General features: G+C 40.2%; 2 protein-coding genes and 1 long non-coding RNA gene across 3 annotated transcripts; all 3 read left to right on the top strand.

Moving 5' to 3' along the window:
• Positions 1-12,900: 12,900 nt before the first annotated feature.
• LOC121507502 (transcriptional repressor scratch 1-like) lies at positions 12,901-23,457 on the top strand. The gene is made up of 2 exons (XM_041783897.1): positions 12,901-13,054; positions 22,646-23,457. The coding sequence occupies exons 1-2, from the start codon at positions 12,901-12,903 to the stop codon at positions 23,455-23,457; spliced, it is 966 nt and encodes a 321-aa protein (XP_041639831.1).
• An 8,983-nt stretch (positions 23,458-32,440) lies between these two features.
• Positions 32,441-32,845, top strand: LOC121528573. The gene is made up of 3 exons (XR_005993487.1): positions 32,441-32,528; positions 32,616-32,670; positions 32,745-32,845. It is a non-coding gene; the product is annotated as an uncharacterized LOC121528573 (long non-coding RNA).
• A 13,418-nt stretch (positions 32,846-46,263) lies between these two features.
• On the top strand, positions 46,264-51,841 carry LOC121507177 (transcription factor 15-like). The gene is made up of 2 exons (XM_041783374.1): positions 46,264-46,870; positions 50,717-51,841. Exons 1-2 carry the CDS (start codon positions 46,388-46,390, stop codon positions 50,792-50,794), a joined length of 561 nt encoding a protein of 186 aa, XP_041639308.1. The 5' UTR covers positions 46,264-46,387; the 3' UTR covers positions 50,795-51,841.
• The last annotated feature ends 20,248 nt before the right edge of the window (positions 51,842-72,089 follow it).

Raw genomic sequence — 72,089 nt, forward strand, 5'->3', positions numbered from 1 at the left:
AAGTGTTGAAGTGTGTGTTATTTTTAGCATCATTAATCATTCTACAGACAAAAATGTTCAGGCAACATTTTATAATACTTACACACTTAAAGAAAATTCGTAAAGATTTGTTAAAGGCTTGCTTAATCCTAACCCTGCAAAGCTGATAGATCAGCCATGTCTGTCTTGATACATCCTATGCAATGGCTCCATGGGTGTAGCACAGAAATGTCCAAATGTAGTAGACCAGTGCTGCAAAATAATGCAAGTAAATTAGATTTAACCATAGTAAAAATATTGCCCATAAATTATAAAGGTATTGTTCAAAAATACATTAAAATGCATAGATATATGTAAAAATGATGAAACATTTGATGCTTGGCTTTCCGGTTAAGGGGGGCCCTGTGTAATATTCTTTCTGGGAGCCCAAAATCCCTAGCTACACCCCTAAATGGCTCTGCAAAACAGTCTATCTGGCATATCAGGTAAAGTAAATATCAACTCATTATCTACAAAACATTATTAATTAATTTAAAAATCATTTACAAACACAGCAATGAATATTTTCAAGACAGCCTGGCTGCACACCCTACACCTCTGACAGCCACTTAAACATACTCTTCATCTTAGACGCAGCATGTCTCACAGAAGTGCCATCATTTGGCAGTACAACATATTAACCGTTTTCTTTAAATTCAACTTTGTTCTCGTGCAAAGTCTGGCAGTGACATTCATGAAACAACCACATTACAAAAACACTAGAGGCTAAGAAACATTTCATAAATAAAACCGAGAGGAAGATCAGAAGTCTAATCCTGGATTAAATTATGTATAGATTGATTTTAGACGTGTCACACAAACGGTCAGCTTCATTAGCTTTAACTAAAGCTAACAAACCTACACTGGCTCTGTAATGAACATTAGTACAAAAGCCAATGTGGCTAAGTTAGCTTTAGCAACGTGAGCTTTAGTAAACATGGCTAAAGCCAACGTAGCTATGTAGAGAACATATCTACATAGCTTACATGGCTTCTTTTGGAGCTTAGCTTTAATTACGTTAGCTATATGTTAGCTAGTATACGGTGGATACGCAGCTTATGCAACTAATGGAGTTATGTAAGCTGTGTTTGCTACATTAGAATATTTTCATGGAGGATACGTGTTTTTCCTGTAAGCAAACTGTTTACTCGGCTTTTTAAAACATTTGTAATCAGGTTTTGAAGGTCAGGGTTTTGATTTTTAACATCTGGTATCCTAACCCTTATCTTAACTCTAAACAGAAGTTTAATCCAATTTTATTTTGTAAGTCTTAGCGTGTATTTCCTTTCTGCAATAGACAACGCAGCAGATAAACTCTCTGTGAAAGTGGTGGTCAGAGATTAACGGTCTGAATCCAGACCCCACTCCATGCTTTAGTGATGCATTAGTTAACCCTAACCCAGGGTTGCCAGGTCTGTGTGACAAAACCAGCCCAATGGCTGATAAAAACGAGCCCAAAACCAAGACCAATGCTGAAATTCAAAATAATACAGTAAAACTTCGGCCACACTGCATATATTGCTTGAGTGCCTGCAGACATTCTGCTTCTCTGGGGTTGACGTGTATGTCTGTGTGCCGTGTTCCACGTTTTCCTGCCTCTCTGCTGGTTGTTTTAGTTGTACTTGAGTGTAAATAGAGTAGTTTTTCTGCTACAGATATTAAAACATCATACACAAGACAAAAAAAAAAGGGTCTGCTCAACCTGCGGACAAAAAAATCTACCCGCGGCAGTACGTTAAAAGTAGCCCAATTCTGCGGGAAAACCGTGGACCTGGCAACCCTGCCCTAACCGTACCTGTACATATATGGAAAGCAACTAATTACGTTTAGTAAGATTACTTTAACAGAGTAGTTTTTTGGGGTACTTGTATTTTTTGAGTACATTTTGAAATCAGTACTTTTACCTCTACTTAAGTTTTAACCAGAGTCACTTCACTTTTACTTTAGTACTATATTCATCTACTTTTTCCACCTCCTCACTACAGAAAAGCACAGACAGAGAGAGTGGTTCTGCATCATATCCCACTACAGCTGCTAGTAAAGTGTCATTTGAACTCCTTTCTTTGTGAAACGGTCTTCAGTGTCAGAGTTATTCCACAGTGTTGATTCACTGTGTTAAGTCAACTTTGCAAAGAGTCTGGTGAGCTAAGCTCTAAGCTTAGATGTTGTCTGTTACACAGTGATTCTTGCAGGGGTTATTGCTCATGCTTTTGGTGGATTGTTGTTTTTAATGTGGGACACATTTGCACAATGAGTGAAGTTATCCACTGAGTTAGAGCTCCCACCTGTGACTTTAGATGTTCCTAAAGGACACAGTGAATAATCTTCATCAGTATGCATTGATGTTAACTCTGCTTAAATCCTCCAGAGGAATCCCAGCATGCCACAGATTTTCAAAAGTCACTGCAACTCTGTCATACTGTAAAAGATTTAACATTTTCAAAAGTGTCGTTTAACTTAAGTCTTGTAGTGTGGACTAATATAGACACTTTCAAAATGTTAAATTTAACTCTATATGAGTTTAATAAAAACGGGAAATACTGCTGTATACTTCACTTTATAACAGAGGTGTGACTTTATCTGTTCAACCTGGTTGCAGATCTACTCTCTTGTTGTTCTTACCAATAAGGAATGATCACATTTTACTGTACAACTCTTCAGTAGCTACTCAGTTCTCAGTGCTTGAAGTAAAATCTTAATAAGACACTTTTTAAAAAATCTTTATAGATTCATAGTCCAGTATTTTTACTTTTGCTTAAATTTTAACCATAGTTACTGTACTTTCCACCTTACTAAGACTACTGCATAGATAAAGCTTCATAGCTGTGTTTATAGATGACATACAAATCAGTTGAAATTGTTTTATTAATGCTTAAAAACCTTTTAAGCAGTGCATTCTTGTAGTACATGACATTTACCGCATGTGTGACAGTAGTTCATTAACATAAAATACAGCTTTTGACATGAATTATTCATCTTATCAATCTAATCTAACTTTAGTTTGACATATAACCAGAACTGACCCATATCTCAGCTGCCCTTCTGCCAGCGTTCATTCTTCCTAGCATGTGCTCATATGATGAATTCTAAATCATTTTATCTGTGCATTCCTATGTTGTGGGACATCCTGGGTTCTTCCAGGTTCTTCTTCTGAGGAGACAGAGGCATGGATGTACAGCTGATGCTTTATTACTGCTTATTAGTGTGCAGTTCTTGTAAAATGTTTTAAATCTTATTTCTGATGGGGCCTTAAGGGTAGAGACAATAATAATTGATGATAAAATGGTTTATGGTGATTTAAAAGAAGACTGTCCTAAGATGATATCAGAGAGCATTTCAACCATTGCATGTCACTTCTCTGCTCCTGCACCCATAGTTCTTCATCATGCATCAACAAAAGCTACTTGGACCAGATTTTTTCTGTCTCCAGCTAAAATGACAGACTGTCCCTGAGTATTTCCACCGTTTAGAACAACTACAAGATACACTATATTGCCAAAAGTATTTACTCACCCATCCAAATAACTGAAATCAGGCGTTCCAATCACTTCCATGGCCACAGGTGTAAAAAATCAAGCACCTAGGCATGCAGACTGTTTCTACAAACATTTTTGAAAGAATGGGTCGCACTCAGGAGCTCAGTGAATTCAGCGTGGTACTGTGATAGGATGCCACCTGTGTAACAAGTCCAGTGGTAAAATTTCCTCGCTCCTAAATATTCCACAGTCAACTGTCAGTGGTATCATAACAAAGTGGAAGTGAATGGGAACGACAGCAACTCAGCCACTAAGTGGTAGGCCACGTGAAATGACGGAGTGGGGTCAGCGGATGCTGAGGCGCTTAGTGCGCAGAGGTGGCCAACTTTCTGTAGAGTCAATCGCTACAGACCTCCAAACTTCATGTGGCCTTCAGATTAGCTCAAGAACAGTGTGTAGAGAGCTTCATGGAATGGGTTTCCATGGCCGAGCAGCTGCGTCCAAGCCAGACATCACCAAGTGCTACACCTTTGGGATGAATTAGAGTGGAGAATGAGAGCCAGGCCTTCTCATCCAACATCATTGTGTGACCCCACAAATGTGCTTCTGGAAGAATGGTTAAAAATTCCCATAAACACACTCCTAAATCTTGTGGAAAGCCCTCCCAGAAGGGTTGAAGCTGTTCCAGCTGCAAAGGGTGGACCGACGTCATATTAAACCCCATGGATTAAGAATGGGATGTCACTTAATTTCATATGCGAGTCAAGGCACGTGAGCGAATACTTCTGGCAATACAGCGTATATATTTTGATTTCCATGGGGCCAGTAACCTGTAACAGCAACATGACATATAAAAACAGAAACACTGTGAAACAGCTTCATGTCTGCACTAAACAGGGCTGGGGAAACATTTTGATTTCTGAACCTGATACAAGACCAAGTAAGAACAAACCGAGCAGATTAAATGCACTGAGTTGCTGTCATGTGATTGGCTGATAGGGTATTTGCATTAATGAGCAGTTGAACAGGTGTACCTAATAAAGTGGGCAGTGACTGTAGCTAGGGATATCCCTGTAGACATGTTGTGTTGGAATAATTCATAAGTGGATAAATGTTTGGTAAACAATAAATAAAAACAATATGATCTCTGATAGGAGAATGGATATTGGACCAGCTTTTAGTACCAGAAGTTTTGGGTATTTAAATATCTCTTTTGCATTTTGTCCTGTAGTCCTTTAGCTTTGTTATCTGAAAAGAGATGCTTCATAATATTTTGACCACTAGTTTTGATAGCTTTTAGCTAAACGGAGAAGGGTGTTTTGATGGTCTTTGTCTTGGCCTCAAATCTCTACAGTTGCCCAGGCCAGAGGGTTGAGTTTTAGCAGTAATGTTTTTTTTTTAGTTTGAAATAGTTCTCTTTTACTGTATATATCTGATTTGTTGTTTTACAGCTTCATCTGTCATCATCCATATCATCATTCTCACAATCCTTCCACTTCATCACTTTGGTTTTTCCATTTTGGACAGCATCTGCAGCTCTTCCCCTGCTGCTCCCAGGAGACGCCGCCATCCACCGGAGCAGAGGCCAGTGACACATGTGATTGATGACCCCGAGGATGGAGGGGAGAGAGATGGACAGATCCCTTTTATCAGGATTGAGGTCTGACTAGATTAAAATGCACTTGTACAACGCCTCCTCCCCCCTTTTTTTGGCATCCCCGTCAGCCTCTTCAGCATCCCTTATTCTCTCCCCCGTCAGTCACCTCACCTGACGGCTGGGCCTGTTTTTCCCCTCATCTCCTCCTTTGACCTTTCCTCCCCGCCTCAACACTCCAGGTGACACGGTGCAGACATGGCCGATTGTGTGAGACTTTAACCAGCCACTTCCAAATTGACTTGAGCTGTTTTGTTATTTTCTGCTGTGGAGAGTGTGTGAGACAAATCTCAGCGGAGCTTTCTAACACCATTTGCACAAAGCTGTTTGGTTAAAAAGAAGCATGAAATGTGCTGGGACATAAATCACTAGTCTGTCTCTCTCACAGCTAAACCACAATCAAGCCTTTAAAAAAGTCTGCAGAGTGAAGAGGGGAAATTCTGCATTTTTCGCACTCACTAAATGCTGATTAAAAGAAAAGAGACAATCACTCTCATTCAGCGGCGTGCAGCTGCCGCGCTGTCAGATGGCGGAGTGGGAGATTTCTGTGGAGGTGCTGAAAAGATGCCTCAGTGAAAAGGACCTGCGTTTGTTTTTCAGATGGCTCTCTAATGACTGGATGTGATTAACACAAATTATCTCACTTATCACCGCTCAACAGGCTTGCATAGACAGTCTCTGGGTGCAGTGCTACTTAACATGCATTTAATCAGGCAGGCAGAATCACAAACACAAGTGCAGCAATGACCAGATTTATCCAGCAGGAATTCACTCTTTATGCCTCTTTTATACTTTATCAAAGCACAATTTTAATTTTTCACACATTACAGGGTATAAAGCATTAACAACTGCCTTCTTTTGATGCTAAGTTTGGGCAAATATGCCTAAATATTTGAGAAATTTGTTCTTACAATTATATGTTTTAGTGAATCATGCAGGAACAGTAAGTTCTAAAGAAATACTGTTACCAGAGGAAGCCCTAGGTTGGATGTATGCTAGCTTAGGGCTTCCTTGTAAAGTGTCTATAAAAAGTATTTACCCTCGTGGATGTTTTACCCTTTTACTGATTTTATACATCAGTAATGGTCAATATAAGTTGGCGATTTGACAAAAAAAAAAAAAAAAATTACAGAAACCCTCTTTCCTGTCAAAGTAGAAATGTAATGTGAAGAAAACAAGAAATATGTACTGTAAAATAAGTGACTGTATAAATATTCACCCACTTTAAGTCAGATTTTGGTAACAACACCTTTGGCTGCAATCACAGCACTGAGTCTGTGTGGATAGGTCTCACTCAGGCTCGCACATTTGCACACTCCATTCTTCTTTGCAAAGCTACTCGAGCTCAATCAGGTTTCATGGGGATCTGGTGTGAACGGTTCCTCTCAAGTCCAGCCACAAATTCTGTTTTGCATTGAGGTCTGGGCTTCGTCGCTCCAAACATTCAGCTTGTTTTCTTTAAACCATTTCTGTGTAGCTTTCTCTGTATGCTTCAGGTCACTTTTGTGCTAGAAAATTAATCTTCTCCCAAGCCATAGTTCTCTTGCAGACTGAATAAGATTTTCATATTTTGCTGCATTCATTCGAGCTTTTGCTGTCAGGGTTTTGCAGACTTGCTTTTAAGTGATGTCTCTTTTATGTATTCATTTATTTTTATTCCTCTTCTTTTATTTACTCTGTTGCTCTTACTCTATTGAATCTTGTAATTCTTTATTTTCTCATGCTTTTTTTTTTTACTTAATCTTCACTTTTCCACTTTTCTCTGATCTGTTTTGAATCCTTTTACTTTTGTCGTATCCCACTGACATGATGTTGTCATCTTCATTTGTTAGGTTGTTTATTTGAACATATGTATACAATTTTCTCCCTCTCCCATATCTTAGGCCCCGTCCACACGGAGACGAATTCAGGAGTATACAAAGTTTTTTGTTGTATCGGTGTTTCATCCAGACAACAACAGCATTTTGGGAGGCCGTAAATGCTACTGTTGAAGTTCCAGAGTGAACAAATCTGTAAACGCTTACTGCTTCGTCTCCGTGTGGACAGGCAACCGCATCTTTCTTGGAACGATTACGTCACACATAGCGTAGCCCACTTACCTCGCATGCCCATGTCGAACCAAAACAACAATGGCAAATTACAGGGTTGTGTTCGTGCTGCAGAAGCTACTGAGCTTATTATGGTTTTTACAGCAAAATCTGATGCTCTTTTACCACCACAGAGAACAGCAGACACCAGATGTCCTTAAATCCACCGCAGAGAACAACCAGAAGGGCAACTATGACAAGGTTTACTGGTGAACACAGGTGAATCAATCTTGCAAAGCTCCCGTGTGAACTGTTTGGGCCTGATTAGAAAGTGACAGGACCAATCAGTGTTGAGGGACAGTACTTTCAAGTGCGTCAGAGTCGTGACGTAAGCAAGCAGCTACAAGAGGCCTCTGCAGTTATGGAAGACATTAGCATGGATGCTGCTAAACTGCGTTTTATCAGAACTTGATGATATTAAAAGAAGAACGAAGAACAGCAGTGAGTTGTTTTCTTTTCAGCGACGACAAAAGTCGTGTACTGACATGTCTACAGTCGCCATGGTTCGCGTTATGCAGCTCTAATGGAGTTTATACCTTCGATAGGGGTGCAGCTCGCTGACAGCTACATCACGTATTTTGTTGCTCTGATTGGCACGTAAAGATGTGACACACAGAATGTTCATCCAATCACCCCCTGTGTTTTTTTCCAAAGGCTCTGCCCTTTCTCTAATGCTGTGTTTGAGTGATTTTCCTGACGTGCCAGGTTAGTGGTTCCGTGCTTATGTGGACATTTGCTGTAATGATCCCATATTTACGGAAAACTTTTTCAAAACAAAACGGAAATATAACGTTTTCATCTCCATGTGGATAAGGTCTTATATCATTCGTAATATTATAACAGGAATCTTATAATCTTTGACTGACTCTATTATGTTTTAGATTTTTATAGTTTACTACTTTAACGGCCATTCAAGATCTACATGTTGTGTCATTTTCATTTCTATTATTTGAGTTATTTCTCCGTTGTGTTCACATTCTGTTTTTTTCCCTCTTGTTTGAATTTACAGAGCTCTTCGTCTGCTCTGATTGTTGATTTAATTTTTTCCTGAGTTTATGCTTTTGCTGTCTGTTAAAACACTTTGTAAACAATATATTTTTTAAAAAGTTCTGTATAAATAAAGCTATAATTAATATTACATTATTATTATTTTACCGTCTACTTTTACAAGCCTTCCAGGGCCGGCTGCTGAGAAGCATCCCTACAGCATGATGCTGCCATCATTGCGCTCCACAGTGGTTATGTCAGTGTTTGATGTCAGCCAAACGTATTGTCTTATTTGGACAATTCAGGCTTTCCTAGATTTCTTTTGAAGTCTCGTGAACAGTCAGAAGAGAGGAGTTTATCTCCACCGTAAACCGCCATCTTTAATTAGACTTTCTGTTAACAAAAATACCTGATGCATTGCATCCACTCTCATCTCAGTCTGGGGCAGTTTTAGGCTGACCACCCCTTTAATTTTTGCTGCTTCTTTATAAGCCTGAACATACTTTTTTCATGCTAACTTAAGAGCCATGTTTTTTTTTAAACCCAAACATTGAAACATTGAAAATTGAGAGTATAATCTGAATGTCAAGAATGGTGCCTATATATCTGTCTGACTCTCTTGATGCTTGTATTTCTTGCACCCTGGGACCCTTTATTTGTGATTTCACTGCATATATGAGATATCAGAAATTCACTTGATGAACACAAAATGTCTTTGTTACTCCAGCAGGATTTTTTAAACACATTTAAAATTTTTGACGGATAATTCTGTTAAATTTTGGGCATCAGGACAGCGTAAATATGGCATTATTCAAAATAAATAGTTTAATCTTCATGGTGATGACTGAACATGCCACGGGTAGCACCAGTATGGCTCATAGATGTGTTTTCATAGTTTTTAGACAAAGCTGGAGGCAGAATAAATACCAGGCTTTAATAGACAAAATACCTTGTGGAAGGATTTATTTATTGATCATTTCCAAATCTAAAATTTATTGGAAAAAAAAATGACATATGTGAGCCTTTAAGGAAAATAATACGAGGAAATATCTCCAGTGTTGTTGAGATATTTTCACAGTACAGAGATGGGGGGCTTATTTCTCCTCTGTAAACATGTTGCTGCCAAAGCTGCTGAATTAAAATCCCCCTCATCGACATCTGTCTGTGGGATTATATATATTTTTTTATTATCCAGTCAAACCGGACTGTACCTCTGTGAGCCATCTGTGACTGAGCTCTGCAGGATCCACTGTTTAAGCTGCTGCCGTCTCTCCGGCCAACCAGAATTTAACCCCGTGACCCCGCAGGCATCCAGAGGTCAGCCTGTCACAGCCGACGGACCGGAAGTCACGGAGGGGGCCTTTTCATTCTGATGAGGGTTATATGGTACCACGGAGCGCTGGGGGGCCTTAAGAGAGACATAAAACTGCCAGAGACAAACAGGAGAGGAGAGGGTAAAACCTGCAAGCTGGTTTCACTAGAATAAATGATTAATAAGTCTCACACTGGAAAAACTCAGGTCTAAACAAGTGGTTTTGTCTCCTCATTGGCTGAAAATTTCTACTTAAGCTTTTTCTAAGCTTAATATGTTTGATATCTTGAAATAAGGTTTTAATTTGAACATATTGGCTTAAAATGAGTGTGCAAGATATTTCTGACCTACACTTACTAATATTTGAGGTTTTCCCCTGCCTGATTTGATTAGCATTATTATTGTTTTTGGCTATATTTTATATTTAAGTCAGATTGTTTGAACTAGTTCTGAAGTCTCAGGAATCACAGCCTCCTTCATGAAACCCAAATTTACAAACATTTTCAACCACTCAAAAAAAAAAAAAAGACAAAATATTTGACAATACAAAGAAACAGGATTAAAAACCTGATTAAAAGCACATTAAGAAGCCCTAGAAGGGCATGTTTGCATACATGTTACTGATTCATGGAGACAGCCCCTAACTCATGAGTCAGGAGAACTAAAACACCTCGCACATTTATTAATGCATGGAGTCAGGCATGAGATACCATTTTTAATACATGTTGCTTTATATTTCACTATGATTTCATACATAAATCCATGCTTTTCTAATGAATTCATGAGCATCTTATCCATATACACCAGATGGACTGTTTCATCTGTCCATTGCATTTACTCCACATTTATCTTAGAAACATCCCATAGAAATGTGTGTTTGGGAAAAGCAGGACTTTTGAAAAGCTTCTGATTAGACAGATGCTCTGTCACATTCATTACGAGCCAATCAGAGCAACAAAATAAATGAGGTTGTGGGCAGGAGCAGCTCTGATAAGTAATGAGAGATCTAAAAGATGTTGTTTCAGAGCGGTGGAGCTAGTTGGGCAGGGATGTCAGACCCAATCACAGCAGGCGCTGAAATCTGAATTTGGGTCTAACCTGAGGGCCTAACTGGGTCAAAATTTCCCATAAACTGTTAACCTCATCTTTATTGGTAACAAATTATAGGGGAAAAAACATAACATTGATGATAAATGATTTTGTGATTTAAAAAAAGTAAGAAGTTAAAATCATGATCTGGCTCCTCACAACGTGGAGGAGCAGCAGCTCTACTCCGAGTCTCTCCTGGATGGCCGAGCTTCTCACCCTATCTTTAAGGGAGAGCCCAGACACCCTACGGAGGAAACTCATTTCAGCTGCCTGTATCCGTGATCTCGTTCTTTTGGTCACAACCCACAGTTCATGACCATAGGTGAGGGTAGGAATGTAGATCGATTGGTAAATCGAGAGCTCCGCCTTTCGACTCAGCTCTTTCTTCACCATAACAGACCGAATCACTGCTGACGCCGCACCAATCCGCCTGTCGATCTCCCGTTCCATTCTTCCCTCACTCGTGAACAAGACCCAGAGATACTTGAAGTCCTTCACTTGGGGCAGGATCTCATTCCCAACCTGGAGAGGGAATTGTGCCGCAGCACGGTTCGGAACAACAGGGACAAATGGGAAAGCACCCTTAGTTTAACAAGTTTTTTGTTCTAGTAACTGTATTTTTTTAAAAGAAACATCTCATTCTGAAGGATATAAGCAATAAGTACGTCACTCATTAAGTACTATGGTCTGATGGCTGTCGATTGCTGTCATGAGTAGTAGCAATAGCAATAGTTAGTAATCCGTATTCATAAGAATGCCCTTAAACTACACGCATGTGCACAAGCAGGGTCCTAGATCAGTATCTGCAGGAGCCTGCAGATACTGCCTTCTCGTTTAATCACCAGGCTATATGAATTGTTTCATCTTCATCTTCATAAACTCAGAATAAGCCATTAGGGGCTTCCCTTCCATGGACTCTTCCATCTTGGCTTTTTGCATGGTTCTACATACCACAGTTCCGCAGTGCTAAAATGATGCACAGTGGTCCTGCGTCCAGCAAGAAAAGGAGTCTTGCATATCTGCTGCAAAGGGACGGCGGTCAGCTGGCGAGAAGCAGCGCAGCTGTGCCGGTGATGGCACTCTCATTGACTCAAACTGAAACCTATCAGATCTTTTGGTGTGACGGAGCAGAGAGGGAGCAAATACAAAATGTAGGGTTTTGTAAGGTTAAACTGCAGATGTACCAGTGAAAAAAATCAAAGATATCATCAGCATCATTCATAACTTATAAGTCATGATAACTGAAACATCTGCATTAATGAATGTATGATGTCAGATTTATAAGATATGAATTCATACATAATTCCATGCTTATTTCACTAATTCATGATCGTTTGTGGACCCTATAGTAAACCCATAATGACCATAAATAAGAGAACAAATCAAAACAAATCAAGTGTTTTCTTTGACCAGAAAAGTAAAGCAGAAAAATGACGATCCAACAAAGAAAAACTAAGAAAGAAAAGCACTTGTGCTGATTTGAATACTTGTTGATACAGTCAGTGCTGAAATTCCTCTGACGATCCTGCAGAATTCTTGTACATTATTTAACAGCATCTCTGACCTTAATCTGCTGAACACTGCTCTATTCATCTCTGCAGCATTTTGTCAATGATTAGCATTAATAATGATATCAGAGGTGGTGTGAGGAGCTGGTTGGGGGGAGCATAAATTGTGTTAGCTACTTCATTGAAAGACAATAGAGGACAAGATGTTGTGTGTAGTGTCACCCACGTGCTTCTGCACCACTATTGTCTGCCCTCCTTCCCTGGGAGAGGGGAGATGGAGGGGTGAAAGCAGGAGGAGGAGGAGGATGTGGGAGGAGGAGGAGGGTTAGCTGACTGCTGTGTGTGGAGAAGCACAGACGGCTCGTGGTAATTTGATGTGTGTCCCCGGGGATGTTTGATGGATTAATGCTAAGCAGCTCCCTCTTCCAACGCACCACCTGATCTTTGGGGCTCGTGCCCCACATATAAAAAGCTGCAGTAGTGCTGAGCTCAGCTAGTCCACACATCTCTCTCTCCTCTCTCTCTCTGTCCTTCTCTTCCTCCTCACTGTCCTCTGCTTTCTCTCCTCTCTCTCCTGCTTTCACTACATCTTCTTTCTCTCTTCCTTTCCAGCTTTAAAGCAGCACCAGGATTTTTTTTCAACCTTTGTTTTCCAACCCCTTTGTTGTTTGGCCCGTCCAAGAAGGCCGACCGGAGGCAGTCCTCTTTTTCAACTATCAGGCTGTTTTCTATGAGGCTCTAGCATCAGTTTGTCATCAGGGTGAACAAAATGCCACGCTCCTTTTTGGTGAAGCAGCCGAAGGTTCATGACTTCTCCTCTTCCGGCTACTACCATCATCAGCAGCAGTGGGACGACTCGTACAGTGTGACACATGCCATCACTGAGTCGGCCACCAATTTGGCAGTGCGTCTGAGCGAAAATGGTAAGTTTAGTTTGAACTTTTTATGCTTACTCAGCTTTTTATTCAGCCATTTGAACATTTATCCATGTGGTCTTTTTCACAGATAGGTTAAAAACACCCTACAAAGATCATGTACGGCTGAATTACAGTAAATATCCAGATGTGTATTATTTATTTTTGTTTGTTTCTAAAAGATGATCACATTGGTTTTTATTAGTTAGCACAGCTGAGGAGAGACAATGAATGTGAAGGGAGTGTGGCGAAGGATGTGCACCAAACAGGACTGGGATTCAAACCTGTGACCAGTGCATTAATGACTGTTGCTTGTGTTCATACAGAGGTGTGAGCTCAAGCTATTTACAAGCTGATACACAAGAATGGGAACATTTCTCCTGTTTATTATCATAAAATCGCTTTCTAGATGCTCTCAGGCATTTGTTTCAAAAGGATAGGAGTTAAAAGGTTGGTTTCCAAAGGGGGAATAAAGTGGATCGTATTGTTTTGTATCAAGTTAAATCGTACCTTTCGTTTTGTGTTGTTTGTTTGCTTGGTTGCTAGGTCATATTGTTGTGTCAAATTGAAAAGAATCCAGTCATATCGTATTATTTTGTGTTGCCTCCTGTGCTGTCTTATTGTATATCATATTTAATCGTATCCAGTCAAATTGCATTGTTATATTTGTATCATTTCATATCATATTGTGTCATATATTCAAATCTAATTATCTAAAGTATCAAATCATATCCTGGTGTATCAGATTGAATCCAGTTGTATCTTACCCAGTAGCTTCGTATCGTACGGTATTGTTTTGTATCGTATCGTGTTGTACCAGTGTTAATTTTGGCAGCTTTTTTAAATTTCAGTTTTAGTTTTAGTCTTGATGAAATGCATTTTAGTTTTAGTCACATTTTAGTCATTTCTTCCCCTTTTTAGTTTTGGTCTAGTTTTAGTCGATGAAAACTCAAAACACTTAAGTCTAGTTTTAGTCCATAAAAAGTCCTCACATTTTAGTCTTTACTTTTAGTCCAAGCATTTATTTTTTTTGCCTAAATCTGGTACCAAATCATGGTAGTGTGTTCTCTGCACTCTGCCAGACCTGGGGTCCCTGCTTTCTACAGCTGAGAGGCAGAATAGATACAGATGCAATGTTTTTTGACAGATTTACCCACAGTAGAGAAATGTCATGGATTTTGAATGTCCGATCAAACTACATTACATTTTCGTCTAGTTTTAGTCATCGTGACAAAAACTAAATGTACTTTTTGTCAGTTTTAGTCATCACAGATCTATTTTTGTTAACGTCTAGGTTTTGTCATGGAACAGAGGCTGTTGACGAACAGTTTAAGTCGATGAAATTAACAGTGTTGTACTGAATCAAATCCTATCATATCCTACAGTAATGATCGTATCGTATTGTATCAAGTGTTATCTTATAAGAGTAATCATATTTAATTGTATCATAATAACTGTATCATTTTGTATCATATTGTGTCCATCAAATCAAATCTTTTTCTCTTACTGAAATTATCTTAAAGTATCAGGTCGAATCCAGTCGTATCTATCTAGTCACTTTGTATCGTTTCGTGTTGCACTGAATCAAATCCTGTCGTATCATACAGTAATGATCGTATTGTTTTGTATCTAATTGTATCTTACAGAATAATCAAATTCAATTGTTTCCAGTTGAATGGTATCATAATAACTTTATCGTTCTGTATCAAATCAGTGTTGCATCAAATCAGATCTTTGTATCTCGTTAAAATGATCCTAAAGTATCAGATCGAATCCAGTTGTATCTTATCCAGTCGCAGTATCGTAATGATCGTTTCATTTCGTGTTGTATCGTGTTGTACTGAATCAAATCCTGCCATATCCTTCTGTAATGATCGTATCATTTTGTTGAGTTGTATCTTACAGTAATGATCATACCATACTGTGTCCACTCGTTTCATATTATGATCATATCGTATTGTATTGTGTTGTACTGAATCAAACCCCGTCATGTAATGGATCGTATCTGTGTCCAGTTGTATGGTTGTGTAATGATCATCTTATGATCTTTTGAATGGAATCCAGTCATATCATACAGTAATGATTATATTATTTTGTATTAATCATATCGTAATGATCACACCCTTTTATGTTGTACTGAATTGAATCAAATCCAGTCATATCAAACAGCAATAATCATATCATATTGTGTTTTATAAAACTGAATAGAATCATATTATTTTGTTTTGTGTTGTTTAGTTTTTTATGTAATTGTTGTATTTTGTACCTCATTTTAAAGTATCATATTTAATGCAGTCGAACCGTTTCATAATTATCACATCGTACCGTTTTGTATCAAATTGATTCAAATAGATTAAATTCAGCGGTATTGCGTTGAAATGATTGCGTTGTATTGTGTTGTGTCGTATTGATTCAACTCCAGCTGTATAACTACATTATGGTCGTATTGTATCTTAATGGTTGTGTCATAAAGAAATGGATTGAATCCAGTCATAATGTATTATAATGATCATAATGTAATGAATTCAGGCGTATCTTATGGTTTTGTTTCTAGTTGTTTCATTTGCTAGGTTATCGTTGCGTATTCTATCGTAATGACTATATCACGTCAAATCCAGTTGTATCGTATGGTTTTGTTTTTCATTTACAATGTTATCGTTATGTATCCTAAAGCAGTGATTGTACCATATCTAATCCAGTCGTATCGTTTTGTATCATTTTGTTTCATGTGGTTTCCTTTCCTTTCTAATGTTTTTGTATGGTATTGATAAAATCTCTATTATTCAAAGAGCTGTGGTATAAAAATGACAGAAACTTCATGATCTTTAATCATATTTTTGATCAAAGAATAAAAAACACTCTTAGTTGCACAACTAAATCACCAACTTCTAGAAAAGTGGGTGCAGCTGGCGAGGAGTGTGGGTTTTTCAATGTGCAGGAATCTACCTGCAATTTTCCATATTCATAACCAATAAATCTCCAAAATTCTGAATGTGTAGGACCTCTGTTTTTTGTAGCTGTGGTTTTAAATATTAAACAGCATAATTAGACTTGTCTAGTAATTTAAAATTTCGAAAATAAAATTAATTGACAGGTACCAGGCCTAACCCTTCAAACAGATGAGCCTGTGGCCAATGATCATAGAACTTTATGATCTTTTACTGGTCATTAGGCCTGTTAAAATCAACATAAACTATATTAGCACTAATGTTTTACCCTTTATGTCTAATATAAACCCTTTATATCTGATTGAAAATATATCGATACATCTTAAAAAGGAGACTTTTTCCCCAGCTGTACTTCCAAGCAGCAGCATTTATGTTGTTGTTGATGTTTTCTCTGCGATCTAATCGCCCATGGAAAACCCCCAAAAAGCCCCACGCAGGCACTGCATGCCCCCCTCCTCTGTACGCCTCAGGACTTTTGTTTTCTAACTCGGCGGATGCTAAATAGTATTCAGGTCACGCCAGCTCAATCTGCTTAACACTCCAACCAGATCACACAGCAGCCTTTGGCTTTAATACCATTGTGTACATGAATGATGAGATATACGTGCACACACGGGGGCTTTAAATCTGATGCAAGCTTTAGTCAGGTCCAACTAGAAAGACACAGAGAAACTCATGAGAAAGCAGATCGCCACATGGGACTGTGTCGTCCTTAGATGGTGCAGTTGCCCTTGAGTCATTCGTCTTATCACCCCCCACCCCCCCCAACACGTTCATCTCTCCATCTGATCCTGCAGGATGTTAGATAGCCACAGGGAGTAGGATTGCAGCAACACAATCCATACGTGGAGCAGTGAGAGGTGATGGAGCAGGGTTTTTAGAGGATGGGTATTGACTGGAAAATAGAGAGTGCTGCAGGTAATTCAATAAAGTGCAACATGAGCAGTACAGTGGCAGACAGTGGGGTTTTATCCATGGGATTTCTGCGCAGGCTGGGAGGGAAAGAAAGACAGCGATACAAATGATGTGTGAGCGCTGAGGGATGGATGACAGTGGGAAAGAGTGATTCATTTTCTTTATGCAGCAAGTTATTTCAGACAAATGTGATGGGTTTCTGTTGGCTTAAATGTACGTGAACGCATGCATCTGCAGCCATAATTGAATTATTTTGCATTTCATTTGGCAACACAGTTTTTTTATGTAGGGTGTGATGAACAAAATAAGCAGTTTGCAACATGCCTCATGAATATAATGATCAAATCAAGCATGTGTATATGATCTGCAACAAGTGCTCTAAAGCCATGACCCTCAACAGGACTCAAAAGTGGGGCCCTTATGGACATTCTGGACTTTAATATATTTAATTTTACTGTTTTACCATAACAATGGGTACATTTCAATGTTTTCTCAATATTTAAACTCACTGATCTCCTTTTCTGGGGACAACAAACCTGCTTTCCCATGATAACAAGCCTTAAAACCTCTGGAAAACTGCCTTAAATTTCAACATTATGGTGCCAAATTCAAGTGAAATGGGTTTACTTTTTCCTGTTTCTCTCCATCTAAAGTCCAAACTGGAGCTTTTCTTTCATTATAAGTGATTAAATCAAAATATTGGAAAGAAATTTCCTTGAAGATCAATACAAGGGTTTTGTAAATCCAAAAGTCACACTAAAATATAATTTATCAGGCAGCTCTGCTTGTTGAAAGGATTGTGGAGAACAGGAAGCTTATCACTGCTATATTTTTCACTTTGCCAGGAAGGTTTTAGAGGTCAGTTCAGGTGAAAGCAGCATATAATTTACCACCAGCCGGTACTCTATCAGGTTTCCTTCCATGAGGAAGCACTTTCACACGTAGCTGCATTAAAGGAGATCACACAGCTCTGGATGGATGTTAAATCACCATCCATTGAAGAATGCATGGAAATAAACAGATAGATGAAAGAAATGGAAAGAATCACCAAGAGGAGGTTGAGTAGAAGAAACAGACTGGAGCAACAAAATGTGATTAAATGAACATAACCCTCGAAGACCCACATTGGCTGCGATTCCTTTACAATTTACATATTTCTAAAATTTCAACTGAGTACAGTTGCACTTTGTATGTGTTTCCATTAAAGGGAGTTTTGGGCATGAGCCTCATAATTCTCGTAAAATGTCATTTCACGAGACTCTGCTAAAAGAAAGCTGGACGCTCCAAACCTGTTGTGTTTAACCTGACACACCAGATGGATTTGACTCACACGTCCATCTGGAAAACCTTCTATAGACTGCGTTTGGGAAAGGGCAAAGCCTTTGAAAAACGATGTGATTGGATGAACGTCTGTCACATATTTACGGGCCAATTAGAGCAACAAAACACGTGACGTAGCCATAGATATAGAATAAACTCCATAGATAGCTGCATAACGCTAACCATGGTGACTGTAGACATGTAAGTACTCGACTTTTGTTGTTTTGAAAAGAAAACAACTCACTGCTGTTCTTTGTTCTACTTTTAATGAATAAATGTTGTCAAGTTCTGATAAAACTTATGCGTTAGCAGCATCCACGCTAATGTCTTCCGCTATAATTGCACCGGCTTCTTCTCGCTGCTTGCTTACGTCATGACTCTGCCGCGCCCAAAAGTACTGCCCCTCGATGCTGATCGGTCCTGTCACTTTCTAACCGGGCCCAAACAGTTCAGATTGGAGCTTTGCAAAATGGATTTGCCGGTAAGAAACACAGAAACAGGCAAATCCATCTGCTTTGCAAGGTTATGTTGCGTGTTGGTACGGTTAAGATTACACCTACAGCGGCCGCTGTGATAATTAGATGAAGGCAATGGATGTTAGTTCAGAGGCAAAGACTGTGTCTATGGGTATAAGCATGACGTTAACCAAAGTCTCGTCTCCTCTTCTGCCCACAAGTACAGCACCATGTTTTCGTGGCGTGAACTGGTCATGTGACACCGTACGTTGCGCCCTGTGATGTGTAGATGCGGGAAAAGTGTGTCCATTGCACTTTTGCAGTATATTTTTATATCAAAATGTCTGAAAAACCTCTTCATGAGAGTGTTGACACTTTTAGTGATATTCTAAAGGTTTTTTAAGTTCAGATGTTTCCATTACCAGTTTTTCATTGTACTATTCAAATTTTGCACATTTCTAAGAATAATGGAGCTAATGTTGTAAGACACGTGTTATTCAAAGTTAAATATCTTTTGAACCATAAATCGTAGCCACTTGCTAATTTTTTCCTCTGAATCCCTCTGTTATGTCATTCTTATGATCAAGAAGAAAAGAACATTGTGGTAGCTCCCTCAAGATGTAAAAGCTAGTTTTCCATTGATAATGTCTTAAAAACGCACTGAATTGTTCATGATTTTACAGGAAACAGACTAAATCCATGCGTGTTCCACCAGGGCTTTTACTGTCCCTTTGTTCTGTCATGTTTTGTTCCATCTAAGGTCCAAACTGAGCAACTTTTCATTCAACAAATTTGGAAAATGTTCAGAATTTTAGGTCATGATCTCCTTTTACGGAGTCAGCTGAGGAAACAACAGCAGGGATCTACTGCTCTATAGGGTTGCTGATAGCTCGCTCCAGATTCATGAAAATGATGTGAGAGTGGGTAAAATGTTCACACGCCGAGTGAGGAAGCATTACTCTCTGCATTAAAAGACTTTTCCTTTTTATTCCACCCCTTGGAAGTGTATTTCATTTTGCCGTAATGGTGAAATTGCGATTGACCTTGCAGCTGTAGAGTGCTTTTGTGTGTTTTGGCTTTGAGAAACATCCAAAGAAATGCTTTGAGCAGACCCCCCACTCCTTTAAAAACCACCAGCAGCATCACAGATCTTGTGTTGCAGTTGAATAATTCGTCCCCCAGATTTAGGATGCCAGCTGTCTGCTTCCCTTTGTGCTCCGATGTGTGTGTTGTTTGGGGGTAGTGGGGGGGGGCTGAATATACCATTGACTGCTGTTAAGATCAGACAGAACACCCCCCCCCATCAACCCTCCGCCAAACACAAACCCTCCCTTCCTTTTTTTGCCAAATCGCAGTCCCCCACCTGTCACTCAATCTCCCCGTACTTTCCTCATGCTCACTCTGAAAAAGGGCACAGATGGGGAATGATCTGATTAAAATGATTTAGTGATTGAGGGGATTTCGCTGCTGAGACGCTCTGTTTTGATCCGCCCTCCCCTCTCGCCCCCCCATCACAGATTCAGATGGGATGCTTCTGCTGGTGTGAGGCGACAGGTGGAAATAGAGCGAGTGAAAAATCCCTTTCCCTGTGATTTTTCTTGCCTCCGTCAGCACATTGAGCCTTTTTCTCTTATGGTAGCACTTGTTGGAGCCAGTTGAGGTATTGATTAGGGGCAGAACTGTGCACCAAAGACTCATTAATATTTCATCCCTGGAGCTTGCTGAACCTGGCACTTACAAATAGCTTCCGGTATAGGTTTCATATTGATCAGAGGGCACTTTTCTGCAAAGGTTACTGAGACCATCAGGAGGAGTTCCATTACTGGAACACAAAGAGAAAACTGGAGGTTTCTGTTCATGAGAAACATTGCTGAAGCTGTGACGATTTGTCAGTTAATTTCAATAATTTATCAAAAGAAAAAAAACGCCTTGTTTTGTTGATGTTGGCTGCCATTGTTATGAGCTATAAAACTGCACAACTTTTCAATGGGTGACACCTTCCGGTCTGCTCGCTCTCTTTGGCTATTATGGGTCTTCCTGTGGTGGCAGCTAGATCTGGATTTGTAAATCTCAAACATACTTATTTACAGTTAGAGACTGGGGATGCTTGAACTAGATCAGACCCAGTAAAGTCCTCATATTTACACCAATCACTGGAGGATCTTTGTGTGCATCTCAGCAGTGTTGATTTCATTGACTAAAACTATGACTAAAAAATATTCGCCGACAGCCTTTTTTTCTATGGCAAAACTAAACTAAAACTAACAAATATAGATCTATGATGACTAAAACTGACAAAAACTAAGTTGCGTTTTAGTCAAAATGTCTAAAATTAGACTAAAATGTAATGTAGTTTTTGTTGGACATTCAAAATCCATGATATTTCTCCACTGTGGGTAAATCTGTCAAAATGCAGCTGTATCTCTTCTGCCTCTCAGCTGTGGAAAGTAGAAACCCCATGTTTGAAAGAGTGCAGAGAACACGCTACCATGATTTGGTACCAGATTTAGGCAAGAAAATAAATACTTGGAATAAAAGTAAAGACTAAAATGTAAGGACTTTTTATGGACTAAAACTAGACTAAAATGTTTTGAGTTTTCGTCGACTAAAACTAGACTAAAACTCATGAGATATTAGAGTTTTACTTGAACTTAAAGATCAAGCTTTCCACAGGAAGTGACTGCAGTGCAAAATGTGGCTTTGTTTTCATGCTGTCGTGTGACAAAACTAGTGTATGATGAAATCACACTGGCGTGATCATGGACTCCTAAGATCTATGTTGAGTTGCAGCTTTGGTAACTTAAACTAAACTTCATTGCTTCACACCTTTTGATGCACCTATTACTTTTTAAAAAGTAGATTTACAGTTTTCTTATAAGAGTGAAATGAAACTGAGTAAAATTATATTCATGGTGTATGTCCACTTCAGGCTTCCTTCAAGCTTTTTTTGTATTAAACATTTTCATCTCTGTAATTTCAGGTCTGATGTTTTGGGGGGTTTTTGGTCATTTTATTTAGGAGTAAAATAAATAAATAAATAAAGTAAATTTCAGGGTTATAGCTTAAATTTAACCAAAGAGGCACTGTGAAGTTATTACTTTGCATTTTTGGGAGCATTCCCAGAAATTTTACACGTTTTATTCACTTGATAATTAACCAATTATTCACACAATGACATGCACATGAATTAATTTCATACAGTGATTGTTTGCTACACATGCCAACTATTATCTAAGTACTTACAATAAAAACAACATTTCAGGGATTATAACTGCAGGATTTATTCAACATGATTGATTCTACAAGTCCATTGCCATTCTATTTTCTTTGTTAAAAAAAAAAAGGCTTTTCTTGCTTAGTTAAAGTTAGAAATGTAGTTGCTGTCTATGACAGCTGATCTCAGTGTTCCAGTACTTAAATAAACAGTCCATGACTCAAAATTGAGCAAAAGCATTTTAGGATTTTAATTCTTGAATTCATGAATGTCAGTTTCCTGAACAGCTGTGACGTAGCAATAATTAGGAGATGTAGAATACGGAAAACTGCTGCAAAATCAGCATGTTCTTAAGACCCACCTCCAGTGCTGTTAGAAGAATATAAGCTGATTATTTATCCATTAAACAACTTCACCACATCATTGCTATGTATCTAAGCAGGGTTAAAATTAGTGAGACCTCTGTGATTTTGTCGGTTTATGTAAAGATTTGATTGATGGTTTAAAGACTGAAACCTTGCGGATAACTTACATCTCTTTTGTCTGTTTTACTGCTCGTCACTTCTGTCTGTTGGCTGGATAAATGGATGGCAGTATGCAGGAAAACACTATCAGAGAGATAAAATGTACCTCTTTGTCCAGGAAGGCCGCCAAATTAAGCATGAAATAAAATCCCCTGTGGCTGTTAGAAAAAGTGAGACCACAAACATGTTCCATCTGTTCATAAACTCTTTTCATCCTTTTCCAGGCTACATCCACGACTACATCATTCCCTCAGTGTTGTCCAGCACAAAAGAGTCAGCCCATGTGCAGACCGGGCTCTCCACGGGTTCCTTGTACTCCCCGGGTGGCAGCGCCGGTGAAGAGTTCTCGGACCATGACATGGAGCATCCGGACAGCCCTGTCTCCAGCAGCACAGCAGAGTCAGACGGCAGCAGCCATGAGTTAGAGTCCTGCAGCATCAAAGCCTTCCTCGTGTCGGACGGACGCTCCCGCCGACGCTCCAACAAGAGGTGCCCCTGGAAAGCCGGCAGTCAATCAGACAGCGGCGAGGACGTGGAGTCTGCAGACTGCAGCCCCGCCAAAGTGAAATCCAAAGGGCGCCACGTATGCGGCGAGTGCGGCAAATCTTACGCCACATCGTCCAACCTGAGCAGACACAAGCAGACTCACCGCAGCCTGGACAGCCAGCAGGCCCGCAAGTGTCCCACCTGCCACAAAGTGTACGTGTCCATGCCGGCGCTGGCCATGCACATGCTGACCCACGACCTGAAGCACGAGTGTACGGTGTGTGGGAAGGCGTTCAGTCGGCCCTGGCTCCTGCAGGGCCACATGAGGTCCCACACCGGGGAAAAACCGTTCGCCTGCGCCCACTGTGGGAAAGCCTTCGCCGACCGCTCCAACCTGCGCGCCCACATGCAGACGCACTCGGCCTTCAAGCACTACTCCTGCAAACGCTGCCACAAAAGCTTCGCCCTCAAGTCCTACCTGAACAAGCACTACGAGTCGGCCTGCTTCAAGGGCCTCCAAGTGGAGGACGACTGCAGCTCTGAGGACTGATGGACAAACACTTTCTTCTTTTCTATCGATACACTTTTTAAAGATCAACGCCAGAGAAATCTCTTCTCTTTCTCAGGCTGTCACGTGCATGCATCCTAATCCTGCCTTTTGATAAGCAATAACCTCACTCTCAATTATTCAGGAATTATGTATGAAGTCCTTAAAAGCCAGATTCTGGAATATTTTATATTGTTTTTTATAAATTAAATTGCAATAAGTTACATGCCAGTATTATTTTTGATGCCGAGTAGCTCTTAATTTACCTCAAACCTTTTTTATTTGTTAAATAATGAATTTGTGTATTTATTAACTTATTTTACTATTTATTTGCCAATGTTGAAAGTTATTTATTAATTATTGGTTGATGTATTGGAGAATTTGACATGGATTTATGAGAAGCCATGTATTGGATTTGTTAAAAACAAAAGCCAAAATGTATTCTGACTCGCTGTATTTCACTGTCTGATCAATTCGGTGATGACAATAAAACAGGAAAATCAATACAGGCTGAAGTTTCTTTTATTCATGCCAGAACACTTTCAAAAAGAGACACTACATTCAAACATCTTTTACAGATAAATACATATATCTACAAGCAAAACAATTTTATCACATTTTATGACATTTTTCTGTGGTAGATTTCATTATATGAGCCAGGATAGAGTGAAATTATAATCTCCCTATGGTGCAAAACTATCATACTATATAACATACTAATATCTGGTTCTTTCAAAATACAACACAGTGCACGGACTCCCGACAGCAAGTCATCACAATATCAACATTATGCCTCACCCTGCAGCAAGAGCAAAGGGTCACTGAGAGGTCAGTGTGTCACAGAGCTACAACGGCACCATTGATGAGGAAGTTCACTTTTGCAGATATTTAGCCAAAGAAGTTTACGTAAAACCACAGATCCTTTAGGCAAATATTAACCTTTTAACTTTCTAATGTACTCACCCGATGGAGGAAACAATAATATCATGGACTAATACCGGAGAGGACGATAAATTAAGCCCAAAAGGTAAAATAGTCCGCTGTTGACATACTATTCCTGCATGAACTCATAGTTCTCCCGTGATCTCTGCCTGCTGATCAGGGCTGCACACCGTGGCTCAGTGCTCTAGACATGCTTCCAGTAGGTAAGGTCGCTCGCCATCGGTTGGACCAAACCCCTGGTGCTTCAGTGCACGGCGCAATCGTCCTATGTGGAAATTCCGGTTCAGACTGATTTAACTCCTAGTTAGGTCTAAGTAAGAGTATTATTTACACATCATTAAACAACATTTATCAATTTTTCCAAGTCATCCAGAGGATAGTTGTTTTCTGATCTCTGGAAAGTTTGTGCGTCATAAAGAATGCAGCTCACTTCCATCAACTCTTGCAGACAGTAGGATAATCTTTACTCTATGTATGCTGTGCTGTTACCGTCCTCATCACCCAAGTAGTCTTCTGAGAGGAATCGACGACAATTAGACCATTAGAGTGCAAATCAATGCAGACACACACAGACATGCCACCAATTATAGCAGTAAGATGCAATTGAGGATATGTCATGGAGGCTACAAAACGTGACCTGATTTTGATGCATATACATGCGTCAAGCATTTTTAATCAGATTAACAGTGGTTTGGCAATTACAGAGCTGTTCTGTTGGTCTAATCTGTCAAAAACATCAGAGGAAGAAATTCCTCCTTCTGTTTGGATAAACCAAGAATGTGCTCTAGCTCGTGGAAAATGGCCAATGAATGCTCAGTGTGAACTCATCAGCAAAGTAGATATAAAATGTTCCAATACTAATAAAGTACAGCAAGCCAAGTATGTGATCATACTTTTATTCTGATTATTTGTGCTAATGTAAACACAGTGTCATCTGTAAATATGCAGATTTACTCATCTCCAGATTTGGTTGTTAATATTGATTTTTTTATGTGTAATTGTCTGAGGCTTGACAACACAAATGAAGCACAAATAAACAGATTACCTAGTGTCTCTCACTGCAGTACCTGTCCTGACCAGCAGAGAGGGCAGCCTTGTAAACACAAGAAAGCCGCCGTCTGACCCTATCACAGATGGAACAATCAGGGTCACAAACATGAAGATCAGTGTATTTATCTAAACATCCACAATCAACAGCTTTAAGTCCTCAGCAGGGGGTTTCAGCAGCACCCAGTCCAAATCCTCCTCCTCCCCTGACGCTGCCATGTTAGGACATCCCTTATGAGCCGCTCCCTCTGAGTGCAGCCAGACCACAGGATGTGCTCAAGGTCAGGTGTCATGAGAACCGGACTGCTGGTCCAGACACAACAAGGCCTCATGGGAAATACAAGAATGTGTCTCTACAGACTGCAGGCTATTTTCAGATACAATGGATGCCATTAAAAACACATTTTCATGTCTACACATCCACATACTGTACTTACATGTTCACTCATAAACACCGACACTCTTGATCAGGAAGAACAGGGTAATAATGAGATAAGGAACATCTACTGTACAAAGTAAGAGTGTCACTGCGCTATGTGAAGACATTCAGAACAGCTGCACATATGTTAACTTTTTTTTTTTTTTTTTGCATTCAGACAGCTTTTTGTACAATTGTGCACTTTTATACACACTAAAGAAAAAAACAAAATGTGTAAAATCTGATTGCTCTCAGAGTGTCCCAATTATTCTAAAATCATAATACAACAAGCTGAAGGTCGAGAATGTCCATAGGAAATGTCCAGGTACAGTAATACAGTATTTTTACTCTATCAAACTGGGCAAAATTTGAGGCCATATTTAATTTGTCTTTGCACAATGAGTCCGTTATTTTCGGATGAAATTTTTCGGATCCCTAATCTGAAAAAAACAAACAACAAACAAACAAAAAAACAGTCACACACTCAAACCTTGCGCACTGAGTCTGCTACTTTTTAATTGCCTTCAGTGCAAAAATCCGTAGAATTCCTTTATTCACTCCTTTAGAATCACTCTGGATCTATCCATCCTGACAGACAGCTTCATACAGCACACGCTCATGCCTCATAGTGCTGAGCCAAGTTGGAGTGATGGAGAGAAACTTTTTAATTCAGTCTCTGTAGGCTACAAACTTCTGCCCTGTCATATCTGTTATATTTCCATACACAAGCAAATCCCAGTGTTTAAAGTGAGGTTTCGGTGTCAGGGGACTGAGCGAGTCAGAGAGAAGGAAGTAGCAAGTTCTCATCTGAAACATCGATCACCATCTAAATGACTTGAACCGATGCAAAAATCTGCAAAAAAATTGAACCCGTTAAGAAAAAAATATTGACGAATGTTTCAGTGTCACTGTGCAAACATGATTAGAACAACAATTTTTAACCTGAAAAAAATATGTTCGACAAAAACAGACTCATTGTGCAAAGGCCTTAAGCCTCTGCCTTTGGAGTCAGTTATTTTCTACTGGATTTAAAGGAGACAAAAATGGCATGAAGGCAGAGTAAATGTTAAACTCAGGCTACATTTATCAGTTGGACAGAAACAAAAACTCCAGAACTGCTGAGTGTGGAAACTTCAGGTTTTTTGCAGATGACATCACGCAGCCGAGAACTCCCCTTAGAGGCAAGAAGTGATTTTACCGAAACACCATGTTTCATATACGACTATGCTTGGCATTCAAAGTGCAAAAATAATAACATTCTTTACTACTTTTGTGTCCCATAAGAGGGAAATATTAAGGCAAAAACAAAGTTTTTAAAAACCCGTGGAGAAACAGCAGCAGACAGGAATGAAAAAAGCCTCACATAAAGCTAATGTATGGTCTGTTTCCACAAAGTGGTACAGTTTGGTTCAGTACAGTCTTTCCATAGTTTAGCTCATTAAAGTCTGATCTTAACCGTATTCCCTGACACTTTTGATCGGCTGATGAACAGTCTATTCAGTTTAATTGCTGTTTTCAATAAATTACTTACTCAAACTTTTTTTTGTCCCAATCTCATTTCTTCTTTTTGCATTTTGAAACTCTTTTTATAACTTTCTTAAGATCCAACAGTGCAAAACGTAAATTTTTGCCATTTTCCAACTGTTCTTAAAATTTTGATTAGAAGTGTACAGGCAGAAATCTGCTGCTTTAGTCAAGAATGGACTTTTGAGTAAGTTTGTCATTCATCTTATTTGCTAATAATCGTTAATAGTTGTTGGGTTTTTGTAAAAATAATCAAAAATTAAGCAGAAGAAGTAAAAGAAATGCTTCAGTCTCACTTATTTTTGGTGTTCCTTCAATATCTGCATAGGAGTCATTAAAGGAAAGACAGAAAAGATACCCTGATACATCAGTAGCCTATACTCTTTTTTAATTCAATCGAGCTTCTTGGGGCCGGATGGGAAGCTGTGGGGGGCCTGATGCGGCCCCCGGGCCTCCAGTTGATGATCAGTGATTTAGAGCTTTAAAGTTCAGCCTGTACATGTACATTAAACTTTTACAAATAATAATATGCAAAAAATTTAGTTCATCTTTCTTTACCAACTAAAAAAACGACTCTGAACCTCCATTTTCAATTTTAAATACCTGCCTACATGTGAACCAAATACTCAGCTATTGGGACTCAGTATCTCCCACACAGAAACATGGACACTTCACTATACATTGGAAGTATAAAGTAGGATTCGTACGTCAGTAATGACTCATCAGTCTTTACAAATGCACCGGGGAGGGTTGGGTTTAGGTCATTCCTCCTGTGAGCTGGTATCAGAGTAATTGCAGGGTGGAGAAACGAGTAAACCCAGAAAATTTGCATGCAGAAAATAAAATGTTGACACAACAAAACTTAAATGACAGATGTGATCAGGAACCATGAGCAGGACAGCTCTGTGACTTTGTACAACACTCAATGTAGTTCAGGTGAAAGCTCTTCCTTTGTTAAACAAAGCCCGCCTGTAAGAGAGGAACCTTTGGATGACTCTCGCTTTTGTCTTGCATTAATCATCCAGTAAGATGTGCTGCCTTTGTCTTCTTTTATTTTTTGTGAACGTTGCCTTTTGTTCCGTTTTTGGAAAGTAGATTGACTCTGGAAACTTTAGCGCGCTCTATATCCTCGGCGTAACAGATACACCCGTGTGCAATGCAAACGGGGCCTTATGACGCACAGGACGTAAGTTGACGTTGGTTGTAACTTTCAGACATACACCTCACTGGCTCCAGTAGCTGGGGACCAAACCACCAACCTACAGCAAGGTCGACAGCCTGCTCTACTTCGGAGCCAACGCCAACCCATCAGAAAGTCATCATTGGTTAATAATTCAGTCATTTATCAAGTAGACACTGTCAGCCTTAGCTTAAATATCTTTCCACATGAGGACAAAATGACAAGTCAAAGATAAATGGCTCTCTTGACCTCTTTAAGTTCTATTGTCAGACGCTGAGAAGGATATAGCCGTAAAAATAAGCCATCACTCTGTACTGTACATGTCTGCAAACATGAAACTTCCTCCTCAGACAAAGGAGCAGAGCATGACTGCAGGTCATCACTGCTTGCCAATCAACATGGAGGATATGACCGCCGTGTCCAAAGCCGGCAGAATGACCTCGACGCCTAAACGGATGAGCCTTTTTATAGCCGCCTTGATCAGGTCCCAAGCCTTGTCCGTTACATCATGTCAGACAAGCTTTTATAGCCAACATGTCGATGTCTGCGGTGCGATAAACTCTGCTGACCCGCCGGGGCCTTGTCTCAGAGGTCCCAGGTGACTCTTGAGGAAGCCGACAGACGTGGGCTGAAGGAGCGTGGAGCCTGGCCTGTCCGACATTAAAGGCAGCGCTGGGCTTCTCCAAAAGAATCATCGCGTGTGAGTCAACTTCCTGTATTGCAGCAGCTGACCTGATGTTCTGCCTGCTTTGGGGCCTCACGGCGTCCTCCTGGGAGATGATGACACACCAGTTCATCAGCTGTAGGATTAAGAAACACCTGCTTCTTCTAGACATTAGCCTCATAAAGTAGCCTCAGGGCGTTTATTCTAGCCCTGGTGTTACCTCACAGTGTAACCTCGTAAAACGACACCTCTAAAACTCACATGTGGAGTTTACAGTGATATCATTTCATGTCAAACTTGTCATCCTCAAATGAAGAAATTGCAAAATTCAAACCAGAAATTAACCAAGTGTGGGATGAGTCTCAGGCCATTTGTTGAACTTTCTCTGACACAGCGGCCCACCTGTCCTGGTCGCTCAGAGTGTCAAAGCTGTGAAAGACGATCAGCGCGTTCAGGAGGGAGAAGATGGGAGAAAGTGGGGGAGACAGTAAAGGAGCAAGATGGATGGACGAGTGTTATCTACAGGTCACAATGAGGGTCAAATAAAAGGCAGTGGTGTTAGTACCATTCTGGGGTTTCAGTAGCTGTGAAGCAGCCCTGCTTGTATTTACCACTGGAGAATTGTGGCCTGATTCACTCATGTTTTGGTCATTTTCTGCGTGGACTGAAATTCTAAATGTCTACATCAGGGATAGACCACTTCCATTACTAAAAGGTTCACATTCATTTTTTATTAGATTTAGATTATTATAATTACATAAAATTCAACAAAATGAACAAATAAAGTTTTCAACATGATTTATCATACCATCTTTTACATTTTCAATAAAAAAAATGCTAAATTTAACCAGCTCAAGACAATTCAACCTAATCTACCTTTTCAACTGAACTGAACTCTACTTAGCTTTGTTTATAAAGCAACTTTCATACATAAAAACACAGCCAAGAGTGCTTCATAAGACTGAAAAATTAATAAAAATGTAATTAATACAGCTAACAGCACTAAAATATTCAAAAGTCAATAAGATAAAAACAAGAAAAAAATTTTAAAAGAAAGGTAAAAATACAACCCCAATTCCAAAAAAGGCACCGTGTTAAACGCTGATCATCAACTGGCGGCCCGGGGTCAATATCAGGCCCCCCAAAGCTTCCTGTCCTGACCCCAAAAGATTATTAAATTTAGAAAAGGAGGAAAAAAAGATGCTGTGGTTTTAAGAGTATCCTTTGGCTTTAAGTGTCTGCAGCGGTTAAATCCACCCCACCAACAATAAATATTGAAATAATTCGAGAATGACCCAACATTTGATCTGTTTTACAAAATTTTACTGTTATAATTAGTAGCTATTTAAAATTAGGGTTAAGGTTGGCAGAAACGCTGCAACAATGACCAGGTAAAGTGGTGAAAAGACGTTCAAATATGGCAAAAATTGGTAAAGAGGGGAAAAGGGGCAGAAAGGGTCATAAATGGGTTATAAATTACAAAAATAGTTCAACAAAGCAATGAAAATGGGTTAAAAAGTGGCAAAAATGGATAAAAGAGTGGCACAAAGGGGACAAAACATGCGGGAAAAGTGGTTTAAAGGGGTTAAAGATTGGCAAAAATTGGGTTGAGGAAGCAAAAAGGGGCAAAAAAAGTATCAAAAATTTAAAAATGGCAAAAATGCAGCAGAAGTAGCCTGGCAAATTAGTGAAAAGGGGTTCAAGAGTAGCACCCAAGGGAAATAATTGGTAGGAAACTTGTAAAAGGGGGTTAAAGAGAAGCAGAAACTGGGTGAAAAGTTGCAAAAAAATTGTTTCAAAGTTGCAACTTTGTTAAAAATGTAATGAAAAAGTGGCAAAAATAGAAGAAAAGTGGCAAAAAAAATGGATAGGAGTGGCACAAAGTGGATAAAATGCACAGGAATAGTGGTTCAAAGGGTTTAAAGAATGGCTAAAATTGGGTTAAAGAGACAACAAGGGGTTAAAATGAGTTAATACTGGTATTGAATCACAATTGTGGAGGGCCCATTCTCTGGGATTTTCAGGGGCCCAGCCAATTCTGTTGTCAGGCCTGTCTCCTTTAGTCCTGCTGCATTATATAATAGAGATAGATCTCACTGGTAATGCCTATAAATGTCCTGTGTTTTGAAAATACAATACTACTATAATAATTTGTAAGCTAGACCAAAATTTTTATTTAATTTTTGTGTACTTGAAAGTCTGGCCCCCAGAGTTTCTGTCGAGACTAAATCTGGCCCTTGTGTAAATGTTCTTGATGACCCCTGGTTTAAAATGTAAGAAACCCAAAATGAAATACTTTGCAAACCTCATAACACCTTATTTTATTCTCAATGGAACATAAACAATACATCACATGTTAAATTGGATTTATTTTACCATTTCATGAAAAAATATTAGCTCATTTAGAATTTGATGACAGCAACACATCTCAGAAAAATAGGGACAGGACAGTTAAAGGCTAAAATAATAAGAGGTACTAAGGAAATGTAGCTTGAAGAGCATTTTGCAACTAGTTAGGGCCAACAGGTCAGTAACATGACTGGGTGTATAGGACGCAGTTTAGAGACGCATTTTTCCTCAACATAAAATTGTGAAAACTTTGAATATTCCACCATCTACAGTCCATAATATCAAAAGATTCAGAGAATCTGAAGAAATCTCTGTGAGCAAGGGACAAGGCTGTAGGTTAAATGTCCAGGGTGCGTGGTCTTTGGGCCCTCAGGTGCCACTGCAATAAAAACTGACATGATTCTCCATTAAAAAAATCCCTGCATGGGCTCAGGAACACTTACAGAAATCATTCTGTCAACACAGTTCACTGTATCATCAACAAATGCAAGATAAAGCTGTATCATGGAAAGAAGAAGCCATATGTGAACACGATCCAGAAACATCGCCATCTTCTCTGAGCCGAAGCTCATTTAAAATGGACTGAGGCAACATGGAAAACTGTTCTGTGGTCAGATGAATCCAAACTTGAAATTCTTTTTGGAAACCACGGACACCGTGTCCTGCGTACTAAAGAGGAGAGGGAGCATCCAGCTTGTTATCAGCACACAGTCCTAAAGCCTGCATCTCTGATGGTATGAGGTTGCGTTAGTGCCTGTGGCGTGGGCAGCTTACATGTCTGTGTAGCAGAGAGAAACTGAGTGCAGAGGCTGTGAGCTGTGCAGCCTCTCAAAAGTAGGTCAACTCCTGCCCCTCCAGATTGGCAGAGCCTACTTAAGCCACCTGTGGCAGGTTAGCTGCCTCTTTCTCCTTTGTCTTTGCCTGGTGGCTGCCACATGGTCAGACCTGAGGTAGGTAATGTGGCCTTGGTAATTTTAGTCTGTAGTTTACTTTGAGTTTAAACCTTTTAATCATTAGTCAAATTGTGTTTGTTTTAGTTTCCTTCCTGGTTGTGCACTTTTACCTGGTCATCTTGGTGTCCATTGAATCAAGGTTTGCTCTAGAACATTGCTGAACATATTTTAATTGTTTCAATGGAAGTTAACATTTGTATCTGTCTTTTGTAGTGGTGTTAAGCGGGATCAGTGGACAGCTGGGTAAATGTAGCTACTTGGGCAGGTATGAGAAGCTGCATATTGTCAACAGGAAGTGTCTGAAATAATTACATCTTTTATGACAGCGAAATGATTTTGGTTTTTTTATTTCAGACACGATCAGCTGCTGTTTTGTCCTTAGTTTTGTCCTTAGTTTTGTCTTGTTGTGTCCTTAGTTTTGTCTTGTTCTGCCTACTGTTTAGCCATTAGTTTTGCCTTAGTTTTGCTGTAGTTTGCTTGTTCTGTTTTGGCAGCATTTTATCAAATTGTAATTAAAATAGGCCTTTTTAGCTGGACCAACTGGTTTTATATAGGGTTTAACTATTTCTTTTGTGTAACTCTTTCTTTCTTGTCCCTTACAGTGCAGTGGTTGCTGGCTAGCGGTGGAGGCTAGGCACTCTGGGTGGTTCCCTGCACCTTTTGGTTGTAGTGATAGGCGCACTGGGACACAGTAGTCTGCACCTGTTTGCCGTGTTTTGCAGTGAGTTCACGTGTGGTGGGTAAGTGCACTCCTGGGACACTTCCTTTGGTAGACTGCCTCCCCCTTGCTAGCTTCCACTCACCCCGCCTTCCCTTTTTGTTTTTAGTTGCTTCACCTGGAAGTGTTTCATTAATTAAAGACCAATTGTTAAAAAGAATAAATTGTAATAAAATTTTGATACATCCTTTCCATAAATTTGACTTAAAATTCATTGCCAATTACTAACTCCTCTTTTCTTTCCCCAGCCACTTCCAGTTACATTAATATATTTTTGCATTTAAACTTAAATAAATTTTTGAGTTGCTTTTTGAACCACGTCTGTCTTCCTTGTAGAGTGCACCTGTGTTTGCCTCTTATCTTTAGAACTGGGTAAAACTCCTTGGGTGAAAGTCCCTAGGTGGTGTTGTCTGGCTTGTATTGGTGCAAACTTATCATAGCCCTTATGCCTACTTTGCCACATCTGGAAAGACACTACCAATGCTGAAAGGTAATGTAGAGGCCCATCCAGAAAGAGATTTCAGGGAAAGCCTTGACTATTGAAGCGGGACGATGTTAAACCACATACCACATCTGTCACAACAACATGGCTTCACAGAAGAAGAGCCTGAGTGCTGAACTGGCCTGACTGCAGTCCAGACCTTTACCATGAGAAAACATTTGGCGCATCATGGTTTTAAATGTGTTGTTTTTAATGAGTTTACATTTTTTTAAAGGTTTATTTTTGGGCATTTTGTGCCTTCATTTGATAGAGGAGAGGATAGTGGATAGAGTTGGAGACGGGGAGAGACATGTGGTGAAGGGCCTCGGGCCGGATTTGAACCTGTGCCGCCCACGCACATGGGGTGCGCACCTTATCCATTCTGCCACCTGTGCCCCATGAGTTTGCATTTTTAATGAAACGGTAAAATGTCTCAATTTTAACATCTGATATGTTGTTTATGTTCTACTGTGAGGTGAGATTTGCAAATCATTGCATTCGGTTTTAATTTACATTTTACATAGTGCCCCAACCTTTTTTGGAATTGGGGTTGCATTAAACAGGGTAGATACTGGTAAAAGCTAAGTTACATTGATGTTTCTTTAGTTTACTTTTATAAACATTCAGCTCACCACTTCAATGCAACATTCAGAATTTTTTTTTTCTAAAGGAAACTAGATTCAAAGTTGTATTTTTTCTTATGCATTATACCTGTTCCATATAAACAAAATTTGATTTCTAATTCCCTACAGAGAAATGGCCACATACCACAAATCCAAGTTTTTATTATGAAAATATGTCTGCTTTTCATATTTTCTTGGCAGATTTATTTTGCTACTTTTTCCTGTTGTTTACATTTTAAATATTTGAGGGCCACTTTGAGTGAGGAGGGGGGCTGCTTCCAGCCCTTGGGCCAACAGGTTGCCCACCCCTGGTCTTCATTATCAGACACTTAAGTCCAAACACAGAGCCTCGGCCTGAACTCTGTGTTCATTCATTCATATTTCTGCAGGAAGCCTTTCCAAATGTTGCAGCACCACTAGAAAGGCCAACAATTATGGCCAGATCAGCAAAACACAACAAAGAAGAAGAATACTTTGTAAAAAATGCAGATTTTTTTTTTTAGGGAAGCTTGTGCAAGCTAGTTTGGCACTGTAAACAAATATGATGTGGTGCTTCACTGACAAACAACAACGAAACAAAGCAGCTAAGTGGAGAACAGACAGGAGCTTTATTGGATGGAGAGGCGGCGCTCTGGCTGGGACAGCGCCCTCCAGTGGGCTCTCCTTTTTCTTTTCTCTCCTTAGGATCTATTTCTGATCTTTATGCCTTTATCAAGGATAGTAGCTAGACTTGAAAACTGGGTAAACAAAGCAGAAAATGACTTAAAGTAAAAGAGCTGAAGACCTGGGTGAGACCTGTCTGCCCATTCCTAAGACTTCAGTCTCTGGACATGAGACATGTGAGCTAACCTGGCGACACAAGTGAACTAATTTTTACAGCCATCCCAACAGAAAACATGATTATGTCTGTAAAGTTGTGCTGTATGATTTAAAACAACGGTGTGTATTTAGCTGAACCTTGGATGAATAAAAATCTGATTTGTACCCAACATTGATTACCGTCAGCTTGTAGCGATCGGATTTTGCCAAATATTAAAGAACAAAATGATGAGATATGTCTGAGACTGAATAAATAGGATTACATTGAAAGTGTTAGCACAATGAGCAAGATGCCGCTCAGGCAAACTGGAACATTAATGTAACATCTATTAACCAAGAGGGTTGAAGAACAAAAGACAGGCTTTGGCTTTCCAACAACTGAATCAGACATTCTCATAGATCTTAAAGAAATTGTTTCATAATAAATTTATGATTTAAAGATTTATGATTTGTAAATCATGAATTTAAACTGTGTGTCATCCTGAAAGATCAAGCCCAAAGAGCCATCGTCCTTCCTCAGTGAACACAGGAACTCCCTGACAGCCCACTCATTCATAAACTCATCCAAGTTATTGCTCAGTTTAAAAAAATCAACATTCAACCCTCAAACATGCAGACATCAAACCCTCAGGGAGCGTACTGGGCCAGTCCAGTCAAACCCCCTCTTTTCCAGATTAATTATCAAGCTCTAATGGTGAAAACCCCATCAGGAGTGGAGTATTTTGTTCAAAATATAGAGAGAGGAATAGAGAAAACCTTCTCTAACCACCCAAATCATTCCTGCAACTTTGTAAAAAATCAGACAGAAGAAAGAAAGAAAGAAAGAAAGAAGAAATCTTTCAACTGTGAACTTTTTACTCTCCTCCTGGTATTTAAAGGTCCATCAACCTGTTACTGTCTGTCCCACAAAGGCCTGAAGACTAAGGCTGGGTGTGGGCACTGACCAGGTAAAGTTTGGAAAAAGTGTTTTAATGTTTCTGAACTGGGGCTGCACAGCAGTGCAGGGGTTAGCATTGTTGCCTCACAGCAAGAAGGTCCCTGGTTCACTTCCCAGTCAGGGCCTTTCTGTGCAGAGTTTGCATGTTCTTCCCGTGCACGTGTGGGTTCTCTCCAGGTACTCCGGCTTCCTTCCACCACCAAAAACAGGCTCATTAGGTTAAGTGGTGACTCTAAATTGGGCGTAGGTGTGAATGTGTGTGTGCCTGGTTGTCTGTCTCTATATGTCAGCCCTGCGATTGACTGGCGACCAGTCCAGGGTGTAACCCCGCCTCTCGCCCAATGACAGCTGGGATAAGTGGTATAGAAAATGGATGGATGAGTTATTTTAACCCATTGATGACTAAATTGATATAAGCTATATTATCTTAAGCAGAGTCTCAACTTAAAAATAAAATCACTATTTTTCAAAACCTCAGCACAATGCCCAGCTCTGTTGAAGATCAGCCAAGTTAAAGGAAATCAGCTCACAGGAAACTCATTTTCACTTGATTTTGAATTGCAGATATTTTACTCTGGTGATCTGCAGCAGGGTTATAATAGTTTTGGATTTTTCATTAGTTTTTATTTTCATTTCGTTTTAATTTTCTGTGTTTAATTTCAGTTTAGTTTTAATCAGTTATTAAGGCAGGTTTGTTAGTTAATTTTAGTTTTTGTTTTGCAGAAATGCTTCGATTTAGTTTAGTTTTAATTAGTTTTAGTGTTAGTTTTAGTTTTTTTGGTGCATGTCAGGAATGAGTGAACAACATACATTTTTACAAACATATTCTGACAGGCTACTCATCACGTATTATTTTATTTATCTAAAGATGATGTTTGAATACAATTTCAGATGTAAAACTACCACTTTGTGAAGTCTCAAACATTCAAATCAGGCAATTTTACACTCCCAAGACTTGGGTCTCTGTGCCAGTCAGTATGGTTGTGTCAAAGACTAAAACTAAGGATATTTTGTCTCTATTTTTATTTTACTTTAGTTAGTTTTGTAAGTGCACTATACAGTTTTAGTTAGTTTTTCTTTTTTTTTTTTGGTAGAGCTTAGTTTTTATTTAGTTTCCATTAACTAAAATGATTTTTGAATTTTAGTTTTAGTTATTTAGTTTTAGTTAACCATAAAAACCTTGATCTGCAGGCTGACAAAAGGGGTATGATTACCTCAGACATCTGCTGTGTGAATTAGTTATTCATGAAATATCTAATGTTTTTAAACCTTGTCCAGGGCATTGCACTATTCAAGGCTCAAACCTGTGGCCTGCTTAAAATGTGGAACATCCTCCTTAGTAGTTTTCCTTTAATTGGACTCACCAGGCAAACTAATTACCACAGGTGTCTGAGATTGATTTCAGTGATCCAAAGAGCCCTGAGACATAACATCCATGAGTTTCACTGAAAAACAAAAAATTTAATTTTTGTGACACTAAAATCCAATTTGCATAATAATTTGGAACAAGGTGTACAGTCAGCGGTTTGCTGGAATGATCTGAGTCAGTATCATATGAACAGTGCTGCAGCCTGTCTACCTGCTAACAGTCTTTAAACCAATGTTTTGCTCATCCCAAGTCCAGGATAGTTAAAGGACACCTCAATTCAGGTGTGAGATTGCAGAAATCATGCTCAAAATATCTAATCATCAGTAGAACATGATAGGAACAGAACATTTGCAAAGTGTAGTATGGCAAACATGTCAAAAACATGGTTTAAAACAAGCGACAACACTGAACACATTATAACCTGAAGGACAGTGATAACACTCCTGATCATCTTGCCTCTTAGTTGAGGCCTATTTGCAATTAAATCTCATTTAAATGTGGTTTAAAATAAGTGTACTGAGGTATTTCAGGCTTAAGGTTTGAGGCTTGATTGGATTTTTATCTTGGCTTTGCAGTGCACTCATACATCAGTATCACATAGGCAGGGCTGGAGCTGATATCAGTGTTAATTGGAGGAGGAGGGTACATATGAACTGATGTACAGAGGCAGACAAATATTCACTCACGTACCAACTTAGGGGGCTTTTATACCTACATTGTTGGTCTGGACTCTCAGACTTTTCAGTTTGATCCAAACCAAACACTGTGAAATGTTCTGGACCATGGCCTTGATCAAACAGCTGGACCTTGGTCCCATCCAAAAGAGGTGGTTTCGGACCACGGTCCTGTTCATGCCCAGCATTATTTTGGTCCTCTGTATCAATGACAGGAAGTCACGGCATGAGAACCAGATAAAGGAAATCCAACACCAAAACAAAACGAGCCGCGGAAGCACATGGGGGGGAAAGGAGACGATGTTAATACGGTCCAACTGAAAAAAAACAAAAAACAAACAAAAAAAAAAACACTATATTGCCAAAAGTATTTGCTCACCTGCCTTGACTTGCATATGAACTTTAGTGACATCCCATTTTTAATCCATAGGGTTTAATATGACGTCGGTCTACCCTTTGTGGCTATAACAGCTTCAACTCTTCTGGGAAGGCTTTCCACAAGGTTTAGGAGTGTGTTTTTGGGAATTTTTGACCATTCTTCCAGATGCATATTTGTGAGGTCACACACTGATGTTGGACGAGAAGGCCTGGCTCTCAGTCTCCACTCTGATTCATCCCAAAGGTGTTCTATCAGGTTGAGGTCAGGACTCTGTGCAGACCAGTCAAGTTCATCCACACCAAACTCTCTCATCCATGTCTTTATGGACCTTGCTTTGTGCACTGGTGCACAGTCATGTTGGAACAGGAAGGGGCCATCCCAAAACTGTTCCCACAAAGTTGGGAGCATGGAATTGTCCAAAATCTCTTGGTATGCTGAAGCATTCAGAGTTCCTTTCACTGGAACTAAGGGGCCAAGCTCAGCTCCTGAAAAACAACCCCACACCATAATCCCCCCTCCACCAAACTTTACACCTGGCACAATGCAGTCAGACAAGTACCGTTTTCCTGGCAAGTGCCAAACCCAGACTGGTCCATCAGATTGCCAGATGGAGAAACGTGATTTGTCACTCCAGAGAACACGCCTCCACTGCTCTAGAGTCCAGTGGCAGGGTGCTTTACACCACTGCATCCGATGCCACATGAAGTTTGGAGGTCTGTTGCGATTGACTCTGCAGAAAGTTGGTGACCTCTGCATGCTATGTGCCTCAGCATCCACTGACCCCGCTCTGTCATTTAACTTGGCCTACCACTTCATGGCTGAGTTGCTGTCATTCCCAATCACTTCCACGTTGTTATAATACCACTGACAGTTGACTGTGGAATATTTAGGAGTGAGGAAATTTCACCACTGGACTTGTTGCACAGGTGGCATCCTATCACAGTACCACGCTGGAATTCACTGAGCTCCTGAGAGCGACCCATTCTTTCACAAATGTTTGTAGAAACAGTCTGCATGCCTAAGTGCTTGATTTTATACACCTGTGGCCATGGAAGTGATTGGAACACCTGATTTCAATTATTTGGATGGGTGAGTGAATGCTTTTGGCAATATAGTGTATACATATGGAAACTTTCCAACTGTGTTTGTTATGTTTTACAGCACTGAAGTAGTTTCTTCTCGCACGTCCAGGTGTGGTCCTGTAACTACTACGAAACTCCTCGGTCTCACGAGTCTAGCAGTCAGGCGGTGCTGCTCTGTGCTCCTGCACTGCAAATGCAGTCAATGGGCGTTGACGGACGGTGGGGCAAGCAGTCAACCTGCAGTACAGCCGTGATGGACTGGAGATAGAAGTCTGAGGTGAGGGAGCACACGCATGGAAAGCTCCTGTCTGAGGGATCCAGATCAAGGATCTTCTTGCTGTGAGGCATCAGCACTAACCACTGCACCACTGAAGCCTGCAGTGTACTATCCTCTAAAATTCAGGGACTTCAGTGAAATGTTAGGCCAAAAAAGGCTCAACGCTAAAGTTAAAAATCTATAATTGTTTTGGATTCATTCCATTTCTTTGCTTAACTTTATAATACAAAGCTTGTGGACACTGTTCTCATGTATATTAAAGTCTAAGTGACTCCAAACACCCCTCCCACTCTTTGTCGTGTCACTTCTGTCACTTCTAATGAAGCACTAACACACACAAAAACACACACATAAATCACTAGTGGCAGTTTGCTGCAGCCTGCAGCTGGCTGCTAGGAGGAGTCTCTTTTCTCTCCTCCGCAGCTGTTTCCGATGAGTCAAGTTATCTGACCACACTTTTCTCCCAGCAGACGGCTCACACTGACGGAGCATGCACTCATCGTCTCGTCACCTCGTGCTGTACGGTGGGGGATGCGGAAGAGGGGGGCACACCGCCTCATGTTGGAAAATCTGCGTGGTCTTTATCTTGTCTCGCATCTGGAGTTCTATTAGATATCTCACTCCAATTTTAAATGCATCATGGTTAAAGGGAAGTACAATTTGCATGCATGGGTTTTTTTTAAAGAAAGACCGGCCCCATGTCACTTTGTGGATGAAAAGCTGTGAAAGCAGGAAATAGATGTGTTAAACAGAATGATCACACATTGATGGCAGGGGAAAAAAAATCTTCATTTATACCGATTTCTAAATTCACACGCTATTTCATTGTACTGCTCTGAACAGCGCAGTAAATATTTTCATTTCAGCTGAAAGCCAGAAGTCTCAAAATTCACTCCAGTAAGGATCTTTCCCAAGAATAATACTGACCATGAGCAGCTGTCTAGTCACTCATCAGCTTAGTGTTTTTATAACCCTGTTATTGGATTAAAAACTCTAACTGTGCAAAGGTACTTTCAATGATCTTAAAGTGGTAAAGGTTTGAGGAGGGATACATAACATCAGAATATGCAGTCTAGGAAAGGATGAGCAACAAGTGAAAAAACCCTAAACCTCATTATGCCTGTCTTAATTGGCTTGAGCAACCAAACCGTCTCATCACCAGGGTTATCAAGTAGGATTTTTCTTTCACTGGTATTTTGTTGCTCTCGTGACATCAGGCAGGCTTGACAGTTAGCTTCAGTGCCCCAGAACCACTGCCTTTCTGCTAGCTCCCACCGCCCACCACACTGGTACGCAGGCCCGCTTTAACATCCACGCCTATTTCAGATTGGCTGTGTCTTCTGCTGCGTGCAGCTGCTCCATGTGTCTGCTCTGGCACCGTCACAGCTCTCATAGGCATGTGGGTGCTGCGTGTTGGCTGCATCTCCCTACAGGCACAGCCCTTTCTTTCTTCAGAACTTTTACACAAAGTGAGTCGATCCATTGTAAAGGTTGTTTGCAATCATCCTGAATGTCCGTTAGGGGTTAGGAAGTGGGGGTTAGCCTTTAGGAATGAATAGGAATGGAGGAAAGTTAGTACTTTACAGCTCTAAATGGACCTGCATTCTGCAATTATCATCCAAAAAATTTCTAGAACAATTCCTTAGCTTTACCCTCTAAAACAGAAGTTCTCAACGTGGGGTTCGGGACCCCCCCTTAGTGGTAAACAGCTCAAAACATGGCCTTTTTGGTAGAGTTTCTCCATGCAGAAATCACTACTTGCCCCCCCGACTGGAGTTCTCTGCTGCTGGGTGACGTGATCTGCAAGGATCCTAGAGTCGAGCTGAGCCAGGAAAATTTTAGAATAAAAACATTCTACAAATGAGGGAATTTCCTAAAAGAAAATGCTAAACTGGGCTTTAATTTTGAAATTCACAAACCACTGGTGTACTATGACATATTCCACTGATGTGGAAAGAGAAAGCTTCGCTAATAGGTCAAAGAACAACTTGTTTAGAAAGGCGCATTTTGCCTTGTGGCCTTCATCAGGGTCATTAAGAAACACGCTGTAGAAATATTCTACTGACGTGAACTTACATGTTTTTCTTTGTCTTTTTATGACTGAGAGAAGCTCATGGCTCATGGTAAAAACAGGCGAGCCCTCTTTTCCTTAGATTCCCCCTAGTCTTCTGTTATGCAAGCTCGAGTCCATAAAACAATGGGAGACTATAGACATAAAGACAGTTCTCTACCATTTTTCATTTTATATTTCATCAAACCAAATTGCACTGTACCATGCCATATGGTTATTGTATCGTATCGTTACTGCATCGCATGTTGAGAATGGTGTTCAAGATTTCTTTGGGAAGCATCTAAACCTTCTTTTAGACATTTTTGGGAGATTTTGGAAACGGATATTATCCAACAACATTTTCTAATCCTGATTTTAGAAGTTTTATTCCATGATATTGCTATCAGACTCAAAAACCATTGAGTAAAACACGCTTCATTAGCACTTTAAAACCCCCATAAGGAATTTAATGGCATTCCTTTCGGTGGATGTAGGGGCCGAGGGGTTGGGGGGTTAAAGTATTTACGGTTCCAAACTGTGACGTGCTGGTGGTGCTGGGGGAGAGAGAGTGCAGCGGGGTCGTGTTGCTGGCTGGCCACGCGTGGTAAAACACCATGGTGTCCCACTTTATGAGCTGAACCAGGGTCCACACAGGTCACTGTTGTTGGTGCAGCTGAGCTGGGGGCCAGGGGCCGCCAGGGCCCCGGTTTGATGTGTCGAGGGGTTGTGTTTGTAAAAACAGGCTCTTTGATGACACCCTCTCCGGCAGTCGGCCCCTCCCTCCCTCCTCCTCCTCCTCCTCCTCCAGCACCGCTCAATCTGGAAGCCATTTGCTTTCTTTCCACAGGGAAAGTTCAGGCTTGATCACCTCCAGCATCTGCTGAGTGTTTATTTACCCACAGCACTTCAGCCATCAGACAGAGTGACACGGGGCAAATATGGAGCAAAGAATCACTCACTGAGGACAGGAGTCTGCTCTGTGGTCACATCAGCTACAAATACTCTTTATTTATATGCAGGTATATTAAAGACTCATAATCTGTGCCTCTTAAGAGAATGTTATCCTGGTAAATGTTCACTGTTGTAAGAAACAATTGCATAAAGAAATTTTCTAATCTTAATCCCCTTCATTTCTCCTGGAAGACACGGATATGTCAAGTATTCACGATCACAGCTTTTGGGGTCTTACAATTTAATGAAGTGGTGGGAAACTTGCAAAGCTGAAGGAGATTTTTTTGAAAGGAAGTCCAGAATCTGAGAGGAAATTCCAGAGTGCTGATCTTTGTGGCCAATCTGCAGGCTGCACGGACACAGGTCACACAATCTTTGTAACATCTAAAGCCGTATACCTGGTCCATTTTTTAAGTCCTTTATTCAAATACTATAACTAGTGGATGTGACGATCCATACTATTCCAGAACATCTAAATAAATACTACTTTGAGGTAATTTGTAGATTCAAACTGACAGTATTCGGTAAATGCTATTATTTATTAGACATTTTACTAGGAATAAGTCTGAATTTAACATTTTAATAGTGCCAAATTTCATCTTTATGTTCTGAAAGTGTCTGAAATATTCTTGAATTTTCTGAAATGCTTATTTATTGATCCACCATTTGACAGTTTAGTAGTAAATAAACCAATCAGAAAGAGGGATCCCTGATCAAAATAGTAATCTTAAGATTATGAAGCATGCAATGCAACCACTCAGTTACTACTGTGTTCCTATTAGTGCTAATTATTGGGAAAAATGGTTCAATTCGGGGCTAATACATATGTTTGTGTTGCCAGCCTGCCACAAGCCTGATTATTTCAGCTTTACCTGTCATTGTTGTTAAAAACCAAGCTAGAGGCTCACTCAGGCTCTCGGGTCTAAAGGTACTAGCTTGGCATTGCTGCCATTGCAGGTGAAAAGATTCGATGCAGAGTTTATGACAGACAGAGAGTTTGTTGTAGTTTGGGCAGAGTTTACACTCCACAGCCACCTTCCTGTCCTTTTACGCAAATAAATCCAAAATAGTGTTCATATCTCCACGCATCTAAAGTTTTCGTTATTTAAACCACTTTGCTGTTTCCCTCTCTTTACTCCATGGACTCATGTTAATTTGCTCATTGCCTGGATCAGTGAGTGTTGCGTGAGTGTGCAAAAGGGAGGCTTGATTTGTTTTCTCCATGCTCCAACTTCACACATAGATTGAGGATTTACAGTAAGGCAAGTAACAAGCCTAGTGTTTTACAGTAAATGTAATGTCATTACTCAGATAGCAGCAGTAACCTGTTACACCACTGCCCTAAAGTTGAGGTTCATAGCTTCAGAGAGCCAGCTCTTTTACATAATTGATAAGATCCGGGCCCTGTTCGGGAGCCTTTTTTAAATCATTATAACTATGACTTTGATTATTTTTATATTTGCAGTGTGTGTCTGTGTGTTATGTTATTAATTAGTATGGATGATCTTTTCTCCACAGGCTCACCGTGCATTAGAAACTCATGCTTTATGGTGTAACATTAATGTTTTATATCATGTGTGTCATTCAGCCCAGCCAGTGAGCAGATTTCTTCTGGTCTGCAAGGTGTTTTGGGGAGAAAGTAAATTTCCAAAAGTAACTGCATATTTTCATTGATTTTTAAAAAATGAAGCATAGTTGGAGTAAACTTCCAGCACAAACATCAGTCATATGCCATGACATTGCTAAATTTAGCAGGTCATTAGAAGCCAAACTGGTCTTCAACTGAGGAGTTATTTGAGAGCCGTAAGATCTGAGCCAAATGATCCAAATCACTGCAAAGAGTCTTAATTCCTATTACCATGCATTACTGACAAATGTAAAGCCTGTTAATGCTTGACACATCCGATCTGAAGTCGCGAGTGTCTGCATGTCAAACATGATGTAAAATCCTCAGACAAGCCTCTCAGCGCACGTCTCCGAAATTTTTACAGATGCAGAGGCGCCAGACGCCGAGATGGCTGATTTTGAAGATATACTAGTTACAGAGGTCAGAAAATATAAACATCTGAATGATTCTTCATTAAAGGATCACAGAGACAGCCAGACAATCATTCCTGGCTTAAAATATCACACACAGTTGGAAAAGAAGAAAAATGGTGTACTTCCTCATCTATCGCTCGCATTGACCGCACAAGTAGGCTATATACTCCACCCCGTCTCATTTCTCCTGACTGAGCAGCCGTACGGACCATATCCTTACCCTCTTTTTTTTATTTTTAGTAACACAGTAAACACAGCAGCTCCTTCTTCGTGGTTTTCCATATAGAGTGGTGCAGCCATGATGGAATCTCGTAGGCAAAACCCGGAAGTGAGCAGCGCACGGGTTCCCTCGGCAGCGAGCCTAAGGGAATTTTCAATGGGTTTCTGGATCATTGCTGAAAATAACACCTGTGTCCAATAAAAATTTTGAAACATCCGTGTTTTGTTCATAATCTTCATAAATTGATAATATAAGCATCATATCTAGTTCATAAATATAACTGACGAAAGTAAAAAGCTTTTTAACATCATCGCCGAGGATACGAGTGGCAGGCTCAGTTGCCGTGCTTGGGGGTGATGATGTGTATGGTCCCAACAAACACTGCAGTCCTTGTTAGCTGTCCTTTAGCAACCGCCTTTATTAAGACGTGAAAAAATATACAATTCAAAGGCAGAACACTTTAAGACGTATTTTATGTTGTAGGATAAATTGTTAGACTCTCTTGAGCTCGTGTTCACCACAGATCTTATTTCAGGCATTTAACCTAAAATTCAGTCAAAAATCCCATAAACTTTCAGACAAGGGAGCAGGAAGTGCTAAAGCTTTGTCTGCTCAGAGGACGCAATAACTAGATTTGCAAATATTGACTAAAACCATGATAAAGCAGTTACACAAAGGTCTTTTGATAAGAAAAGCCTGCATAGGCCTCTTTTAGGGTTTTATCAGTAAAACAATCAAAATCTATGTTGATTTTTGGCAGCAGTGTGTCACTTTTTCTTGTCTCTTGGGTCCTGGGGGGGGCGTCGCTTTTTCTTAGGTACATGTGGGGGGGCTCCAAGGAAAAATGGTTGGGAGACTGTACTACATCACATCCCAAAAGTTGCTCTAAAGAAGCCCATTAGTGAAAGCCTCGCCTGTTTGCTCTCAGCTAATAAAAAGTCATTTTGGTGAAAGTAATTTGGTCCACCCAAATGAAGCCTGTAAACCAAAACATTTGGGAGAGTGGGAGCTCATGAGTGCGCCCAGCCCTCCCCTCACAGCTGAGGTGCTACTGTAGCTGATATAAGAGCCCTCCCTGCTATGAAGACAAACACAGACTGGACCATCCTGAAGTGAGAGTCTGACCAACCGAGGACTTCTGCTGGTTGAAGGCTGGAGTTACAGCTGCTTTGACGCGCTTCTTCTCTGCATGCTGCTGTTTTCTCCGCGGAAGTAAAGGACTTTTTCTCCTCTGTGATGATGGCTTTCACCATGCTGAGGCCGGTGTCCACACATCCCTTCTCCTACCCCGCAGACCTCACCTTGATATCGGACGATGAGGAGGGAAACCGCAGCGAGAGCGACGGCAGCTCCGACCAGAGCTACGGCTGCTGCGGGGCTCAGGCGGAGGGATACCGGCGGGAGTCCGGCGGGGTGGTGCGGCAGAGAAACGCCGCTAACGCCCGGGAGAGATACCGGACCCAGAACGTGAACACGGCCTTCACGGCTCTGAGGACACTGATACCCACCGAGCCAGTGGACAGGAAACTGTCCAAAATCGAGACTCTGCGCCTGGCGTCCAGCTACATCTCTCACCTAGCTAACGTGCTGGTGGTCGGGGACGGGAGGGAGGACGGACAGCCGTGTCTCACCGCGGTCTACAAGGAGCTGAAGGGGGGCAAAGACGGCAAACAGCCCCGGACTATCTGCACATTCTGCCTCAGCAACCAGCGGAAAGGGGTAAAAAGAGATTGATGTGCTCCAACTAGGGCTGGGCAATGTGGACCAGATTCCATTTCAGGCATATATGCAGCCTTAATTTTTCCCCAATAACAAATGGTTCTCATTATACCAAAATTAGCCTAAAACAAACTTTTTCTACAGAGGGCCACCTACAGAAATATATCAGGGTAGTGGGGCCACTTTCATATTCATTTTTTAAGTTAGTAAGACTAATACAATTTAAGTTATTACACATTTAGTGACTGAGTAAGGCTAAATGGCTTTTTAATGGCTGACAGGGCAAATAGACTGTAATTTTCAGCATTTTGGGGAGCCAATCAGATTTCAAAGGGCCCGTTTGGCGATGGCTACCACCAGCTCGGCCCTTGAAATGCTACTGGTGCTGCTATTTGCTGTGATAATCCATCAGTATGTTATTAATCAAAATATTTACTTGTCAGAATGTTTGTTTACAGAATAAACATGGTAGCACTGCCTTGTGCTGAAACTAAAAAGTGCAATAAAGTTAAGCACAGGCTTCACACTTTAATATGGGCCAAATTTAATTTTCTGTTTTAGAGTTTGCTGCGGGCCAATCAAAAATAGGGCTGCATCTGGCCCCGGGCCATAGTTTGGACACACTTGGCCTAAAACTTTCGATATGACTGCAGTAAAATTGAAGAAGCTGTCTGACACAATAGCAACAAAAATAAAAGTCTTACTCATTTTATCTAAAGTGGCAGACAAACTCCAGCACCAAATTGTAAAAAAATGGCAGCAACTCCACAGCTTTAAAATTTTCCTAAACTCTTACCGTGTATTTCAATTTGATAAAAATTTCTGTTATTTTAATGATATTTTATAGGGCTGGACAATTAATGGAAAACTAGGCTACATCTCAGAATGGTCTTTTGCAAATTTCAAGTAGCAGACAGTGCAGTATTTCTTTAGCCTGAAATGTGTAAAATACCAATTTAATACATTTTTGCAGCAGAGTTTTGATGCTCTCCATGTAATACAAACATTTGTGTCCTTTTTATAGAATATTTTACAAAAATCCTGCGTTTTGCAGATGTTTTTCTAACTTAAAATGAATCATCATCCCCTTCAGTTGATATCAAATTCGCAATATGAGCCAAAATAATTGCAATAACATATTTTTTTCAAAATGGTCATTCCTAGTGTAATATATCTCATTATGCTGGTTATAATATATAATGATTTTTTGCTTGTATTTAATAATACACAAGATGAGGAACTTAAAAATAATCGTACATTAAATCACAATGGCTGTATTAGAAATACAAATCACAATTCAGTTATTGTCACTAACTGTTCAGTCCTTTCAGCTTATCAGAAGTACTGAGCTGTAATGATCTCTGGGAATATTTTTAACCAAAAGAAAGACAAAGAGAGCACAGTAATTGCACAAATAATTTGGCAACAGTGGAAAAGTGGATGGGACTGACAAGGATTCCTCCTCAACATTTCCACCCACATTTCCAAATGCTGCCAGCTTTTTGGGCAATTTAGACAGGTGTTTAGTGGTTTAGTGTACGGGTGTTTGCCTGCAAATTTTGATAATTTAGGAAAATCGCCCATCCATCCATCCATCCGTCCATCCATCCATCCATCCATCCAATTTCTTTGCCACTTATCCCATTCGGGGTCTTATGGGCCTGAAGCCTATCCCAGCTGTCATTGGGTGAGAAGCATGGTGTACCCTGACTAGTCGCCATGTTAGTTGTTCTTACAGTACACTAGTGTGCTGCACCATTGCTCTAACTGCACTGTCAATGCCAGACCGTGCAATTGCATAACTGCATTAAAGGCTGCAGTTCATTTTGTTTTACGGATTATTCAACGGATTTACAAAAAAGCCTGCAGAGAGGCGTTTGAGTTTACATTATTGCCACTGTATTTGCACTCTGTAGAAGTCACTTGATTTTCAAAATAGGAACCTTTTTGGAAAATACTGTTTTTTAAGGCATGACTGAACAAACTAGAGTTTTTTATGCTACTTAACATTTGTGGGTTCTGAGTTGAAAAATGCACACTTCAAAACTATCATTAGTTTCTGCACCATCCTGCAGTATTACTGTAAACACTACAATACTGAGTATCAGGCCTGGCATCTATTTATTAAATCAGCTATTTTGGTATGAAGGACATTGTCTTACCTGATATCTCTTTAGGAAATACAGTGCTTAACAAATTTATTAGACCACCTGTCATATTTGTCTCAGAGACCATCCAGCATCATAAAGTGCTTTAATGCAGATTCTTTCATTTTCAGTGAGCTCTCCATGTTTTACCATTTTGAACAGGAATGAGGGATTTCAAACTGAATTCACCCAAATTTGAGCCGGCTCACTGGGCTTCTCTGAGAAGTCAGAAATGAATCAAGCATAACATTCAGCCACTAAAACTAACTCTTCTGTTCAGGAATGCAAGTAAATAACTATAATTTGACATATTAATCAAGAAGTAATAATGTGCTTTACTATTTTTTCAGTTTTTTTGTAAATCTGTAAATTAGAAAATTAATGGATAACAATAATAATGATATTTTAGCATTAAAAATATCATTTGGGTTAAAGAGCTTCTACACATTGGTGTATTAACCATTGCAGAAACATAAAAAATGATTTTGGTAATTACCAATGCTGTTAATTTAGGGCAGCTGTGGCATAGCTTAAACTTTACTTTGATTAGGGTTAGGGTGGTCTAATAAATGTGTTAAGCACTGTATATATTTCTGGTCAACCCTTAAAGACATGTATTGTTATTTTAGTTTTCTTTATGCCTCAGAGGTGTTAATATTCAGGACATTTAAAGCATTGCTTCTGTTTATCAGTGGTTTTCAGCTGGAGCCAAAACTGGGTTGTGAAGCTGTTTTCAGAGAGTACCAAATGATGGAATGGGATTTTTTTTTTTAATGATTTTTTTGTTATGACTAGTCTGATTTAGTTCTGTCAAGGGTCAAAGCTGAAGCATGCTTTACTAGATAAGTTTGAGTAGTTGAACACTTTCATGTAATTTCTCATTAAGGAGGTAAACAAGCTGAGAACCGCTGGTTTATGGTACACTTTCAACCTTTATTGTCCTTGCAGGATCGTTCCTCACAATAAGGAATCAGAGATTGTGCAGTATTATAATCCAAGAATTAAAAACATTTTGTGTATATTTTCTGTGCCAAATATTCCTGTAAAACCCAAATATTGATGTAAAAGTTTGGCAACTTATGACTGACCACAATTAGTGTTCATTTACTAGAATGAAAATAAAAATGGCTAATTTATAAACGGGATTCAGCGTGAAAGACGATAGGCAGGTCAGTGCTGGTAAAAAATTTTGTGAAGCAATCCATGCTCTGAACATTTTCTAATCAATGTGCTGTCATATCAAAATCAACACACTGTCAGTTTTCAGCAGTGTTTCTTTTATATTGTCCAGTTGTTTTAACATCAGAATGAAGAGTTTAAGTCCCGTTTATTTTATTAGAATAATATTACCATAGGTGCATTTTTAAATGTGTTTGAAGACTAAATAATCAGTTTGAGTTTCTCACACTGTGAATAAGTCTGTTCCTCTTTAGTTGAAGGTCATGGGACACAGCAGGGTGAATAAACTGCACAGATCTCTGTCCATGCTCAAGTTCTAATCTCTGTGTTGGGATTTAGTTTATTTATAGGTGCCATATCATTCACTGCATGCATGGAGATATCCTTTAAAGGAAAACTGAGTATCTGCACTAAGACTATGTCCATGAGGCAGCCATGAAAACATCTGAAGTCCTGTTAAAGATTCACAGTGATGTTGTTTGAATTGACAGTAACATTGATTTCTCTCTTTGTTTCACAGGGAAGACACAGTTCACATGACAGACGAGACTGTGCCAAAATGCACGGAGGCAGCTCGAGACAAATAAGTCGGCGGTGAGACTTTGACGAGGAGTAGGATGAGATCTACTCTTCAAGGCAGGCCTCCAACGACTGTTCCTCAAAATCAAGAGGCATCTCTGAAGCATGAAAGACTTTTGCAAGTGCTCTGATGTTTTGAGGAGTTTGGCTCCTTGGACACTGAACATGCAAGGCAAAAGGACATCTCTGTGTGACACCAGCGTACAGATGGTCTAAGGCAGGGGGGAAGTCTGCCTTTTAGTCATTGGATAAGAATTTGGATTGTTTTCTGGTTTAAACAGGAATAATGGTGTTTATTTTTTCTCTATTCATGATGAAAAAAAAACCCCAAAAAGTTTGTGAAACAATTTTAAATCAGTGATCTAAAATATTATTCTGCTTATCCTGATGAAAGTTGAAAGAAAATGTTTCCAACTGTTGAAGCATAAAGGCACAATCCACTATCAAATCCCAAAAAGAATCAGAACCATTTTTGTAGAAAAGGCCAAACTCTTTTGTTGCATTTGTGAAATTACATGAAGTTGAAAATGCCTTTTTTTTTTTTTTTTTTTTTTACAAAAGCATTCGCATGATTCATGAGACACAAAGATGCTTTGGTGCTCATCCTCTTATAAACAAACTTGACTTTGAAAGGACCCGACAAGCTTCCCTCCCTCAAAGTTTGCCTTGCTTTTTTAAGTCAAAATCTCAAAGAGCTTTATTCAAAGACTGGTTGTACAGAAATTTCTTATCAGAATACTGATCATGCCCAGCATCCACTCAGTAGAAGCTGTGTGGAGACGGAGAAAAAATCACAAGACTCACGATTGTGTAGAGAAGTTTATTATTTCCTTTTGCCTTTCCCAGCATTGTAAGTTAATTTGTACCACAGTGGTCCAAACAAGAAGCACAATTAATCCAAACCACCAAAGAGAAGAAAGTTCTTTGAGTTTGTCACTTAAAATGAAATAAGGAGGATTTTAGGAGGCTTGGTTTGCTATGAGACTGTGCAGAGAAGTTTCCAGAACAATATGTGAGAGGACAGACCTCTACACTCATCTAAAGCTGGTGTTATGTTCAAGAGATATCTGTGGGATGCCTCTTTTTTGCCTTTTACTTTACATGTTGTAATGTACTTTGAAATTAAATTTATTTTTACATAGATAGGCCTCTCTTGCTCTCTTATTCATCTTCAACTTAGTGGATGTTTTAGGGGAAAGTTTCTGTTCTTTTGAATGGTTTGTTTCTATATTTCTACGCTTCACTTCCACTTCTGATGGAAATAATGTTAAGCTGCTATTTAAAGTTATGATTTGGTTCAGCCAATTTGCAGAGAAAAGCATGATTATGTAACTTCTTGAATAGATAATCCAGCTAAAACTAGAAATCTGTATTTGAGATGTCTGTCTCTAACCCATTTCAATCAGGAGAGATTTGATACGAGCTTAATAATAATTTATTTAACAAATTTACAGTGCAAATTTGTCAAGTCTTTGGTGATTAGACTCCATTGTGATGACTTCATGCACTTGACGGGGAAGTGAGGAAAACGGCAGGAATCGGATACCCCCCTGTGTGGCGGCGTTGCGAGATGCAGGATCAGATGAGGAGTCGACTTCTGAGAAGCTAGCGCAGGAACCAGTGAGGTGGAATGGAGGAGGAGGAGACTGAGCTATCCAGAGAAAGATGAGCAAGAGACCTGTGAGGATCTGGACTAGACACTGATTAACTGAATGGAGGTGGCTGGGGTGGAGGAGGGTTGCAGCGTCCACATAGAACAACTGGCAGAGAGAATGACAGATTTAAAATCTGACAGGTGCATGATGATTGGTTAAATGAGGCTGTGACAGAGTCTGATTAACTGAGTGCTTAAGAGACTGATCGCCCATAATCAGCTGATCACCGCAGCAGGAGGAGAGAAAGAATGAAAAAGGGAGAGATGTGAACAAGTGGTGACTAAAGAATGAGCAGAAACCTTTCTGCTTGAACTTTCGCTGAGCTCCATTTCAAAGGCAACACTTCTTGCAAGCAGCAGCAATGTTAATGTTTTGGATATTGCACAAAAAAACATTTTATCACAGAATTTCTTAATAACTTTTTATTAAGAAAAAATCACAGTGGCATTTGCAGAACAAATCGATTTTGTTCAACTGCAGAAATCTCTGAATCCATTTATATTGACATCTTAAGGAGTTGGTCATTTATGTTAAGTGATCCTTCACACTGCAAAATAAATATTCTATGATGCAGTTTCCTAAAAAGTTGGGACACTGTGTGTGTAAGGTAAAACACAGTTTTATGATGTCCAAAACACTGAAGTTCATGCTGTAATTACCAGAAAGAAAACAGAGAAATGCACAATATGTGATATCTGTTTGAGCAGATACGAAATTTTCTGCCAGTATGTATGGCTGAAATATCATTCAGTGCCTATAAAAAGTGTTAACCCCCTTAGATGTTTTATTTTCCCTTATATTGATTTTACAAATCAATCATGGTCAAATAATTTGGCTCTTTTGACAAAAAATGAAAAAAAAAATTTAATGTCAAAGTTAAAACAGATTTTATTGAACAGTTATATGTAGTGCAAAACAAGTGATTACATAAATATTCACCCCCTTTAAAGAGACTGACCTAGTTCAACAAGGGCCCAGCCAGCTGGTGCCAGTGTTCTCATGATAAGTGAAATGGGGATCACCTGAGTGGAGTGACTGTAATATAAAGACACCTGTGTCTGCAAAGTCTAGTCATCGGATAACTAGTATTCCTGGCATGAGGACAAAAGAATTCTCCAAGCACCTCAGAGCAAATAATATTGAAAGCATAAGTCAGGGGATGGGTACCAAAACACAAGGCACTGAACATCCCATAGAGTTCAGTTAAATCCATCATCAAGAAATGGAAGGAATATGGCACATGTGTAAATCTGTCTAGACCAGGGCACCAAACAAAAACTCTTTAATGTTAAAGTAAATACAGATTAAGTAATGTCAATTACATAAAAATATGTAATGTACATAAGTGACTGCATAGATATTCAACCCCTTCATGTCATTATGTAGTAGATGCTGCTTTGGCTGCAATCATAGCACTGAGTCTGTGCCAGTCAGGTTTGTACATCTGGACACTTCAATTTTACTCCATTCTTCAGCAAAACTGCTCAAGCTCTATCAGGTTGCACAGGGATTCAGTGTGAACAGTCCTTTTCAAGCCCAGACACATATTCTCTATAGGATTAAGGTCTGGGCTTTGACTTGGCCAATCCTGAACATTCACCTTGTTGTCTTAAAACCATTTCTGTGTGGCTCTTGCTGTATGTTTTGGGTCATTGTCTCGCTGGAAAATGAATCTTCTCCCAAGCCATACTTCTGAATAAGACTGATTAAGATTGTCCTCAAGGATTTTCCTGTATTTTGACGCATTCAATTAACCCTCAACCTTCACAAGCCTTCTAGGTCTGGGTGTAGAGAAGCATCTCTGCAGAGTCTCTCCCATCTCAGCTGCTGAAGCTTGGAACTCCTTCAGAGTAGTCATAGGTGTCTTGGTGGCCTCTCTCACTCGTCTCCGTCTTGCACACTCACTCAGTTTGTGAGGAAGTCCTGATCTAGGCAGATTCACAAATGTGCCATATTCCTTCTGTTTCTTGATGATGGATTTAACTGCACTTTAGGGGATGATCTATCCCTGCATTGGATGTTTTTTGGATCCATCCTCTGCTCTTTTGTTGATACAATGGATATGCAGATATTTTACATAGCACTGATATAAAGGGGAGAATTGTCATCATAGCGTCATTTAGTGGGCCCTGTTGCTTCGTCCACCCTTTCTGTGAATGAAAACGGCTGTAATGCTGCCAATGGATGAAGAGTCAGGACTGCAGTCAGGCCAGTTTAGCAACCAAGCTCTTCTACTTCAGAGCCCTGCAGCTCTAATGCATGCACAAGGTTTGGTGAGGTTTGGTGTTGCCTTGCTGAAATAAGCAAGGCCTTACTGAAAAGGAAGTTGTTTAGTCTGCTGCATGTGTGGCTGTTACCGTTGCCTTTGTCCCAACCTTTTTGAAGCATGACAACAAAATTCAAAGTGGACTTTAAATTCTCTATAAACATTAAAATTTCTTGACCAAACATTAAATATTTTGTTTTTGTGCTATTTCAGACGTAAGGTTTAAAACTCCTCATTTCTGAAAATGATTACACATACACTATGTTGCCAAAAGTATTCACTCACCTGCCTTGACTCGCATCTGAATTTAGGTGACATCCCATTCTTAATCCATAGGGTTTAATATGACGTCGGGCCACCCTTTGCAGCTACAACTGCTTCAACTCTTCTGGGAAGGCTTTCTACAAGGATTAGGAGTGTGTTTGTGGGAATGTTTGACCATTCTTCCAGAAGTGCATTTGTGAGGTCACACACTGATGGACGAGAAGGCCTGGCTCTCAGTCTCCGCTCTAATTCATCCCAAAGGTGTTCTATCAGGTTGAGGTCAGGACTCTGTGCAGGCCAGTCAGGTTCATCCACACCAAACTCTCTCATCCATGTCTTTATGGACCTTGCTTTGTTCACTGGTGCACAGTCATGTTGGAACAGGAAGGGGCCATCCCCAAACCGTTCCCACAAAGTTGGGAGCATGGAATTGTCCAAAATCTCTTGGTATGCTGAAGCATTCAGAGTTCCCTTCACTGGAACTAAGGGGCCAAGCCCAGCTCCTGAAAAACAACGCCACACCATAATCCCCCTTCCACCAAACTTTACACTTGGCACAATGCAGTCAGACAAGTACCATTCTCTTGGCAAGTGCCAAACCCAGACTCATCCATCAGATTACCAGATGGAGAAGCGTGATTCGTCACTCCAGAGAACGCGTCTCCACTGCTCTAGAGTCCAGTGGCAGCATGCTTTACACCACTGCATCCGACGCTTTGCATTGCACTTGGTGATGTATGGCTTGGATGCAGCTGCTCGGCAATGGAAACCCATTCCATGAAGCTCTCTACACACTGTTCTTGAGCTAATCTGAAGACCACATGAAGTTTGGAGGTCTGTAGCGACTGACTCTGCAGAAAGTTGGAAACCTCTGCGCGCTATGTGCCTCAGCATCCACTGACCCCACTCCGTCATTTTATGTGGCCTACCTCTTGGTAGCTAAGCTGCTGTCGTTCCCAATCACTTCCACTTTGTTATAATACCACTGACAGTTGACTGTGGAATATTTAGGAGTGAGGAAATTTCACCACTGGACTTGTTGCACAGGTGGCATCCTATCACAGTACCACGCTGGAATTCACTGAGCTCCTGAGAGCGACCCATTCTTTCACAAATGTTTGTAGAAACAGTCTGCATGCCTAGGTGCTTGATTTTATACACCCGTGGCCATGGAAGTGATTGGAACACCTGATTTCTATTATTTGGATGGGTGAGTGAATACTTTTGGCAATATAGTCTATATACTTTTATATGTGTCCATTTACCCAGGCCACCAGTAGGCCAGGGCCCTTAAGAAGCGTGGCATTTAATTTTTTTTCTAGGTAACTAATATTATTATTGAATCAAAAGAAACTTTATGACTTGGTTATTATTTTTTTAATCAAATAGAGTAAAATAAAATACTGGGGATCCCCTGTACTTCCCTTGGAAAATGTCAAAAGAAAGTTAGGATAGTGGAGGATAAGAAAGCAGGGTAGCAGTTTAAAAATCAATTTACAATTTCCTTAAATATTCTTAAAAGAACGCAACATTTTTTGCTTGGCTCTCTGGCTAAGGGGGCCCCTGTGTGATTTTCTTTCCCTAGCTACACCCCTGCTCAGGCCCATCCTAAATCTGTACCTTCCTGACTGTTATGTATTGTTAAGTATGTGATAAAACACATTTAGAGTTCAAACAAGTGTAGATCAGCTGGAGCTCAAAAACAAACCACTTAAGTATTACTGGTGTCTTCTGCATGCAGAGGAAACATATACGGGGAATTCCAACGAGGCTTTACCTTGCACCGTCTGAGTAATGCCAAGGAATCTGAACAGAGGAAGCAATCAATCTCTTCCTCTGCGGGCTCCCTGTGAAATCCGTGTGTCCTGGCAGCGTGTGACCACAGACAGCCTTGTTAGGGTGGTGGGTGCACGGTGCCAGCTAGGAAGGCATGAATCAGAGTCAACTCTGGGAAAAGGTAAAGGCAAAACAGGAAAGACACAAATTAGTGTTGTTGGATCTATTGTGCTGAGTGATGATTACTCATGGGGACCATCAGGGAGGGAGAACATTACTGGAGCCGTGCCAACGAGATCAACCACAGAGAGGAGGAGAGTGAGCTTAAAGTTTAGGGTTAGAGCTGAAAAAGCCTCTTTAAAAATAGACTGTTGCTTTCCTAAATGCTGCTGGAAATAATGCTGCATTTAAAGGTTTGGGAACTTGAATCCAGGAAAATACTGAAATGTGAGGGCTGGTTTTTGGCATGGCTCTGCTCTGGTAGTAAATCTCAAGGTTAGGATCCACATGTGGTGTTGATCAGTCACAGCTAATATCACCTAGCACCCTGTGTCCAGACAAACACAGCTGCTGATGAATTAATGTTATAGATCACACATGGAGAGCAGGACTGTGACTTGTGTGAGAATCAGTGGACATGAGAAGACACAAAGAAGTACAGATTTTGGATTGGATGAACCAAAAGGTGTAAAAACAGGAATGAAGGCCAGCGGAGAGGTGGGAAATGCTGCAGTGCTTTACTTTTCAAAAGTCAAAATACATGTAGAATAAAGCTACATCCAGGGTCTCTGGTCCGTCTTTAGTGGTCAGAATAAAAAAGAAGCTATAATAATCCCAAGTTATGCCATGAGTAGCAATGAGAGGATTTGTTAAATTTCATTAATATAGAATTAAACTCTCACAAGGCAAACAAAAATAAAATAAAATGAATAAATAAAAAGAGTAAAGAAAAAACAGTTCAGATGTTAGAAGGGTTCAGGCCAGAGGGAATCTACGTGTGTTTTTTAAAATATTAAAACTTTTCATTTGGACTTTTAAATCAAGTGAGATTTTGAATTTAATACAACTGCAGTTCCAAAAAGGTCAGGGCGCTGTGCAAAATGTGAAGAAACTGAATGCAATGATTCACAATTCTAATAAACCCCGATTTTATTCACAATAGAACATTTTACCATTTTCTGAAATATATGAGCTCATGTTGAATTTGATGGCAACACATCTCAAAAAAGTTGGGACAGGGCCACTTTAACCATCATGTAGCATCCCCCTTTTTTTAAAGTGATCATATTTACCCTGTTAAGACAAGTTTATATTGGTCTCAAAGGTCCTCAAAACATGCCTGTGAAGTTTGTTGCTGAAAAAACTCTAGTAAAGAATTTTTGCATGCCTAAAAATCCCTCTGATTTAGCCTTGCTCAGAACGAGCCGTTTCTGTGTCTGTGGCTTTAAATGTTACTGATCTGTCTGACTCCGCCCCTGACCACGCCCCTCTTGGGAAATGGATGTGGCGCTCCTGATGTCACAATGTTATGCTTTTATCCAACCTGACTGGGATTTGAACCATCCATCTCCCAGACCAAATCAGCAGGGTAACCCACTGAGCTATCCAGCATGTCAGCTGAGAGGAAGATCAGGAGAGGAGGGTGGAACTTTCCTCCATGAGGGGAGGGCCAACTGAACCTTGGGGTGGTGCTAACTCCCCGCATGAGGTCATGAGGGGAAAATCTGAGAACGGCTTAATTCAGCACACATTTTCTAAAATGTGGAGAAAGAGAGGGGGGAAGGGAGTGGATTTTTTCTGGTACTTGAGGGGGATTGTGGACAGGCCAGGGGCACATAATTTGTTAGAAAAGCTTAAAACATCAGTTTTAACAATTTTGGGAGAGGAATATTGTCCCATTCTTGTCGGATTTAGAATTCTAGCTGCTCAACAGTCCTTAGCCTACTTTGCAGGACTTTTCCTTTAATGATGCTCCACATGTTTTCTGTTGGTGAAAGATCAACAGGCCAGTTCAGCACCTGGAGTCTTAGACTGTGAAGCCATGCTGTTGTAATGGATGTGTGGTTTAGCATTGTTGTGCTGAAATATGTAAGGCCTTTCCTGGAGGAGATGTTGTCTGAATGTGTGCATATGTTGCTTTAAATAGCAGAGATGCAGGCTTTTGTACTGTGCACTGGTAAGAAGCTGGATGGTTCCACTCTTCCTTAGTCTGAAGGACATGGCGTCCGTGGTTTCCAAATAAAATTTCAATTTTTGATGATTCTGACCACAGAACAGTTTTCCATTTTGCCTCAGTCCATGGTAAATGAGCTCTAGCAGAGAGAAAATGGATCAGGATGGTGTTCAGATATGACTTCATCTTTGCATGATAAAGTTTTAACTTACATTTGTGAATGGCACAGCAAGCTGTGTTGACAGAAAATGATTTCTGGGAGTGTTGCTGAGACAGTGCAGTGATTTCCAGTACAGAATTATGCCTGTTTTCAATGCATTTCTACCTTATACTACCTTATACTATAAATACTGACCTTCAGCCTTGTTTTGTGGGATATTCAAAATCTCCACAATTTTGAATTGAGAAACATTCTCTGAAGTTCAACAATTTATAGCCCTAGTTTCAGGCAGATTGGTGAGCCTCTGCCCATCTTTACTTCCGAGACACTCAGCCTCTCTAAAATGCTCCTATTAAACCCAGTCATGTTACTGGACTGTTAAATTCAGTTTCAACATCTGATATGTTGTTTGTTCTATTGTACATAAAATATGAGCTAATGCAAATTATTGCATTTTGTTTTTTTGGAGTTGTGCAATAATTCTTGAAAAAGGAAAGTCATAGGCAGAGTTTTAAAATATGATGTGGAAAAACTTTCCTGAAGATAGATGGAAAAAAACAAGGATACTGCTCTCCAGTTCAATCCACTTAATTTATATGGCACATTTTACAACCACTGGCATTTACTAACATGCAGCACAGTGATTAAAACAGGTCAAAACCTGCAGAGATAAAAACACAATAAAGAAGAGCACCAAAACAATCAGTAAAAACACTGTAATTAAGAAAATACAAAGATGCAGAAGGACAGAGACCACACAACTGCTTTGTTGATTTTAAAAGTATAAGAAAAATGCCATATTTTGTACAAATTTTGTACCTTTTGGTGTCTGATCCTGGACTGTGCATCGAACAAAAAACTTATCCTGCTTGTTAAACATTGTGTGAATAAAACATTGAACTCAGTTTTTAAAACAGTTTTTAGAGAAAGACGTAGAATCTGGCACTGTTATAAATGTGGCAAAATGCTCCAGCAGACTCAGACAAGGTTATTTTAAAGGTATCTTTAATATAAATGTACAGCAATACCACATTTTCTTCTTCATGATCTGGCTGGCTCTGGAGGTCTTCTACAGGCATCCATATTAAATAAGTCTGTTTCATAACCAGCTAAAAAAACACCTAACAGAATCTCTAGCTACATATTTTGTGGTGCAACCCTTAAGTTGCAGCCGACCATGAGATTTATATCACATTTTAACGTTTTGACAATTCAGTTATGGCTAAACTAAATCCTTTAAATCAGCCCTGAAGTGATGTTCAGAGGTACACCCCTCTGGAAGAAGTTTTATTGCTCCCACAGTCCTTCGGGGCAGCACAAATAACGGCACACTTGCACAAAACGTCCAACTGTCCAGTTTCTGTCCACCTGTCAGAGCTCAGGCCTAATGAGAAGCTGCTGTGTGAGCTTATCTTGCAGCGCTGAGGGCCCATGGAGCACTGCTCAATGGCTCCCAGAGGCCCCTCCAGGCAGGAAGATGTCATAGACGAACAGGAAGGGAAGGCCTGACTCTTGACCCCGCTGAGACCCTCCCTGTGGGGCCTGGGGTCCTGGTTCAATGCCAGCTTTGACATCAATAGAGTTCACATGGTCCATCGAGCTCAGCTGATCCTTGTTTTAATTCCTGGGTGGGAAAGCGCGGCTGAACAAAACTCTGAGTCAGAGTTTCTAAGATCTAACTTCACAATGAATTTGTTGGACACATTAAACATAAAATTAAAAAAAATCCAGTGCCTTTAAAACATGTAGGTTAATAATCTAAATACATCTAGCCCAGAAAGGAAAACTTGAGATTTTAAGATATAGAAATAGTCTGATAGAATTATGTGGATGTCTCATACAGTGTAAAAACATGTATGCATTCTCAGTGATGACACCTGCTGGTTTCTGAGTTTTGAAGCCAAACAATGACAGTCGCCAGATTTGAAATGTTGACCCCAGACTGGCAAACCTGGAACCAGGAAAAGAGGTGGGGTCAAGGTGGGCCTCAAGCCTCTCAGTCCTGAAAAACAGTTAAAGAGCCTGTGCCCATAGCTGCCATTAGCAGCACTCATTTTCAGTACAAAATAGTACAGCATTCTCAGCGTTCAGCACCGCTGCAGAAAAAAACACCCTTGGCATCATCTGTTTTTGCACTCATAACTCTCAGTTGACAGTAGTTCAGCTTTTGCAACAGTGCTGTCAATGACTCTTCTTCCTCACTGGCCATGAGGGAAAAGACTGATAAGGCAGATGGTCCCTCTCCTCTTTAGTCTGCAGAATACGCATAATTTCCAAAAAGAATTTGCATTTTTGATCCATCTGATGACAGAACAGTTTTCCATTTTACCTCAGTCCATTTTAAATGAGCTCTAGCCCAGAGAAGAGGACAGCGTTTCTGGATCATGTTCACATGTTGCTTTGTCTTTGCATTATACAGATTTAAGTTGCATTTGTGGATGGCACAACAAACTCTGTCGACAGCCAGTGATTTCTGGAAGCATTCCTGAGATGGTGCAGTCATTTCCAGTATAGAATCATGCCTGTTTTCAATGCATTGCTGCCTGAAGATCACATGCATCTAATACTGACCTTTGGCCTTGTCCTATGCACTGCAGAGATTTCTCCAGATACTCAAAATCTTTTGATGACATTGAGAGACTGCCCTTTCCAAAACGCTCCTTTTATACCCAGTCATGTTACTGACCTGTTGCCATTAAACCATATTGGGTCAAATTTTGATTCATTTGACCACAGAACAGTTTTCCATTTTGCCTGAATCCATTTTAAAAGAGCTTTGGCCCAGAGAAGACAGTGGTGTTTCTAAATCATGTACTTGGCTTCTGCATGATACAGCTTTTACATGCACTTGTGGATGGCATGACACTGATTTCCTGAGCCCATGAAGGGACTTCTGTCTGTTTTTAAATGCAGTGCCAGCTGATGGACTGAAGATCACAAGCATCTTATATCAACCTTCAGCTTTCTCCCTTGTGCACAGAAATTTTACCAGATTCTCAGAATCTTTTCATGATATTATGGACTGTAGATGGGGGGGGTATTCAAAGTCTGCACAATTTTGAGTTGAGAAACATTTTCTGAAATTGTCCCACAATTTTTAGAAAAGTTCTAAGGCATGCAAATCCCATAGGGTTGAGTACTGGGTGCTGAACCAAAAAGCATATCAGGCAAGTAAGAAAAATAAGTCCACACACCAGAAGCTGCTCCAAAGGCTGATGTCTGATGAAGGGCCTGAAACATCACATGTGGTGATAATCTTCATTAAATTACCCTTTGGAGCAGCTTCTGGTGTGCAGACTTATTTTTCTGTCTTCCACAATTTTTAGGCCCAGTTTTGTGCAGATTGGTGAACCTCTGCACATCTTTTCTTCTGAGAGACTCTGTCTCTTTAAAATGCTCCTTTTATACCCAGTCATGCTACTGATCTGTTGCCAAATAACCTAATTAGATGCAAAATGCTCTTCCAGCTGTTTTCAATTGCACCACTTACTTTTCCAGCCTTTTGTTGCCGGTCAAACAGTCATTCAGTTTCCCATAACTCTCAGTGTGTATGAAACAGTCACAAGAATCTGTTCTACTGAGGACTGTGACAACCTGAGAGGTCTTTGACATTATTTAAAGGTAAGATTTGTGCTTCTGTTGGCTGGAGGGACATCATTTCAATTTGGATCAATCCTATGGCCAGGCTAGACCCTGATGTCCTTGACTTGTTTTTGTTTCAAGAACAAAGCTCACTTTTTTAGTCAGCTTTTATTCAAGCACACATGTGTTACAGATTTAGTGGCATCTGTTTTAATGTCAGTCCATTTAATAACCTGACAAAAATTCCAAATGTATTCACAATGTGTCACTGATAATTTGCTAAAAGAGGCGCCGTTCAAAAAAGGAAGCTCGACTCACAGGCAGAGCGATGAAGTTATATCTTTAGGAATCTTTCCTTCACACTAGAGGTATAAAGGAATGTCTAACCTTGTCTGAGCTGTGTGATTTCTTGTTAAAGTAAGTGACATCCCTGTACAGCACAGTATTAAGTTCCATCTGAACATAAATTAATCTGTCAAAACTTCAGTGATGCTTTCCCGATCTTCATCTCCATCTGGTAAGCATTAGAGGAGGATACCATGGGGCAAAAAGGGAGGGCTTAGGTTGCAGTACAGTTCCCCACCACCTCACTTACCCCCTGAACGGACCCTTATGGTGCTGTATCTCATCCGTTTGACAGGACAGACATCTTCCACCCCCTCACTGACTCTTATTCAACCTCATTGTTTCCCCATCCAGCCGGCCTGACAGAGGAGATAATCGCCATCGGACACGCAGCCTTGGATAGGCCATTTCCGATTTTTATGATTCTTTTCCATTGATGGGTGGAGTGGGAGAACAGGGAGCAACATAATACTCTGCAGCAGCCAAACAGACTTTAACTGGGCCAGACACTGTTGTGATTGTGTGTTTCTGTTAACCTTTAAAGGGAATGTGAATCAAAAAATACTTGAAGAGCATGTCAGGTATAACTCTTTGTAGGTCAACCTGAAAGGGAAATGAGATTCAAAGGATTTGCTCATTAGAAGGGCTGCTACTTTTTTTTCTAAGTTCATACTGTTAGCTCAAGCCCACTTCAAATTTGTGGAAATGAAGGATGCTAAAATCAGCCCAGACTATTATCCGCCTTCCACCAAACTTCACAGTAAGAACAATGCAGTCAGGCAGGTAACGCTCTCCCTGCATCCACCAAACCCAGACTCGCCCATCTGACTGCCAAACAGAGAAGTGTGATTCATCACTCCACAGAACACGTTTCCACTGCTCCAAAGCCCAGCACTAGTGTGCTTTCCACCGCTCTATCTGATGCTTGGCTTTAGACTTGGTGATGTGAGGCTTGCATGCAGCTGCTCAACCATGGAAACCCATTCATGAAGTTCCCGCCACACAGTTTTTGTGCTTCCATTAATGCCAGTGGAAGTTCAGCAGTCTTCGGCTTTTGAATCAGCAGAGTGTTGGAGACTTTCACACACCATGCTCCTCAGCAGTCGTTGGCACTGCTCTGTGATTTTATGCTTTTATTCTTCTGCTTCATGGCTGAGGTGTTGTTGTTCCTAAACTCTTCCACTTTCCAATGATATCAGTTACAGTTGACAGTGGACTATGGATGACATTTCACAAACCATCTTATTGCAAAAATGGTATCCCTCACAGTACCAGGCTTGACGTCACTGAGCTCTTCAGAATGATCCATTTAGAATCACAAATGTTTGCAAATGCAGGCTGCATGGCTAGATGATTGATTTTATGCACTTGTGGCAACAGGTCTGATTGAAACACCTGAATTCAATAATCAACAACTGTGTATTTGGGTTGTATTCTATCTATCCATCCATTTTCTAAACTGTAACCCCGTTCTTGGAGGGCTGGAGCCTATCCAAACTGTTATTGGGCGAGAGCTGGGGTACACCCTAAACTGGTTGCCAGTCAATTATAAGGCTGATATATAGAGACAGACAACCAGGCACACTCACAGTCACTCCTACAAGCAATTAAGAGTCACCACTTAACCTAATGAGCATGTTTTTGGTGGTGGAAGGAAGCTGGAGTACCCGGAGAGAACCCCCCCCAAAAAAAAAACAACAGATGACAACAGCTCTGATAGTAACCTGTCAACAGGCTGGTGCTGCCGTTTATGAACAATGGGGCTTGTTGTTGGATAAAACTTATGCCGAGGCCAGTTGGGAGAAGTGCTAAAACATCTTCTCTGCCAAGAATAGCTGTCATTGTTGCTCCTTGCTCATTATAAAGAAATGTCTAGTTCTGATGAAACTGCCACTATAATATACCTACACCTGAGATAATGGCTATACTGGTGGCAGCCATTGCTACCCTCACCCAGTGCAACTAAACCAGCTCAGAGCTCCCCCCTCATTCTTCTCAAATGACATTGAGGGTGCTTTCACATTAGGCCCAGTGTTTTGGACCTTACCACGGCGCAATTCCTCCCCCTCCCCTCTCCCCCCACTGGCTTACTTTCACATTAGCAACATCGATCCATGCTTGGGCTCACTTGCGTGTGTGTTCAATCTCATACGACAGGTGGTGGTATGCACATAGCTGGTTTACAAAGCTGCTAAGGAGTAGAAAGAAGAAGAGGCCACCATGGCAACCACTCGGTTCATGACCTGAGCGAAGATTGTTTATGTTTTAACCCAGCAAAAAGGTTCATCCTGCCACTATGGAAGTTACAAAATCACTTTTTAAGATGCAAACAACGTCGCTCTTCATATCTGCACACCTACATGCAGCTCAGAGGAGTAAATGTGTTCGGGCACAGTTCATTTGCATTCACACTGCCCAAAACGAACCAGACTTTGGGCTCAAGTGCACTTGGATACTGGACTTGACCCAAATGTGAAAGCCACCTGATTGGTCAGGTCCGTTTTTAGACCTGGCACACTGGATTGGAGCTTTGCAAGCTGGATCTGTCTGACAGACATGGAATCTGGCCAATCCATCTGTTTTGCAAGCTTTGAAATTCCATCCATCCATCCATCCATCCATCCATCCATCCATCTTCCTCCGCTTATCTGAGATCAGGTCGCGGGGGCAGCAGCCTAAGCAAGGAAGCCCAGACTTCCCTCTCTCCGGCCACTTTGTCCAGCTCTTCCCAGGGGATCCCGAGGCATTCCCAGGCCGGCCGAGTGACATAGTCTCTCCAGCGTGTCCTGGGTCTCCCCTGGGGGCCTCCTCCCAGTGGGACCTGCCCGGAACACCTCACCAGGGAGGCATCCAGACCAGATGCCCTAGCCACCTCATTTGGCTCCTCTCAACGCGGAGGAGCAGCGTCTGTACTCCGAGTCTCTCCCGGATGGCCGAGCTTCTCACCCTTAGGGAGAGCCCAGACACCCTGTGGAGGAAACTAATTTCAGCTGCCTGTATCCATGATCTCGTTCTTCGGTCACAACCACTTTGAAATTCTACTTTGCTTAAAAAAAAAAAAAACAGGTTTTGAGATGTTGCAGAGAATTTTTTGGCAGCCTTAGGTCTGAATTGGTTAATTTGAAAACCAGTTAAGCAACAAATCTTGACCTTTTCTATCACCTGAGCAAGTAACATCAGGCAACTTCCTAGCTACTGTACTGTCAATAGTTTCACACATTAGACAGAAAAGGAGTAAATTCTGACTCTCTCCTAATGTTTGCTACAAATTCAGGCCACACCTTTAATGCTAATTCTGTGGTAGGAGATAACATGTAGTGTATGGGCAGCTAACGGTTGCACATGTCTTTATGAAATATGAGTTGATGTCTTTCTAGATTTTTTTGTAATTAGTGGCTCAGCGATCAAGAAGTGGTAAAATAAAAGCAATATGGCAGGTTTCTTTCATTTGCAGCCTTAAGCAATGGTGTTTTGAACCCTGAGATTGACATCAGAGGAGAAACAGCTGCTGTGCTGCAGATATCCTGAGAAGGATAAAGACTGGGAAATAAAGTTGACAGCTCGTATTGTAAAAGCAAAGTCAACTTCTGCGTTTGAACCATTTTGACACTGAAGCAAACTTTACAAAATAACAACGATTAAGATTCGCCCCGTCAAAAGTACCGATAAGAAAAGAACATCTATTAATGTACTCTCTATAGGAGGTGTACAGCCCAGCCTGTTAATGTCAACTAAGGCTAATTTCACCATGACCTATCAGTGTAACAGAGCAGCTATAAATGTGAGTGAGTGGGTGGGTGTGTATGTTGGCGTGCGCTCTGTATGGGCGAATGTGTTGCAGACACTCCCGGGACTATTGTTTCCCTCCCAACATGCACAGGGAGGAAGCGGAGGAATGACCTGAGACATTAGTACAGACAATATCATTCCAGCGGGGCCGGGCTCTGATTGCTCTCTGCTTGGCTCCTGCTCCTGAGCTTCACTTCAGGGCGGTGGTCCTTAATGCAGAGGTTAAAGGTGACTAATCTGAGGCCTGATTTCTCCCCCTGTCAAAATAACACTACAATATGTGTGCAGAAAATGCTCTGAAGGAGGAAAGAGGCAGACTTCCGCAGCGGCCTCACGTCCATCACAGCTACACGGAGGTGTTCTTGCTTTCTTTGCCAGTGAAACACTTAAGGAGAACTATTCCTGTTTTTAGATACTATAGATTCTACTTGTGTTGTATAAGAAATTCTCAAATTTAAAGAGAAAACACGCCCTTATAAAGCTTTTTTCCCTGCCTAGGATTTAAATCAGTAATCTGTAAGGTTTAGGTTAGGTAGACTCTGGTACCCAGTGAAGGTCTCTGAGTGTTGTTAGAGATCTTATCATGTACGTCAGTGATCATCAACTGGTGGTATCACATCAGGCCCCACATCTCTTCCCATCCGGCCTCCAGAACATGATCAAATTCAAAAAATGTGCAGAGGAAAGAGTCTAGAGCAGTGTTACTCAAGCCTGCTCAACCAAAGAGCCAAACTGTTGAAAAATACCTTTGCAAGAGCCACAATCTAAGTAGTGAAAAGTGGCAAAAAAACAGCTTAAGTATCATTAAAGGAAATTAAAGGTGGAAGAAATTATCAAAAAGCAGCTAAAATGTGTGAAAAGGGGCTAAAATGGGGAGTAAAAGGTGGAAAAAGGGTCAGGAAATAGCAAAAATGGGTGAGAAGTGACAAAAAAAAGAGCCACAGGTGGCAAAAATGGATGGAAATTGACTAAAATGGAAAATAAAAACAGTCAAAATTGGCAAAAACGGGCAAAAAATAAGAAACAAGTGGTATTTAATGGCAAAAGGTAGCTTAAATGGGTGGAAAGTGGTTAAAAAAAGGGCAAAAATGGGAAACAAAGTGGAAAAAATAAGTGGCAAAAATGAGCAAAAATAGGAAAAAAAGTGGTATTTAATGGGAAAGGTAGCTTAAAGGCTAAAAAGTGGCAAAAAAGTTTCCCTTTAAGGTTTTCTGGGGGAATAATATTTAAAATTAAGACATTAAAGAGCCACAAATAGTCACAAAAGAGCCACATTTGACTCCAGAGCCACACGTTGAGTATCACTGGTCTTTGTGATTTTTTTTAAAATTAACTCCCTACAGCTATTAAAACCACTCCAAAATCAACTGAAACACAATCATAATTGAAACAGTTTAATCAGGGATGACTTTATGTTTCATCCATTTTTCAGAAATCCACCTGTAAGCCATTACTAGCAAATATATGACATGTTAAACATGTATTTATCAGTTCATTCTTGATAAAAACTGTCGCTTTCTATGGAAACTTTTGGAAACAATGCAGCATTGAAAACATTACAACCACAGAAATATGCAGCTTAAATATCTCAGTCACCCCCTACTGGCTTGCTGACATATAGGGACTGATCTCACTGTTGGAGACTAAAACCTGCATACGTTTGAAATTAAATAAAAACATTTATAAACAAATATGTTATTTAGACCATTTAAAAAAAAAATTTAGTTGATTTGAAAGTTTGGCACCCAAAGTGCCTGTTTAGGAAAAAGCTGGCCCTGGTACAAATGTAGTTGATGACCCCTGATGTACGTACATGCTGGACAGCAGTAACTATAGTTTGTAGCCATCCAACAGCAACATAACAAGCTTGGTGTCAGACTTGCAGCCTTTTGCAGTGATTCCCAAAGTGTGGGTGAGGGGCCCACTGTTGGGCACATATGGGTTGTTTCCATCGAGAGGTCCTGTTCAGTTCAGTATGACACGGCATGGAGCTTTCCATAGAGCAAAAGTTGGAGAGGGTCCCGAAACTGACCTGTACCACCTGTACATTTTTCTGGACCTGCTATGGGTTCCCCTAGCTGTGGGTAAGTTCAAACGTAGCCTAGTTTGAAATTAAGTTCTTACTTACCACAGCGTTTATGCTCTCCTAACATTTAAGGTGTTGCACCAGCTGTGATAGCTTCAATGGAGGCTCAAGTTACAACTTAAATCTTACACCTACCCCCTACTGGTGTAAAGTCCTCCGTAGAATACGGCTGTCATAGTGATAGCTCTAAAAGACGTGATAACCCGGGGGGGATTTGAGGATTTTACCGGAAGTTTGGAGTCAGCACTGCGTTCTTCATGATCAGTAACGCCATTGTTTTCCATGAGCGGAGATCATTCCTCCATCCACTGTTATTATAGCAGCTAAGTCTAAACTTAAAGCCACTGAGGGCTACGTAGACGGACTAACTGACTGATTGATGTGCTCACCATGACACCGATCCTGAGCGTTTTGCGAAATAAGACAGTCCAATATTCTCCTTCTTTGACAGAAGATTCATTTGTAATCCAACACTGGTCTTCAATGCTCTTCACATGTAAGACTCCAACAAATCCATAAACTTCCATTCAAAGATTCACAATGATCACTCAGTGTTTCCCGGCATAGCGGTCAAAAAACTGTATGTGCTCTTCCATCTAGCAACACCTGACACCTCAATGAAGGTTCCTACCTAAATGTGCTCTACCTTTACTCAACAGTGACAAATTCTCACAGTAAAGCTCTAAAATTTTATATTATGTGTTATAAACTGTTATAGACTAGATATATTCACATATTAACGTACCATTACAACTCAAAACATTTCTGTACACGGAGAGGATCTACTGACCGTGGTTAACATAATTAACAAAATTAAGATGTAGATGTTAAAAAACATAAAAGCCCTTTCAGCTGGAATAAAGCTGTTTAATGCTTTTTCCTGACTGATTTCTGTAACTCATCCTTTCTACAACTCCATGGCTGAACCAGCAGACACGTGTCTGTGGAAACGCAAACCATTTTGGTGTTTAGCGTACCAAACCATACCAAACTGTACTCAATCAAACCGGACCACCTGATGGAAATGCGGCTTTAGGGCCAATCCCATCAATACCCCTTAGCCCTTGGCCCTTGAAACAGAGCAGTAAGGGGTAGGGATGAAAACCTTCCCTGAAGAAATGAGACGCCACTTGATTGCAGTTCTTCATCAGACGTTGCCGATAAACAGAGCATCATCAGAGATGACAGTAAAGCTTCAAGCATCTCGTTCCTACTATGGATCTCTGTGTTGATCTTCTCCATTTATTTATACAGTAAACAGTCCTTGTTTACATGTGTGCATACTACAATAAACTCCCATCCCTAGTAACTACATGAGAAAACACAACTGTTGTATTTTCTATAATCACTGCTGAAGCTAATTACATTCATGCACCTCCTTTGTAATCCATTGTGCCATTTTGCAAGTGAACGCAGTGCATGGTGGGAAATTTATCATACCTCTTGGTTTCAAGTGTGGTCCTGTAAAATCTTTGTTTCAAGGGCTATGTAGCCCTAAGCCCTTAGCCCTAGCCCTCGATTCAAAAGAGGAATGGGACACCCCTTCACCTGATGTGAATGTGCAAAACCATGAGGAGACTAAGACAAGGGCTAAGGGGTAGAAATGGGACTGACCACTAAAATAATTTAAAAAACACTGAAATTAATTAAATGCTTAACATTTATTTTTAAGTCTTGGAAGTAACATTACACAGTCAGAGGTTTTATCCATTTTTAAATCATTTATTTTATTTGTTTTGTTTTGACACAACCAGTGTCACAGTTTAACTGGTGTTGGATTACCTGGTGACACTGCTCTGTAAAAACAAATATGAGGGACCAAATCAAAATAGTTTTACAGCCTTTTAGAGTTATTGGGCCCAACTCAGTACTTTGTTTTGATTTAGTCAATATTAACGTGCTCATGGCTCAGAATGCTGAGTTGGCAGAAAATGTTTCTATCAAAAATCCAGTGTTACTCAACCCTGCTCAAACAAACAGCCAAATTGTTGAAAAATACCTTTGTAAGAGCCACAATCTAAGTAGAGAAAAGTGGCAAAAAAAGTAGCATTACAAGTAAATTAAAGGTGGCAAAAATGGTCAAAAAGCAGCAAAAATGTGTGAAAATGGGGAGGAAAAAGTGGAAAAGGGTCAGGAAATAGCAAAAATGGATGAGAAGTCCCCCCCTCAAAAAAAAGACTTACAGGTGGCAAAAATTGTCCAAAAGTGTCAAAACTGGTGGAAATTGACTACAATTAGCAAAAGGCAGTCAAGAGTGGCAAAAATGGGCTCAAAAATAGGAAACAAGTGGTTTTTAATGGAAAAAGGTAGCTTAAATGGGGAAAAAAATGGTGAAAAGGGCAAAAATGGGATAAAAGCGGCAAAAAAGAAGTGGCAAGTGTTTCTATCAAAAATCCAGATTTCAGTTGGTCTAACCAAAACATTTCTGCCAGCTATTTAAGTTGAGCACACAGAATATGTAGGCTTAACAATGTTTTTTAAAATTAAAGCCTGATACCCCAAATTATAGCCAGAAAACTCTCATTTCTTGGAACTGAGATGTTTTTTGAACTTATTTCTGAAATTCAAAAAAGAAAAAACGCCATAAAAAAATCCCATAAATTTTCTTGTATCACATTTGCTGCATTTTCCATTCATAATCCACTGGAGGGCTTTTTTTATACCATTTATCAGATTCTATACAAAAAGGTTTTCAAGGAAATTATTGATCATGTTGACTGGACAGAGCACTCACAAAATTGTGTTGCAAATATGATACAAGCTTTAAAGGGTTAAGACAGGATCTTCTGTCTTCTGACTGGGCGTGGCTTTGGCGCGTTCAACTGACACGCCCACAGCATCATAGAAGATTGCTGCTTTATTTTTCATGATTTTGACGCTTATATTTATAGACTTAAAAATGTTTTTCATGACTGAAATCTGGCCTGGTTGTTCATAACACAGCTACCTGACATACATCAAACCTAAAATACAGATTTTAGCATCATTTTACAGGGGCTTTAAATGCACACTACACACAAAAAATGCACTTTCCCATAGCGTTTAAAGTTTGCAAAGTTAAAACAGTTTATAGGAGATTTTTCTATGAGATTTACTGTCCTCTTAAACCAGGAAAAGACACCCGCAGAGCCATGAATGACATTGCATGGGAAAACTCAGCTTGTGGATCTGTGATTTTATCCAGAAACAAGGACTGACGTTAGAAAATAATAAATCAC

The sequence above is a fragment of the Cheilinus undulatus genome, linkage group 3, assembly GCF_018320785.1.
Source record: "Cheilinus undulatus linkage group 3, ASM1832078v1, whole genome shotgun sequence".
NCBI lineage: Eukaryota > Metazoa > Chordata > Actinopteri > Labriformes > Labridae > Cheilinus > Cheilinus undulatus.

What these genes read in the sequence shown, in the direction of transcription:
- LOC121507502 (XM_041783897.1), top strand. Translation starts at nt 12,901, where the DNA reads ATGCCACGCTCCTTTTTGGTGAAGCAGCCGAAGGTTCATGACTTCTCC. An exon ending in AGTGCGTCTGAGCGAAAATG is followed by an intron (nt 13,055 to 22,645) that starts GTAAGTTTAGTT and finishes ATCCTTTTCCAG; the next exon opens with GCTACATCCACGACTACATC.
- LOC121507177 (XM_041783374.1), top strand. Translation starts at nt 46,388, where the DNA reads ATGATGGCTTTCACCATGCTGAGGCCGGTGTCCACACATCCCTTCTCC. An exon ending in TCAGCAACCAGCGGAAAGGG is followed by an intron (nt 46,871 to 50,716) that starts GTAAAAAGAGAT and finishes TTTGTTTCACAG; the next exon opens with GGAAGACACAGTTCACATGA.